Source organism: Halichoerus grypus, chromosome 13 (assembly GCF_964656455.1).
Source record: "Halichoerus grypus chromosome 13, mHalGry1.hap1.1, whole genome shotgun sequence".
Lineage (NCBI taxonomy): Eukaryota > Metazoa > Chordata > Mammalia > Carnivora > Phocidae > Halichoerus > Halichoerus grypus.
The window spans coordinates 84,348,252-84,419,061 of NC_135724.1; the positions used below are offsets into that span (position 1 = coordinate 84,348,252).

Genomic DNA, 70,810 nt, shown 5'->3' on the forward strand with positions numbered 1-70,810 from the left:
ACACATGCCTGCACCCCTTCTCTCTGAGGCCCTCTCTTTCGGGCTCCCTCGATGGCCTCTAAGCCGGATCAGTGCCCCTGCTCTTTCTAAGCTTGCTGCCTCCAGAATGGAAACAGAAAAGTCGGCCTGTATTATGCACTGCCCACCCCCAGAAAAAAGAGGGGGCATTTCGCCCCGCAGCTTCAAGAAGAAAGCAATGGAACCCCAACATACAATTTTAATGTTGTTTATATTACACCCACAATGGAAAATGTTTTCTCTAAAAGGGGTATAATGTATTCTTTCTCTCTGTAAGGCCTTGCGGACGTGAAAGCCACAATTTCGAGTTCCTGACTTTCCTCGTTCCATTTAGAAGTTAATCCAGGCAGGCAAAAGGGTTGCTTGGACTGCCGCAGGGAGCCTCGCGAGCCGATTGGGGTGAATAGTATGTGTGAAGAGACCCAGCACTCCTCGAGTCCCAGGTCCCTGGCTGAGATTTCGGGGTTCAGGCTTGGGTGAAAGCATCCCGCCCGCCCGCCCGAGCGCGCGCCCCTGAGGTCACGGCCGGCAGCTCCTAGTGGGGGCTTTTGCTCCGGACCCGAACCCACCCGGCAGAGATGGCACTAAATCTCGATTTTCTCCTCCGTTTCAAAAAGCGGGGGAGTTTGTCGGTCCCTGCCGGTTGAACCCACGCGGGAGGCTCGGGAAAGCGCAGAGCGCCCGGTGGAAGTAGAGCCTTGCAGGCCTCGGAACTCGCGGCGAAAGCACTACGGTCCTGCGGGCGCCGCATTGTTGCCGAGCGTTCGACGGGACTCCGGAGTTGCCATGGTGACCAGGAAACCGAGGGCCCCTGCGGAACCGGTCGCCCGGGAACTTTTCTTTGCCACCCCCCTGTCAGGGGCACCCCACCACAAGCCTTGGTCAGTTTCACCCCCAGGATTTACCGGGTGCGATTGTGCACGGCAGCTGGGCGTCTGGGGTCCCCGCTTCCGGACCTTTCCGTCGGGGCTGCCCCCAAAGGCCAGAAACCCAGCACCGGGAGACCAGGGGGTCTGGGGTGGCGGGGGGTGGGGGGGAAGGGAGGGGACCCGCTGCGGCGCTCGAGGCCCCGGGCTGAAAGGGAAGAAAAATTAGAGGTCTTGACCAAGCAATCGTTTTGGTGACGGATCCTTCCAGTTTGGGGTCTGGCAGCCCTCGTCACCCGCACCCCCACACGCGTCCCTTCACCTCTTCAAGGTCATTACTAGAGTTCTCACTCGCAGCTCCGAGCGGGGAGGCCGCTGCGTGCTCTCCACCCCCACTTCCCCTGCACCCGAGCACGGCTTCTCCCGCGGCTGGGGCCTGGAGCCGTCCTGGCAAGTTTCTCCCCGAAAGAGAGAAGCAAGGGATGCGGGGCGGAGCCGTGCAGATTAAGCTGGCTATTCAGCGTCAGTGTCCGAGCTTTTCAGGTTCTCTAGACCCAGGCAGGTCCAAGTCTGAGAGTTTGGTCAGACCTTAGGAATTTCCAAAATCACTGGCCTGCCTCGTTTTGGCTATAAAGTCAATGTTACCTGAATCATTGGCTTGACTAGGAGGGATCAAGCTGAACTTTCTTAAAGGGGGGTGGGAGGGGAGGACTGTCACCACTCCTATCCCCTTTGTTTGCTTTGCTGCAAACAGTCCACCTCCGAACTCCCTGCAGCACAGACAGGAACCGTGTCCCTTTCCCCTTAAAGAAAGTGCTTTATGAAACATCAGATTGGGTTCTCTCCGGTGTGGACGTCCTGTTCTGTGAGGCCCAGGCTGGCTGGAAGGAGGCCCACGGGCAGCCAGAACTGGAGTCGCGGTTTCGACTCTGGTTTTGAATCCGGCCCTTTGAGCAAGCTTAACACGTGTGGATTTAATTTCCCTTTCTTTCTCGCTTTCTTTTCTCCCCCCCACCCCCTTGTGAGGGAACAAGAAAAATAGTCTGCCGTGTCGACAGCGCGACACCGTTCCCTTTGCCAAAGAAAATTTGTCTTTCCAGAGTCCCGGAGAGCAGTGGGTTCCCAAATTTCCACTGCACCCTCCAGTTGAGGGAGGGGGTACCCAGACAGGCTCTCCGCCAGACCTGGAGGTATTAGCCCGGGTCTCTATTGTACTGGGTCAGAGCCCTGGAATTCAGGATATTTTCCCCACATCTTTTGGGGGCTGTGGGGACAGGCTGACTACACGGGAGGCCTTTCTGTGGGTTCTGGGCTGCAGATAAGGTTGGAGCGCTCAGGCTCAGTGCAGCCCATGGGGTAGGAGGTGGCTCCAGGTTCCCTCTCAGCTCAAGACCCTCACCCTTCTCCTCCACGGAGGACTCCCTAAATTGGAGAGGCAAAAACAGAGATGTTCCTTTGCATCCTGAGCCCTGCGCCTTACCACCTTCTCTGCTCTTTGGGCGTTTGCAAAGCTCTAGCCTTGAGATCTCAGCTGGGCTTCTAGAATGATGCTCCCACTTCCATTTCTCATTTTATCACCCTGATGGAGCGGGGGTACCTCATCCGGCAAACTAGGGGGAGTGGGGAGGAATGTTTCCAAAGCACAGGGAAGAGCACCAACGTGAAGGAGAACAGTAGCAATAATAATTCTCGGTGAAAATACTGGAGGAGAATATTGGATATTACAATAATAGCAATAGCCAGTATTCTTCCCAGATGCTTCCAGTCCGAAAGGAAGAAACTAGGAATGGAATAAAACTCAGAAGTTTTATTATAAAATTGGGAAGGGAGATACCACCGTCCTGGAAAAAAAAATAACAGAGCCAGATTTAACTAGGCAGGAGGGGAAGTGACCCCCTGAGAAACGAGGGAATTTCTCTCCCTTAGTCTGACTCCCTCTTTTGCAAAAAGGAGTTGGTCCAAGTTTGGTCATATCTATTGTTATAATTCTTATTCATTTTCCCAGGCCCTTCTGCTCTTCGCCCTACTTGTTGGCCTCCAGGAGAGACCCGAGTCAGGCAGGGATGCATTGGAGAAGAAACGGAAAAGAGGGTGTCTTCTTAAGCCAGTTCTTTTTTAGGGAGGAAAGAAAGAAGGTAGTTTGGGACTCGACTTTCTCAAAAACAGAGGCAGGAGTGAAGATCAACAGTGGTCTCCACTTGCTTTTGCCTGGTTTTGTTTTTGGACTTTTTAAGTGGGAACCTCTATTCTTCTACCCACGGCGATATTAAAATCAGGCCGGAATTTTGCACAATGAGGAAAATGCGTGGGGGGGGGGGGGGGCAAACGCAGCTGGGAGCGGGTCGCGGAAAGCGGCGATCCACCCGGAGAAGGAGGGGAGGCTGCGTGTTGCCGCCTCACTCTGGAACTTACTGCTCAATGACTGGGGGAAAGAATGGAGATGCTCAACACTGGTGGAGGTCTTTAATTTACTCGGCCCGTGGTCTGGCCTCCTCCGGAGCGTCCGGAACAGCGGGTAGGGGAAGCTGAGGCTTTGGAATCCTCTGCGAGCTGGTCCGGGGGGTGGCGGGGCCCGCGCCGGGGAGCGAGAGAAGGGAGCCAAACGGAAAGGAACTCGCCGCGCTCGGAGTTGCGCCTTCCCCTTCCAGCGCCGGCGGGGCCCAGGCCTCCGTTTCCGGCCCACCTCGGCCCAGAGGTCAAACGGGGACCCATCTCGAGGCCTCGGGCGAAGGATTTCGGCTTGCAGTCTTGGCGTCTAGGAGCCAACGCTGCACCCAACGGGCCTCGGATCGGGGAAAAGATAATTGTTAATAACTTGGGAAACGAAAGAGAATTGGGGGCAGTCGCTGCGGCTTGGCCGGGCGGAGGGACGCGGGTCCTGCTTGCTGGAAGCCCCAGGGTCTGAGGCCCGGCTAGCCCGGGCGCCCGTGCCCGGCGCTGGAAACCTCTGCCCTTTCTCCCCGCGGGCCTGACCTTGGCTCCTGGGGCTGCTCGGTCGGCTGCGTTCCTGAGTTTTCGCGGCCGCTCAGGCCCCAGACGGCCGGGCCCGGAGCCAGGCCCTGCTTCGGAAAGCCCTGGGGGTTAGGGGCGAGTGAAACCCGGGATGGAACACCGAAGCTGGGGGCAAGGCCAGATTCCGACGACCGCTTCCCTCTCTGCCCCTTGGCGGGGAGCTTACCCTTGCGGAAGGCCCGGCGCTCGCTTGCTCAGTCCCAGGCAGGCCTAGCTCTTCCCCCGCAGTACGTTTTCGCAACTGCACCCAGCGCGTTCCCAGATGCGCGCAAAAGCTCGAGCGCATCCACCACGGGGCGCTTAGAAGTTATGCCCATTGGTGAGACCAAAAATAATGCCAATCCTTATTGCAAAACAAAATAGAGCGTCTCACACCCAGTGCAGCTCCGGTCGCTGTAATTTCTCTCTGCAGAAATCACCCCCTCTACCCCCACCCCACCACCCACTCGCACCCAGCCCCGGCCAAGCCAAACTGGGACGAGTTGCATCCCCAGACCTAACTAGAGGAGCTCTCGCAGAATGGACTTTTTTCTCAGCAAGAACATTGCGGACGCCTCTCTTTCTTCCACGCCTCGATCGCATTTCCCCTGCGCGATAACCCGGTAATTACTTCTATGCAGATCTGCAAGCCGGCGCTGACTTATCGCGTCCCAAACAGAACCAGCTGGAGCGGCGCCTCGATATTCGTTTGCGGAGAGCTCCTCCTTGGAAAAAAAAGTGATTTTTTAAATAATAAAAGGACTCTCGTGCCTCCTCCAAGGGACCTCGGTCCACCCCGGAACAATTTGATTTCTTCGCAATCGTGGGCCGACGTGGGCTCCCACCTCCCTTCGCCAAGAGCCCCCCCTCCCCCTCCCTAAGAAAATCGATCTTGGCTCTATTTGTGCCTGATGTTCACCACCCCCATTTCCCCAGAGACCGCTGGGTTTGTTTATTTCTTTATTTATTCCCGTGGCCGAGACGTCTGGGACTTGGGGCTGCGCAGACCCGGGGCTGATAGACGAAGACCGACAGAAATTAACCTCCCGCCGTTGCCCCCCAGTCGAGCGTGACAGTGCGCGGGCCGGTTGCGTGACTCGTGACGTCTCCAAGTCCTATAGGTGCAGCGGCTGGTGAGATAGTCGGTATCGCCTGGTTGCCTCTTTATTTTATTGGGGTATGCCTGGTAATAAATAGTAATATTTAATTTGTCGAAGACCACAAACCAGCCTCGAGCTGGGAGGTACATACTACTCTTGACAGACGTTGGAAGAAGGCTTGGCCTTAAAGGGGTCTCTTTTGGGGGCCCTTGGCAAACTCTTCACTTGAACACCCACTCCTGCGCAAGGCACCACTGCTGGCTTCTGCGTTGGAAAGAAGAGGTGGGATTTTTGGAGGTGAGTGTCCCCCTGGACAGCTATGGGGGAGGGATAGGTTCTGCTCCGCACTTGGCCTGGCAAAGGCCCCCTGGCTTCCCCGCCCCAGCTCGGCCCTGCTGAATACCCCTTCCCAGAGATGCTGTTTTTCACAGTGGAAATAAGAATGCACTCTCCTGCCTTTTGCCTTGGAGTGTCACCTGGCAGGAATAGATTCCCGCTGGAGGTTTCAAAATCCCAATTTCGCTTGGGGTCCAGCACAGCTTGCACTCCACAGACCAAGTGAATCTGGCCAGGCAGTTACTTGGGGGAGTTCAGATTTGCCCTCCCGGGAGGGGCCTGCAAATTATTTATGGGAATTTATTTTATCCGCAAATCTCGGAGAGTTTAAAGGGATTGGAGAAGTCTTTCTGGATTTCCCCTTCCTTTTGCCAGAGATGCAGAGATTCAAGCTCATCCTGAAGCCATGTTTGTTTCCAGTCTTTGGCCCGGGGTCACCTCTTTAGTAAGCCCAAAGCCCTCTGAGCTGACATTCTGGAAGGGTGAGGGTGTTTTCACACAAATAAACTGCTGTGGTGAAAGGTTGTTTGCAAACAAACCTGGAAGGTGGAGTGAGAACTGTAGCCGAGGACACTGGGCTTGCTTTTTACCCCCTAGTCGCCCCACTTTTAGGGATGGACGATCCGCTTTGTAATTTTGCAAGGGGTGTTACACCCAGCCGGCTGCTGATCTCCAGCGCATTTCTCCTCTCTCCATCCCTCTCCCCAGACCTTGGCCTGCAGGCCCAAGTCTCTAGTCAGAGGCCCAGAAAAGAATAAGGTGAGGGGGTACGGGAGGCAAGGGTGGGAAACGGAAGGGAACCCTGACATTTATTCCAAGCACCAATACTTGGTGCTCCAAACTGGGTCTGCTCAGGCTAAGACCTACTCACTGTGTTTACGCTTCTATTGACCTCTTCAACCCGCAAAATAATACATTTCAGAGAGGGGGAGGGCAAGGAGAGGGGCCCAGTGGAGATGAAAATCCCAGCCAGTCTCCCATGACTGTTTGATTATTTTAATAAAACTGGGTACCGCCTGGCGTATACCTCCAGCCAGGGAGGTCTGCTGGCCCTGGGGGTGGGAGCCCCCGGCAGTTTCTTGGCATCTTTGATCTGGGCCCCCATCCCAATGCACCTTCACCCTGCCTTCACCCTGGAGTCGCTGGGAGTCGGGGTGGTGAGTGGGGAGGGGGAGAGATGTCAGGGCGGCCGTCGGCGGCCAGCCGGGCCAGGCGGGGTCACGCAGCTCTGTCTTGAGGTCAGCGTTGGAGGGAGAACGTGGGCCAGGCTTTCAGAGGAGGCGCGAGGCGTGTGTGTACAGCGGAATGCGTTCAGACTCCGTTCTCTGCATGGCTGTGTCCCCGAGATTACTTCCCGGGCAGAAGCCGACCGGTTTTGCGATGATTTGTGCAGGATTTCTTGCAGCCACCGAGCCGAGCTCAGAGCAGCAGAGATGGATGGAGGTTGGGAAGGGGGTGGAGAGGAGGGGTGATCTCCAGGTCTGGGTTTGAGAGTAGTGCTGTGATTTGAGTGTTCGGGAAATCTGATGGAAAAGGTGGTTGGGGGAGGGAGTGAGAAGAGAGAGGGAGGGAGAGAGGGAGACAGGGAGGGAGGGAGGGGGGGCGGGAAAGAGGCAGAGGCAGGCTGTGTGCAGTGGGAGCTAGTTGGATAGGCAATTTCAGTACTTTGTAAGCATCAAGGCAGCCCAACGTCACTGAGCTCAGCTAAGTCGGCTTGTATTTCTGAGAGAGAGAGACAGACAGACTCTCTTTCCTCGGATTCCAGAACTTTAACCCTGAAAGCGGCGCCCAGAAAGGACCTTGACCATTCCCACAGCTCCCTCCCATCTCCCAGCTTCCCCTCCCCAGGGGTGCAAGTGAGGAGCAGGGTCCTGAGGTGTTAACGTTGAGGGTGCTCCCGGAGGCTGTTGCTTGCGTCCCTTGGAGCCCTTCTGGCGCCTGACAACTTGGAAGTCTTGAGGGAGAGCGAGCGAGCGAGCGAGCGAGCGCAAAGCGGAGGAGGTGTGTGTTGGAGGTGGGCAGTCGCTGCCGAGGCCCCAGCGGTGGGCGATCCTTTGGAGGCAGCGGTAGCCGCTAGTCTGGGCGAGCAGTCCCCGGCGTAAGCCCCGGAGCCACGATGCCCGCGCCCCCGCCTCGCCGCCGGCTTCCCTGCTAGGAGCAAGAAGGGATGTGGTGAATGCACCGGCTTCGCCCAGCGAGGTAACGGTCCCCGCAGATGGCCCGGGAGGCTCGGGAGGGAGCCCTCCGGCCGAGTGGGCTCCGGGAGGCGCGCACGGCGGGACTGCAGCCGTGCCCGGGATTCTGCGGAGCCCCGCTTGCAGAGAGCTCCTGGCGCGTGGAGCCAGCCGGGGAGGCGCGCGGCCCAGGAGCGGCGTGGAGGTTTGCAGGGCGCGCGGCCTGGTTCTGTCAAACTGCATCTAGCTCGCCCCCGCCAGCCCCGAGCCGCCGCCGACCCCGACCCCGACCCGGGCGCCGGATGCGATCGTCCCCGCGGCCGGCGGCGGAGGCGAGCGCACGTGGGGGACACCAGCCCCGGGTTCTTTTGTTGCAAGCCGGCTGCGGGGGCTCCCAGCACCGCCTCTCCCGAACCCCGAGGGTGTGGTGAGGGAAGCTGCTTGGGAGTTGGGCCCCCGATGCCGTCCTCCTCGGCCCTGCTCTGGGTCTCCAGCCCCCGCAGCCCTGGGTGGGACCCAGCCTGTGGCTGAAGCGGCTGCTAAGCTTTGGGGGGCCATCCTTGGCGCTCCCTTCCCAGTCTCACTGGGTTTTGAGGGAGGAAATCCTTACTTGGAAACGTGGAGGAGATTGGAAAGCGATCAGAGCGAGAGGCAGGCTCCTCTGGGCTTGAGCAGTTCCGCAGCTGTTATTTTTCGTGTTCCAAACTCCTAAGCCTGCAACCCAGGCCCTTCTACCCCTTGCGCCCGACCCAGGAGGCCGATCCAACGCCTGAAGCCCAGAATTTATCTGGGACCCATTAGATCCTCGCCACCGCCCCCCCCCCGCCCCCCTAAGCCTGGGCCTGCACTTCCAGCGAGCCAGGCCCGGCTGAAGCTCGGAGAAACTCCCCTCCGCCTGGCCGCTCGTCAAAATGCCGTCCGGGGCTGGGGAGCCCAGGAAGCCGAGGTCGCCGGGAGAACGCACCGCCGGGGTAGGCGGCCGAGTGCTGGCCGCCGGCGCCCCGGGGTGCGCCTCCCTGCGCACTGCCCACCGCCGCTTTCCTGCCCTTTCCGTTGGGCTACTTTTCTTTTCTTTTCTTTTCTTTTTTTTACCGTTGCTAAAAGTTGGGGGAAAAGGGAGGAGGACTCTTACTGTTGAAGGACTTTTAATTTTAAGGCCTGTAACTGATAAAGGATGAACGTGAATTCTCCGGCCGACCTGGTCTCTCGATCTGCAAAATCTTTCCCCTCCTCTGTTTTTGGTTTTGCAAGAGGCGGGTTGTCGCAGACATTTTGCCTGCTGCGGAAAAATATGCCTGTTGCGAGTTTTAATAAACAGGGCTGTGATGTCCTTCTGTGAATTTGACGAAGAAAAACAATTCTCAAAAGGACACTAGGTTTTTGTTTTGTTTTTGGTTCGTACCCAATGGCTTCCAAAAATACCCAGGCCTTATCTTTATTGGCTCTTCCAGAAGTCCAGACAAATTTGACCGGCAGCTGGCTTATCGTGGGGGAGCCTGCGCAGGGGAGATGCGGGCCTCGCCTCCGCCTGGTCTGACCCGGGTCTTTCGCAAGAGGTTGTGCGTGGTCATAAAAGTACTAATAATGATAATAATAAGGGGACCTTCGGCAACCTCCTTCCGCGGGGAACGGAGGTGCTGGGAGCTGGAAACTGGGGACCCAGCTGCTCCCTCCTGTCACTAGAACAGCGTTTCCAACCTTCTTTTCTCTCTCTCTGCCTCTCTCTCTCTCTCTCTCCTTCCTGTCTTCAGAGCAGGACCCTTCGCGGGCACAGGGCGCCGGGCACACCATGGCCGACGGAGACGAAGGCTTTGGCCTGGCGCACACACCCCTGGAACCTGACTCAAAGGATCTGCCCTGCGACTCCAAGCCCGAGAGCACGCTAGGGGCCCCCAGCAAGTCCCCGGCGTCCCCGCAGGCTGCCTTCACCCAGCAGGTAAGAAGACCTCTAGCCTCTCGGCCCATGGCAGAAACCGAAGGCCCTCCTGTGGGGGAGGGGCGGGGGTGGGTTGCCCGTTGCCCATTAATTGTCCCCTTTCCTTTCTATCCCCGCTCATTCCACCTTTCTATGCCCCGCGTCCCCAGATCCCAGTATACTCCCATCCCCTTTATTGTGACGATAATCTTTACGGCCAGAGGAATTTGGACATACGTTTAACTTGTTAGAGAAGGCTTAATTATCTGGCTATTTGGGGCCAGCTAACAATAGCCCAGATCATTCCTGTGCTCCTGCGCTAGGTGTAGACTCAGCCCCGAGCACCTCATTAAGGGCTGGGTCAGCGGCCGCTTCAGGCCGGCGTGAGCGATGGCTTGACCCCTCTTCAGATCTTCCCTAGCCTTCGCCTCCGCCCACCTCCTCCGCGCCGCCGCCCCGACCCGGGAGTTGCACTATTTGTCTTGGGCCGGGCTCTGGAGGGCTGGCTCGCCCTGGCCGGTGGCGGCGAGCGCCCGGCTGTGCTGGGAGGTTGCTGGGAGCCACAGGATCCCCTGGCTGGAAGCTGGGCCCTAGTGGAGGGTGAGGCCTCGGCGCACTCTCTGTACCTTCTTCCCTGGGCGCTCTGGATGCTCAAGGAGGCCCGCGTAGCTCTTGATAATTTACACAGGGTGTCAGATGGGGTGCCAAGCGGGGTGACTTGACCAGCAGAGATATTCGGACGTAGCCAAATCCTTTCTTTGGGATTTCGATCGATCGATGTCCTTCCTAGCTACTTTATCACCTGTGTTTGCCCTTCCCGTCTCAGGAAGACGTGTGTATGGTTATGGAGAAGCAGAGGGCGGTGGGCACAGAGTTTGGGAAACTTCGATTGCTTTTCTTTTTGGAAAAGCAAATCCACTTACGAGACAGTTACGGATTATGGCAAAGTGAAGATTTTTGTGTATATATTTTTTTGCATCGGTTTTGTAAAGTAGCTTTTAGCTGAAAGCGGAGATGTTGAATAGTTTCGGCTGTGCCCAGAATCAAAACAGCTCGAAGTGAACGAAGTTGGCTGTGAGGAGAACCTAGAAGGTTTGCTAATATAGACATTTAAATTTTTTTTGGACTGCTGGAACCTATTCTAGACACATTTTTAAGTTGAGATATTCACGTATGTCTGTGTTTGCACCGCCATGGTGAGACTAAGCACGCGTATGTACGGGATTTGCACGTGTGTGTGTTTGTGTGTGCCCATGCGGGTGTCTACAGAAGGATGTTCTGAGTGGGCTTTTTGAGATTGAGCGTTTTTGTTTTTGCTTTTGTTTTTTAGTTGCATCTTGGCTGAAAGGGATTGAGATTGGTCCCTTTTTTTTTTTTTTTGGTCTCAGTTTGTCCTCCCATGGGCATGCTAGAGCACCTGATGTTTGGGGACTTTTCTCTAGCTTTGTGTTGGTGGCATCAGGAGACAGCAGTGCATCGTGGGGGGGAGGTGCACGGGGCCCGCACAGGGATTCCTATCCCCCCCCCCACCCCCGGAGTCCAGGCAGCCCTGCCGTGGGCTGGGGGCAGTTCTCAGCCTCGGAGTCCAGAGACTCCGGAGGGAAGGAGACATCTGTGTTTGGGGGAAGTTTGGGGAGGAAAGGCCCACTGCTCCTGGGGCTCGTCTGTGTGACTTTTCTCTCTTTCCTATAGGGCATGGAAGGGATCAAGGTGTTTCTCCACGAAAGAGAGCTGTGGCTGAAATTTCACGAAGTAGGCACGGAAATGATCATAACCAAGGCTGGGAGGTGAGCTGGCCACCTTTGTGGAGGGCCTGGGGAATTTGTGGGGGAGACAGAGAAGGAAAGGTGTCTCGGAGACCCAAGAGACGGAGACCCAGAGAAGGCAGAGGGGCAGAGAAAGGCGAGAACAGAATAGAGGAGAGAGAGAGAATGAATGTATTTTGTTTGACCTGATTTGGGTTAAAAATGCCTGGAGAAGTCCTCCAGTGACCCCCATCCCTGGTGGGGGAAACGCCTGCGAGAAACAGGGCATTTCTCCTGCCTCGTATAGAAGAATGGAAAGCTTGGGAGGCTGCGCTCAGTGGACTGATTGGTAGTGGGAGAAAGTGGGACAAGGGGGAGAGGGAACGGGAAGCCAGAGAGGTGCGGAGTCGGCACAGAGATGAGACCCGCTTCCAGCCTTGACTCCTGGCCCCCACCCTCCTTCCCACCCTCCTCGACCTTGGAGTGGGTCCAGAGTCCCACCCGATTGCCAAACTCTGAATCGTCCAATGTATTCGCTACCTCTTTCATTGTTTATAGAAAGCAGGCGAAGCCTTTGAAACTGAACCGGGGCTCGGCCGGGCTCTATATACAGACACCGATAAACACGGCAGTTTCGGCAGTTTTGCCAAGACACTCACCCCAGAGTTCCTCTTAAAAGCTCACAGTTTTGTGCTAGAAATGCTAGACGGCTGGAGGAGGCTGGGGGAGGGTCGTACAGCTCTGTATCTCAGGGTGCCAGTGTGCCCAGGCCTGGGGCCATCCTCACCACAGGCCCCCCCTCCCCCCGGTGCTCCGTGTCCCCAAGGGCAGAAAGCCCGCAGTCAGCCCCGAGCTGGCGTGTGAAGCCCGCCCGTGAAGCTGGCGAGGCCAGTAGGCCCGAGCCACCGAGTGTGTGAAGGGGGAGGGTGGAACCGTCTCACCAGACGCCCCCCGTTCTCCGGCCGAAGCCTCCCGCAATAAACTGACAACAGTGACATTTATTATTATTTGAAATTAAACAATGTCTGCTCCCCCGCTCGGCCTGAGTGAACTAGGAGGCGCGTTCTGTTTATACTGAAGAACTAAGCTCTTCTTCCCATTCTGCCGAGGAAGGAAAGACACGGCCCGACCCCCTCTGCCCCCAGCCTGAGCCGAGGGGATTTAACTATAAAAGGCCTGGGATGCCTCCCGCGCACCCGCCTGCAGGCGCACGCGCTCGGGCAGATAAACACCACCAGGCTTGGGCTCCAAGGCCTCCCTTCACTCACCCCCTTCCCGCCATGCCCGGGCGAGCCAGGATCCAGCAGCTTGTCCTTGCTGGCTTTCCGGGGCGCACGCCACCGCCACCCCTCCTGGGAATTTGGAGTGCGCACCCCAGAGCACAGAGGGCGTGGGTACAGAGCCTGCAGGTCCCAAGCACCCACCTGCCCATGACCCCATCGCGGTTCCGGCCCCGGTCTTTCCGAAACCAAACCCGGATGGGTTTTGAGTTTCTTCGCGGAGGGCCAAAGTGTTTAGACTCTCCAAGGAAGAGTGCCAGGTGCCTTGGAGAAGTTGGGGGGCATTTAGGAATAAAATTCAGCTGGAGCCTCGTGGCAGAGGTCACCAACTGAGCTCTGCTCTAAGGACGGAGGACTGTGGCCAGGACAGGAGGTGTATGGGCACCCATGGGTGTGCAGTCCCGAGGGCGCACACAGCCTGGGGTCCTCATGAGGCGGCAGCAGTGGGCTCAGCGGCCCCAGCACTCGCCTGGGCTCAGAAGGCCAGCTTTTCCCCTAATAAGGCTCCTTCTACCCCTAAATTATAAAGTAGGTCTCTGGCTCTGAAAAAGAGCCTTTACAAAGAACAAATGGAGGTTCCAAGCAGGGCCTTCTACATAACTGGTTCTTTCTAGAAGCCTTGGCCTCCAGCTTTCTATTTTCCTCCTGGTTACAAATAGTCACCAGCCTCCTGCTCACCTCCGGGCCTATCTCCTCCCCAAAACTTCAAGGGAAACCTGGAATGGATCTTGCCAAGAGCGGAGCGGGGGCCACTTTTCTCCTGCACCGCTTCTCGAGGAGTTGCTTCTTTTATTAAAATGTGTAGACCTGCTCTTTACAGTACTGGCAGTAATATTCTCTTTCTCTCTTTCTCCCTCTCTCTCTCCCCCTCCCTTTCTCCGTCTTCCTCCCCTTCTCTCCCAGGCGGATGTTTCCCAGTTACAAAGTGAAGGTGACGGGCCTTAATCCCAAAACGAAATACATTCTCCTCATGGACATTGTTCCGGCCGATGACCACAGATACAAGTTCGCAGATAATAAATGGTAGGCACCTAGCGGCGTGGGCAGGTGGGGAAGGCGGGGGGTGGGGGAAGTGGAAAGCCAGACTCCCCTCACCACCCTCCCCCCCGCCCCGCATTGAACCAAGAAACATTTTTTGAACTCCCTACTGTGGGCCAGAGGCTTTTGCTGCTATCCCGGACCACCCTGAGAGGAAGACACTGCAGCCTTTAGCCCCCATTTTATAGACAACAAAACTGAGGCTCAGAGTAAGTGAAGGGCCTGTCTCTGTTGCTGCACCCGTGGGTTGTGGATTTTAGAAAAGGGTATTGTTTCCAAGCGCTGGAGGTATTTCTGGGGGCATAAAACCATTTACAGTTATTTTTTATGAGTTACCTGCTTTGAAGATGCCTTTTTATGAAATTGCAAAGTCAGGCCATGGTATTTGAGTTAAACAGGCAAGAGAGGAGAGGTCCATTCCTCGGCTGGATTGCTCCCATAGCTGTCAAGCATGCAGAGGCTCAAACAGGAAGGCCCGTTTGAAAGCCCTCAAGGACTCCGCTTAAACTTTTTTGTCCAGGCTTCCAGAACCTACCGATGGTCCATGGGCAGCAAGAGGCTGCGAGGCCCGGCAGCAGCACCCCTGGTGCAGGGGGAGGAGTGAGGTGGAAGAAGAAAGAGCCGGGTGGGGGGCTCGCCTGGACACTGGCCGCAGGCCTTCTGGGCACCTGGGCTTACAGATGGCCAGGCGAGGCCCAAGGGTCAGGCCATTTCCAGATCATTCTCCTATTCAGCAGCCCTTGCCTGGCCCGGCATAGGACCCCACCAGCATGACAGGGCGCTAAGTCTAGGCGGGTTTCGCCCCTCCTTGGTCCAGGTCTGTGACGGGCAAAGCAGAGCCCGCCATGCCGGGCCGTCTTTACGTGCACCCGGACTCGCCAGCCACGGGGGCGCATTGGATGCGGCAGCTGGTCTCCTTCCAGAAACTCAAGCTCACCAACAACCACCTGGACCCATTCGGGCACGTAAGTACCTCGTGCAGCCTGCTCTCAGTCTCTGTCCGTCTGTCTGTCTTGCCCTCTCTCCTATCCCTGCTCCCTGAGTTTCTCTCTCTTCTTGGCTCCTCACACTCACGTTTTTCCTTTCCTCGCCCCACTCCACCCGCCTGGGTCTTTTCCTCTCTTGGCCTCCCTGATCTGGCCTTCTTCCCTTCTGGCTCCACCGCTCTCCTGTGCAGTCCTCTCTGTGGGCCACCGTCCCATGCTCTGGGGCCGCCTTTCCCCAGGTAGCTGGAGACCAGGGCCTGGGGGAGACTGAAGTGCACATGCCTGGTCTGGACCTCAGTCCCATCGGTGATGAGGGGTGGGGGGCTGGGTGTTTCAGGTCTCAGAAAACCGGGTCCTTCTAACCCAGTGGGGACTCCGGCACCGGCTTGCCCAGCGGCTGGACCGTGGTGGGAGCCATAGATACCTTCCTTGCTCACTTCCACATCCTGCCTTATTATTGAGATGTTCCAGCTGACAGGGAGACCCCAGGCCACCTGCTCCCTCTTTTACAGATGGGGAAACCAACCTGCCAGAGGCCAACCCTGGTACCCCTTTTTATTTTTATTTTTTAAAGATTTTATTTATTTATTTGAGAGAGAGAGAATGAGAGAGAGCACATGAGAGGGGTTAGGGTCAGAGGGAGAAGCAGACTCCCTGCCGAGCAGGGAGCCCGATGTGGGACTCGATCCAGGGACTCCAGGATCATGACCTGAGCCGAAGGCAGTCGCTTAACCAACTGAGCCACCCAGGCGCCCCTGGTACCCCTTTTTAGCTGATAGCTTGGGATTATCAGTTTTTCCCCCCAACTTCCAGCTTCCCCCCTGCCCCGCCCCCACCATGCCCGGAGCAGGCAAACCTGGACCAGAGCCCTAAACCTGGAGTCCGCATGGGCCCCCCAAGAGCGGCCTGGTGAACCCCCTGAATCTGCATGTGGGACATTGAGTGTCCTGCCCCCTCCCACCTTCCAAAAGAATGTGTAGCTTTTTCGCAGATTCTCTCGCTTTAAGTAGATTCTCTTCCTCAACAAAAAACAAATGAAGAACAAAACACCGATTTTGGGGAAAATGTCTCTAGATCTTTTTATTGACAATAACTGATCACCAGGACAGGACACAGTCTCTGAATTCAGTGTGTTCAGAACCCTTGGCTTGATGATTCCACCATCAAGTGGGCTCCTTCATCTTCGGGCACTTGGCCTTCATAGCAGCCTAGAAAGGAGGACACAAATATGCACCCTTTATAAATGGGAGTCCGGGGGACGGGAGGGCACTCGCCCAAGGTCATGCAGCTTGTATTTGGCGGCAGGGATTTGAGGCTTGATCTCTCTAATTCCAAGAGTGGTCTCTATCCTGCCATGTGGTCTCTTTAGGGAAAATCAACAAACACAGGGTCCTCGGTTGAGGGTACTGGGTTTGAATGGATTTGATCCGGAGGAGGACCGTTTGGGAATGTCCAAAGGGAGAACCCGCTCCTGTGGGGCCTTAGGGCTAAAACACTGAACCCGCAGGGTGTGTGGTGGGGTTGGGACAGTGATGCAGGCCGCCGCCATCTCTGCACGTGGTCCCCGGGAGCTTGAACTGTTGGCCGCTGGGAGGAAGAGAGAAGGAAGGCCCATTCCCTTCCTGCGCGGTGGGGAAGGAGCAGAGGGTGCAGAGGGCCGTTTCAGGGCAAACCGCCCGGCCTCCTCCGCGTTTCAACCAGGCAGTTTGCCGGCAGCCTGCTGCGGGCGGGAGCATCCCCGCCCAGAAATGCCCTCGAGCTTCCAGGGGCGTCGGCTGGCCGGCCGGGGTGACGCGTACCTGCGGGCACAGAACCGGGACTCTGTCTAGGTTAAGCGCCGGGGAGAAATGGGAGGGTTTTCCCCTCCTGGCTGGCGGCCTCCAGGAGGCTGGGTAGGACCCTTTTGTGGGGGACTCCGTGGAACCTTGGTGCCAGACAGCGGGACTGTCTCACTCGGGCGCCTGGCTTTCTCTCTGCGTGCGTCCCGGGGGTGCCCTTTGGGGTCGCGTTGGGGTGGGCGCCTGGGGAAGGCGCGCGGCCCCGCAACCAGCTCCGGCACCCTTGCGAGTTTCCAGTCCTCCCGAGCCCGCGGGAGAGGGAGGGCGCTCGGGGTGGCCCCGGACTCCCCCGCTGCCACGCAGCCCTGCCCCCAACTCCGGACTCGGAGTCCAGAGCCGCCCTAATGAAATTAGGAGCCATTAGATCGCCCTCGCGCTGACGTCTCCACACTGTCCCCGGCCGTCAAAGCAATTTGGCTAAGCCGGGACGATGGGCGCGCCGGCCGGGGACTGCGGCGGCCCGCGGGGCCCCGCTGCGTCTCTCTGTCGCCACGCCGCCCCGGCCGGCGTCGCTATCGGCCAGGGAGGCGGCCGGGGCCGCGGCGGCCGGAGATTAGAGCCGCGCGGCCGGGGTCGTCGGGAGCCGCGGGGCCCCGGGTTCTCGCCCCTCCCCACCTCCCCTCCCCCTCCTCCGGGGGGGTCTCTAGGGTTGGCCCAAGGACCCTGCCCCAGGGTCATCAACGCAAATAATCAAAGACACCGGGACAGTCTCCGCCGCTCCAGTTGGCGGTCCTGGGGAAAAAGCAGGCCAGATTTTCAGCCCGTTGAGCGCGGCGATTGGCGCATTTGGTGGGTATATATCCGAACGCTTTGATAAATGTTCGCCTACGCAGCCTCCCGAAATCATCAAAAGCCAGGCGTCCTCCAAACAGCAAAGCCAGTTTCATTAGCAAAGATGCTCATCCGCTAGGACTAGTCCTGCTCCAGCAGAGAGGGTGTGGAGTCTGGAGCCTCTCTCCCCCTTAATACTGATTAGAGTCGTCCTATTAAAGGTGCAGCTGCAGCAGTAAGACCCCGCTTGTCCCTGGGAGCACCTCAAACATTGAGTCGGTAGAAAGGAAGGAGAAAGAGCGCGTTCCCAAAAAAGTAGATGCAGTGCTTCTGTCTGGGGCCAAGTCTGGAGATAGTTCCCACAGTGGATCCCGAAAACGTTGATAAAGTTGTAGAAAGGGAACCTGGAGAGAAGCAGGCCCTCCTTTGGTGGCAGTGTGATGGCGGGTGCTTCTTCCCTCCAATCTCACCATCCTTAGAGGCCCACTCCCCATCCCATTATCTTCTTCTTTTTTTCATTGACTCCACTTTGCCCGTTCTCCTAACAAAGCGCCAAGCCTGTGATTTTTACTCCAGTTCTGCAAACACTGGTCTTTTCCTTTTCCGTCTTTTAGCCGGTTTCTTTTTTTGGGGCGGGCGGGAATGTTTGTTTATTCGTTTGTGTCTTCTCCCCTTTCATTCTGAAATTGACGCTTAAACTTCCCCCTGGGAAACCAGTTCCTTGCTCCAGACTTGCTTCTCTCCTATTGGGGGGGTGAGGAAGTACCCTATGCAGGAGTTAATTTATTAAGCAAACTTTATTAAGAATTCTGATTTACTGCCCTGTGTGCTTTGGGTAGATTCCTGGAATATTACCCTGGCTTTTTGGGTTGGAAATTGTCATTTTTGAAATGTTTCTTTTTAATGAAATCACTGGGCCCCTTTTCAAAACAGGAGAAAAAAAAAATCAGACCGTTTTTTGAGAGCCTGTATAAGGAGGTGAATTTTAAGGGTGGAGAGGGGATTTATTGGGAAACAAAGGGGTTTTGATTTTTCTTACAATCTCATTTTCCTTATTATTTTTAGATTATTCTAAATTCCATGCACAAATACCAGCCCAGATTACACATCGTGAAGGCGGATGAAAATAATGGATTTGGCTCAAAAAATACTGCGTTCTGCACCCACGTCTTTCCTGAGACGGCGTTTATCGCCGTGACTTCCTACCAGAACCACAAGGTAAGCCCGAGGCCCGGGAACCGGCGTGCTGGGGCCACCGCCTGTGCCTTTGCAGGAGGATGCAGGGGTCTCCTGCTGAAACTCTTAAGCTCTAAGGGCTTCTTCATTCCCTCACAGCGGGCACCAGCTTCTACCGGTACCAGGGGGCTGGGGCAGGGACCAAGCTACATCCTGAGGGTTGCAGCTCTTTGTACTATATTCAGGGTTTTTCGGGACTCTCTGTCTCTCCTTGTCTCTCTGTCTCTGTCTCTCTCACACACACACACCAGTTAGAAACAAACTTGTCCGACTGTAGGTGACCGCACATTCAAATACAGGAACGCATCTCTCTGCACGCATGAAGTGATCGGCAGGAAGAAAGGTCACTTTATTGCAGGGCTCCGTGCTCTTGGGTGGGGGCCTGGGGCCACCTTCGTGGAACCTCTTTCTCGGGTGAGGGTCTCTCCTCCAGTCTGCCTTTGGGATGCATTTCAACTTGACCTGGGGCAGGTGAAAAATTGCCAGGAGCCTTGGGCTTGGATTTGCAAGATGCTTCTCTCATTGTCTCCGTGGTTACTGATCCTGGACAGACCACAGTGAGGCAGGGTTGGCATTGTTGAAAATCAGAACAAAAACCCAAAAAACCCAAGCGATCTCTGCCACCCCCCCCCCCCCAGCTCCCAGGAGTTAGAGGAGACCGCAGCAAAACCACAGCTTGCGGATGCCTCAGTCTTCCAGAAGGAGGCTGCAGTGTGGTGTAGACGTGGGAGGGTACAGCTCGATCCTGTCAACGTCAGCTCCCACGCTGTTCAAAATCCAGGCCCCAATTTGGGCATTTCCAAGCTGGACAATGGTGCTGGAACAGGGTACCCCCTCACTGCAGGTTGGGGGGGTGTCTTTTCTTTTTTCCCAGGAGAAAGGGCTCCTCTTGACTTCTCATGGTTCACTTCTGTTCTTTCGAAACTTAAGTGCCTCTGGATTCATTTTATTGGTGGGGGGGCAGGATTGAGTGATTCTTAAGCCTAGTTCTGAAAAGACATATAGAATCTGGCAAGGCAAGATACAGGGAAGGGGGCACTGTAGGGGTGCAAGTTGTTAGCATTAAGTAGTGTGATCTGGGTTGGAGGACTGTTGAAGGCGAATGTAGGGACTTCCATATGGGATCAGTGAGGGCAGGTCACTGGGGCAATATAAGGAGATGGACATGGGGATGGTGACGCCCTTCCTCCTCCACAGCTCCTGTCCCCACCTGCAAGGTAGGGTGGCGGGAAGTTACAGGGGCCGTGAAGCCAGGTGGAAGAGGCCAGGGCAGGGGTGAGGGGTGGGTTTAGCACCCTAAAGCCTCCCGCCTACATGCTGGGTGTCAGATAACACCCCCCCCCCACCACCAGGAAGCCAAGGCAGTTATAAGATGGTAATGTCCAAATTCAGCTTGTCAGTCACCAGGCCAAGTTGTGATGGATGGTCCTTTCTAGGCTGCAAGTCCTGTCTGGGGATTCAAGCCTTGAGAGAGCTTCCCTCCAGAAGAGAACTCGCTCTCTCCAAAATGCAATTACTTTTTAAAGGGGAAGAAGGATTTTTCTGAATTCCACCCCTGACTTGTCAAACCAACAAGAGCAAAAACATTAAGGTCAAATACTCTGAAAATTGCAAAACTATTTCAGGCTAATTTGGGTCTGGCTGCTAGAAACCTGTTTCCTCTATGGCTATTGTAAATCTATGTTTAACTTTGTGGTGACAGTCACAGGGGAAAAAATTGGAAAAAATAGCAACAAGCACACTCAGTCTCACTGCTCCCTCCCTCCCTCCCTCCCTCCCTCTCATATATATACACACACACACACACACATATCTATATATTTATATATCCATACACACAAATACACACACACACACTTAGACCTGACAGAGGGTCCAAAGATATATCAGATTTTCTTTTCTTTTCTTTCTTTCTTTTCAATTAAAAAAGCCCAGACTCACAGAAAGAACAGGAAATGGTAGACTCATGAAAGTGACCTGCTAAAGAAAGATGTGAGTGCTTGGGGCCTTTGGGGGAAATCCCTAAGCTCTGTGTAGTTATGATCTTAGGGTCTGTCAGGCAAGGCTAGATCTGAGAGAGCATGTACTCTGTCTCTCTGTCTCTTTCTTTGTTTTTTTTTTTTTTTTTAAGATTTTATTTATTTGTCTCAGAGAGAGAGAGAAAGTGAACGCACAAGCAGGGTGAGCAGCAGGCAGAGGGAGAAGCAGGCTCCCCGCTGAGCAGGGAGCCCAAGGCAGGACTCGATCCCAGGACCCCGGGATCATGACCTGAGCCGAAGGCAGACGCTCAACCAACTGAGCCACACCAAGGCGCCCCTCTTTCTTTTCTTTTTTTTTTTTTTTTTAAGATTTTATTTATTTGACAGAGAGAGACACAGCGAGAGAGGGATCACAAGCAGGGGGAGTGGGAGAGGGAGAAGCAGGCTCCCCGCAGAGCGGGGAGCCCGATGCGGGGCTCGATCCCAGGACCCTGGGATCACGACCTGAGCCGAAGGCAGACGCTTAATGACTGAGCCACCCAGGCACCCAAGGCGCCCCTCTTTCTTTGCTTTTTGAGGCATAACTATCATACAATAAACTGCAGTATTTGAAGTATACAATTTGACGAGTTTGACATGTATTTATCATTGTGACCACTTGTGAATATACCCCACTCCCCCATATTTCTGTTTTTTTAAAATGTCCTTCCCAATGAATATATTTAGTGATCTATGCGCTTGAAGGAGTGTCTGCCTAATAGGGTGTATACGTGTGAGATTTGAGTGCAATCTAGGGGATTGTGTGTCTAAATGCTCATGGGTCTAAAAATGTGTGTCTCCAAATCCGCATCCAGATAGATGTGTGTCTGATGACCACACAACGGGTTCACAGATGGGAATTTGGGTATTGTTTTGTTTTGTTTTTAATTGGTTGGGCCATAAAGGTTTTTTTCACCAGCCTGACATCCGGAAGAGGGATTTCATAGAAGACAACTTTCCGTCACTCTTCCCCCTCCCACTTTTTAGTTGTGAAGTACCAAAGGCCCCTATGTTCTTCGTCAGGAGGCAGTCTAAAGCAGTAAAATTTTCCAGCCCACTCCAGGGCTGCTGCAGGCATTCCCCACGTGGATATAGGACGTGTGACTTAAACACTCAGGCCAAGCTGAGTGTGGTTTGTGGACTCTGTCTTGTTCCTTTATTGTCCCATCTGGGCGAGGTATTGAGACTCTTGATTTCATGGGCAGAAGCCACCTGCGCTCTTACTCACCCTTGCCTAGGGTTCAGGTGGGACTCTGGAGGCAGGCTGCCTGGGTTTAAATCCATTTGACTTGGGCAAGTTACTGGACTCAGTTTTCCTCCTCTGTAAAATGGGGATGAGACAAGAATTGCTTGTGTTTATCATCGTGAGGACTAAACGAGATAATCTTTGGAAAACGCGTAGCACAGAGCATTGCACGCATGCTCACGCAGAGGGTGAGTTATGATGCTGTGGATTGACTACTCAGCTGATCCATTTATAACAGGACAACTCCATCCAAAACGCAGGCCCTGGGAAACTCTTTGCCTTCCCTGATTATTCTAGAATCAGAAGAACTGAGCTTTCAAATAAGTTCTTCTTACTGTGTTTGAAAAGCCACTACAAGTGTCAGTCTTGGTGGGTGAGTTCGTTCAGTCCCTGAACATGCCATCAATTCAAGGACTCTGCCCCGCATGATGCTTTGGATACGTGAGCGAGGACAGAACAGCAATCCACGGGATTAAATTGCCAGGACAATTTGGGACACTCATTTTTGGTGTAAGTGGCCCAATGCCTTCAGAATGCTCTCTCTCTGCTCGGATGCTGGTATCCCAGGTGGAGGCAGGTACCTGGCGACCTCCGTTTGTTAGGCAGGGGTCACACACCCGTATGCCCCGCGGCTCCTAATGACACGGCGACATGTTTCCTCAGCCCAGCTGTGATCCCAAGCTGGATTTGGGAGTTATTTTCCCAGATGGCTGACAGCTTGAAAAAGATATTTAAAAAACTCGACTCTTCCGCAGCAGTGACGTTTGCTCTGTGAAACACGTTTTTGTAAGGTTTTCGATGAGGCTGTCAGCAGCGCCCAGAACAAGCCCTAGAAATATTTAGGTGTTAAAAAAAGGTCACGTGGGCATCTCATTTCTCTGCTCTTGCAACAATGGCTGTGTATGCAAGCCATGTCTGTCCCCCAATATTAACTTACTTTGCCATTGAAAGGCATTTTTCCTCCTGCTTAAATCATTGTGTAAAGAGTCTGTATTTATGAGGTATGAGCTTTCTGGTTGGGACCAGGAAATGAACCCCTAATAGAGAGACATAATTAAGATTGTTGGCCCTCGTGAGGGTTTTTTTTTTTTTTCAAAAGCAAGAATTCACAACAATTATTCTCATTAATTTTTACAACCTCTGTCTCACTGGTTGGAGCTGGTATTTATATTTGTTTTAGCCCTCACCCTCCACCCTCCCCCGGATATCCGGTTTTATGCTGATCTTGGAGAGGGAGTACATTTGTGTGACGAGTGCAAGTCCGTTTCACTGGAGCCTTTTAGTAGAACTCAGACATCCGACGGGATCATGTGCCCGTGAGTGAGCTAGCCAACATGCAGCGTGTTTGGAAGGGAATTCCAGAGCTGGGGTCTGTACGGACTCAGGCGGACATTTTCACCTGCAGCTAAGCTTGTGTATGAACATTTCTCAAGGGTAATAATCCTTATGTCTTCTAGACCTCCATACTCAGTCTACGCACAAGACTTATGTAAGATCAACGTACTGAAGTGTCTGTGTAGCGAACTGTGCTTGTCCTGTGCAATCATCTTTTTGGAAGCTCAAACATTAGGGAGTAGTAGGACCTGTTTGGGGTGCAAGGGATGGTTTCAAGCGAAAGATTTTTGCTGATAAAAATACCAAAGCCCACCTCCCCTCCTTTTTTTTTTTTCTTTTTTTTCCCCTCACGGTAATTGTTTGTCCCCAGCTCTTGGTGGAACAGAGACGTCATGGACTAGCTATTCATCCAGCCCCGATACCACACCCGTGTTGCCTACAAAACTCGCAGGGAAGTGCAGCGAGGATTCCCTCCACCTCTTTTTGAATGATCTGATTTTTACTTCACATTTTGAGAATCCTACCCCCCCCCGCCCCCCACCTTTAAAAATAGCATGATTTATGGTCAATTGGGTTGCATTTTTTAATGATAAAGCCTGAGTGGGAAAGAAAGCTCTACTAGGTAATGGCCTGTTGGACTCAAAACAGAAGTGGATTCGGGAGTGCACATTTTAAAGACTGTGTTCCTAAGAGACCTTTACAGGTTTTTCTACTCCTTCTGAAGGGTCAAGTCAAAATCAGAAAGTTGTAGGAATGGGTCCAGTTTAAAAAAAATGAGGGAGGAGGGAATGTGTGTATACATAAAGACACACACCTATTTTAAAAGTTTTAAAATATGTCTTATTTTTTTAGAGTGGTTTTAGGGTGACAGCAAGGTAAAGTGGAAAATACGGAGTTCTCAGACCCCCTGTGCCCCCGCCCTCCACAAAGGCTCCCCCATGATCCACATCGCCACTGCCCACCAGACTGGGACATTTATTACAATCGATGAACCTACACTGAGGCATTGTTATCACCTAGAAACTACATGAGGGCTCACTCTTGGGGGTCGTAGATTCTGTGGGTGTGGACACATGTAGAGTTGCGGACATGTATCGACTGTTCCATTATCATACAGAATAGCTTTACTTAAAGTCCTCTGTGCCCTGCCTATTCATCCCTCCCTCCCCACACAAACTCTGGCAACCACTGGTCCCTTTTTGCGGTCTCTATAGTTTTGCCTTTTCCAAAATGTTGTATGGTTGGAATCATATAACATATTTTTAAAACTTTAATTTCATGTATATTTTTTATGGCAAGCACACACACACACATACACGTGTGTAATATAGTAATTTCATGTTCATTATAGAGTCTTGGAGTTAGAAGGAAACCTTATAAGGCCATCTCTTCTGAAACAGAACATACCAGAATGCTTGCCCCTAAAGGGATGAATTATAGGTGCATTCACTAGTTACTACTCCTGGTTTCTCAAAGGAACTTGCTCAGTTTCTCAAAGTCTGGAACTCTCCTATGGGGGGTAGCTGAGGTAGTTTTTGTGGGTACTTGCATAGGTTGGGATCAAGAAAATTGTTCTCATATTGATTATCTTTCTATTCATCGATCAGGGAGAGAGTTCAGTCCCAGTGTGTGTTAAATAAGTCTCTGAAAGTGTCTCGTTTCCCCTTGCAACAAAGTGAGGGCAGGCCAGGGCGCCTGGGTGGCTCAGTCATTAAGCGTCTGCCTTTGGCTCAGGTCATGATCCCAGGGTCCTGGGATCGAGCCCCGCATCGGGCTCCCTGCTCGGCGGGAAGCCTGCTTCTCCCTCTCCCACTCCCCCTGCTTGTATTCCCTCTCTCGCTGTGCCTCTCTCTGTCAAATAAATAAATAAAATCTTAAAAAAAAAAAAAGTGAGGGCAGGCCTTGGGTTTAGAACTTTCTGCGGGGGCCAGTAGAGAGAATTTGATACAATAGTTTTCCTTTTATTGAATAGCTCATGATTCCAGTTTGAGGTAGAGAGAAGTGATACCATATTTTTTATAAAATAAATGTAAACAAGAAGTGGTTAGATTTAAATCAAAATACTAAGCAGAGACCAGTGTACAGATAGATATAATATTATAGAAATAGTTTTACATTATAAGTATAAATAATAATATGTATTATATACTATTATTATATAATAAGATTATAGATATAATATAATAATGATGGTGAAGGTGAAGCTTGCGTGATTGAACCTCGTGAATGCTGCCTCGGTGGTTCTAAAATGATTCGATAAATAAAAATTCAATTCACACGCAGCTTTTAGGAAATACTTTTAGCAGACTCCATACAGATGTATTCTTTCATCTGGATCTGTTACTCTACGCTCACGCTCACAGACAATGTGTTGATGGTTTCCGTGGAAGTTCTGACCTTTGAACCCAAGATCCTGTTCTATTGCTAAGTTTTGTACATTGCAACAAACATTCGCAAGAAGAGGGCTCTGTGTTCTTTATCTGGAAAACTGAAGGGCTTTGGAACTGATAGACAGCTATCACGGACGTTACAATTCTCTCTGTGGGTGTTTATTTAATCCGGTGCCATCTTCCACCTGTGCTAGCGAACTCGGTCTGTGAAGCTGAAATGAACAAGGCATGAGACAGAAACAGAATTTTGAAAGCAACCAAGTTTCTCCAAACGGCGCTCACCACGCTGCAGGACGAGCAGCACCACGTCCCCGTGCCCAACTTTCCGAGGGGAAGGAGGGCTCCCAAGTGTTGAGGCCTAGATTGTGTTTGAAACACAACATGCCAGGATTAAAAAACAAACCAACCCAGCTGGAGTGATGCAGAGTATGACTCCAATTAATGGGCAAACCGAAACCAGGTTTTTTCCCCTTTTAAAAAGTGGTCTGATCGAGGGCATTTTTCAAAGCCTCCTCTTGAATGAAGTGGTGGGTCTCACTGACGTGACTGGCTTAATTTGCTTCTTTTGGTCGCCAGAGGCTGCATTTCCAGCCATCAAGTGAAAACCAACTCTCTCTCTCTCCCTCTCTCTCTCTCTTGCCTTTCTGCAGATCACCCAATTAAAGATTGAGAATAATCCCTTCGCCAAAGGATTCCGGGGCAGTGATGACATGGAGCTGCACAGAATGTCAAGAATGCAAAGGTAAGAAGGTGGAGCGCTGGGCTCCCTTCTCTCCACGTGCCCCCCACCCCCCCAGGGAGCCCAGGAGAGCCAGCAGCAGCCCAGAACCTACCTCCTCCAGCCTTCCTGCTCGCAGAGGCCCAGGCACGTTAGCCATCGAGGAAAGGCGAGATAGGCACCTTCAGTCCCACCGTCTGACGACCCCCACATGCTCCCGTGTGGTTTACGCTGTGGGACAGCCCTGGGTGGTGGTGGTGGGGGGAATGTGTCCTCCGGGGATGGGAGGGGGGAGAAGGCACCAGGGAACTTGGCGTTCTCCATCTGCCCCGGGACAACAAAAGCTCCAACTTTCTCTCCCTTTTCTTTGCCTTCTCTCTCCTCGTGAAATCAGTCCTTTCTCTCTTTCTTCCCATAAGTCACAGCCGATGAATGATTTTCTTTTTGGCAACAGCTCTTGGTAAATGAAAGGGAAGTTAATGACTCGATTTCCTGGGGGTGAAATGCAGACAAATTTGACACCACGTGGTGGTCTGCGGGCACTGGGGGATTGGGAGCTGGTGATAAAAATTGCTCGGTATTTTTACATATCCTGTGGTCACAGTCGCTGATATGATGAATAGAAGGGTCTGTAGCAAATGTACATAGTGGGAATTTGGTCTGATTTGAAAGGATTGTATGAGTATTGCCAATTTTGTCAAACATTCTCTCTACCTCTTGATATGCTTCCAAAATAACTTACCATATGGCAAGAGAATTAGAAATACATCTTGATTCCTTTGACCAAGAAAGGGTTCCCCGCCACCCCCCCCTTTTGGTGGGTTTAGTGTTTCAAAATAAAATGAGATCACGTAGGAAGGTTTTCCTTATCCTTTCTGGAAGACAGGAGAGGGGTGAGTCAGGGAGGTGGACAGACATACGCATTCAAAGAAAAATAAGGGATCTAAGAGAGGAACAGAGAAAAACCACAGTGTTGTCCTTTTCACACTGGTTTGGAAATTCATGCCATGGAAATTGTTTTTAGCGAGCGGGCTTCCCCGATCTAAGTTTGCGTGCTTTTATTTATTTTTATTTATTATTATTTTTTTAAAAGCACTTTTTTTTTGAAAAAAGATTTTATTTATTTATTTGTCAGAGAGAGAGAGAAAGAGCACAAGCAGGGGGAGGGGCAGGCAGAGGGAGAAGCAGGCTCCCCGCTGAGCAAGGAGCCCAATACTGGACTCGATCCCAGGACGCCGGGATCATGACCTGAGCCGAAGGCAGACGCTCAACCGACTGAGCCACCCAGGCATCCTAAATTTTGCATGCTTTTAAAAAAGAAATACACTGTGACCTTCAGGTGTGCACATCTCCGCCCCACTCATATGCATTTCAGCATTTATAATCGGTTTTCCCCCCATCACAGATTAATAAGATGCTTTTTGTGGCTAAAAGAACCAAGTTCTTAAATTATTATTGTTAAAAAAATAACAATTGACTTTTCGAATGTCTGCATTTTGAAGTTGGAGTTGGACTGAGTCTATGTTCAGTGGAAAAGTTGACAGCCCGTGTCACAGAAAGCTGGTGGCGGGGGAGGGGTCAGCCTGTTTGCAGCCCTGGGCTCAGAGTACCGGGCCGGAGTTGTTGCAGTGGTCACGCTCCCCTGTCGTCCTGACTGCTAGTTGTCACTAAGGGATTTTAGGCTCTGACAGAGTCTCACCTCCATCCTCCTGTGGGTGAGGGTCGAGGCCGTGCATGTAGGGACTGGAAGCAAGCCACCCCGTTCCAGCCTGCAAACCAAGGGTCTTCCTTCCTTTCCACAAAGTCAAGAACAGGTGCGATCATGGATTTGAGGTGTTATAAATCGCCCCTTCACGTGTAACCAGTCACCAAGTCTGGTTGCCCTCAGTATAAGGTCCAGACTCCTTCCCGTGGTGGGCCGTGCCCTTCTCGTCTGACCCGGCCACTCCCCCTCGCTTTGCCCCCCACCAGTGCCCCCTCTCTGTCTCCGTCATGCTGAAGGGGATGCTCCACGCCTGTATCCTTCCCACTGTTTTTGGCCCTTGGAACAGCATGTCTGGTCTGCCTCAGGCTTTCTCCCCTCCTCCTCACTCGGCCATCTCCTGCCCATCACTAGGTGTCCTTGGAGCTGTCCTTTCCTCCAAGAAGCGTTCACTGGCCACAGATTGTGGATGTCTATCCCCAGGCCCCCTCCTCACTGCTTTCCTATGTCAGGCCCGGGCCCTGCACTTTGGGAGCTGATGGGATAGAATGATAAACACGGAGGAGAGTCAGGTGGGGAGTGCAGGTGTCTGAGAGATGAAATGTCGGTCACCCTGGGGACTCTCCCCTAAAGTTTTAAACACAACTGGTTAGGTATTTAGGTGGATGACTCTACTTTGGTCTGAATTGGCTGTCCCGATCATCCCCCCGTTAGTGCAGATTGGCTGAGGGGTCATCTAGGTGTCCTCTTAGGGTAGGCACTTGCAGGAAAAGGGCGGGAAAGGGTGGTGGGTATTTAGTAGGCACTATGTAATTGACATGTACGGTTAAAACCTACAGCCTAAGAACCACGTGTGTCTTTGTGGCCATGTTAGGAGTTGCGTTGGGGAGCCAGAGGGCTGAACTAAGCACTGACCAGGCTGGGAGAGTGAACAGGGTCATCTGCCCAGTCCTGTGCACATGGCCCCTGGGAAGGAGACGGAGTAAGGCAGAGTGGCTCCAACAGAAGGCTATGGGACTCAGACGAACCTGGCTTCCATCCTTGCTTCTGCATTTATCAGCATGTGACCTCGGGCAAGTGACTTAACCTCCCAGAGCCTCAGTATCTCCACCTGTAAAATGGGCGTAAATGATGGCTTCCACTTTCCAGGATTCTTTTAAGAATTATATGAGAAAATGTCTATAGGGTGCCTGGTTCCTAGTCCATGCTCAATACAATGTATCTGATTTGGGGGAAGACTCCCAGGTACTCCCAGTTTTGCCCCGGTTCGACATTTATTCTGGGCTGTGGTCCCAATCCTAGTGACAAGTAGGGAAGGTGGCTGTCCAGAGTCGGCCGTGATAACAGCCAGGCTGGAATGGCAGTCTCCCTGTTCGTCTTGCAATCCTGTTTCCTGTCCCCCACACACCCGGTGACAGCTGGCCCCGCGGGGGGAATAAGCAGGAGGAATGACATTTCCTCTAATTCCAACAGTTGGAAGAAGAGGAGAGGGCCGGACACGGACTCGCAGTTAGCCCACCACATCAGTAACGTCTGGATTCGCTTGGCCAATGTCTGGGCACTCACCCTGCTATCTCTCCGCCCCGCGGTCTGCGTTTGGAAAATGCAGATGGTGTCTTAGTTATTTTTCCACCGTTCATTTATGGGCTCTGGTTACAGAAGCAAGAACCGCTTATTATAAAAATGGGCGAGCTGTGGAAAAAGCATGAGGAAGAAGATAAAATTATTTTAAAATCCTGTCTCTAGCTGACAGATTAGAATAAGTGCCAAGGTTATTTCGGAAGGTTAATCTGCGGCTTAAGAAAACTTGTTACCCTAAAAAAACAGTATTTCCCAAATTGCAGGACCTCTACCCTGGTGACAGATGGGATGATTTTAGAATGTGTACAGCCATGGGCACATCAGGCTGATTTTATAGATGGTATTGCTTGGAACGAGACTAAGTTCTAAAGGAGGAAGGAGAGAGGGAGGGAGGGAGGGGGAGAAGTAAGGCTGATTATTTAAAGGAAAATATTAAATAAGAGTAGAACTGGTATGAAGGTTTGGTGAACCTGTCAAGGTGATACGCAAATGACAGAAATTTGGGAAATACCCCTACATGCTCATCCTAGCAAGAAAGGTGTGGGAGCCTTCCTGCTGTTTGAAATGACCTAGGCCCTGGTTTTCCGGGGAACGTTGCTTTTTTGACCTTGGCTTCAGTCTTTAAGATGTGTTCAGGCAAGCTGTGAACTTTCTAAGAGTCAAGGGTGCTGGGGGCCAAGGCCTGGGTCACTGGGGGCGGGGGTGGGGATGATGGGGGAGGGGCAATGGAGGAAGGAGGGTCGGAGAGGGTTGGAGCTGGGCCTTGTGGGAAGAGTGGGATTTGTGTTGGGAAGAAGGGTTTTCTGGGTTGGGTCAGGGTAGAAGTGGGCAGGGATCTACGAATCTAGAGTAGGGGTCACATTCTGACGCTCTCTGGAAGCCAGCTGGAGTGGCACAGTGACAGGGTGGTTCTGGGGCCGGGGGCGGGGGGGCAGTTGCTCCGAGAACATGGCATTCTAGAGACAGAAGGGACTATGGGAGACAACATCTCTTCTAGTTTTGCAGAAGGAGAAACTGAGGACTGGAGATTCATTTATTTCTCCAGTGTTTGATCTGTCCATTTGTTATTCAGGGAACACATATTTATTAAGTGCTCACGCTACGGCAGGTCTTGAGGATGCAAAGGCGAATCAGCACCCAGAGGAGCAGGATCCACTGGTGGAAAGCTCCAGAGTTGGGCTCCCCCAACTCTGCCCAGCCTCTACTTCCTCATCTATAAAATGGGGGATGATTACAGAACCTACCTCCAGGGCTGTTGCATGGGTGGAAGGAGGTAATGAGTGTGTCCTGATGACTATTGCTACGTAACAGAGTATTCCCGGGCTTCCCTGGGCCTCGCTGGGAAGGGGCTGCAAGCTAGGCCATCCTTTGTGTGCGATGGTAAATCTGGGACCGCCAAAGACCACTTACCCTGTGCCTCCACAGCCCGCTAAAGGGACCTGGAAGGGCAGGCGACCTCAGTCCTGAGGTCTGAGATTCAGAGTGCCCTGAATCTCATCCAGGTGCAATCCGCTAACCCTCGCTCGGTAATGCTCGTCAGTACTACTGATGGTAAAAAGACCAGCCATTGCTTGTCGCCACTGTATGCAAGGTGAAGCAAGAGGTAACAGCAAAGCACTTTTATTTTGTTCATGGTTTGTGGGTCAGGAACTCGGAAAGGGCTCATCTGGGCCATTCCTGCCTGCCTTCAGGTGTTGGCTGGGGCGGCAGTAGCCGAAGGCCCCAGGCTGGACGTCCGGTTTGGCTCACTGCCGTACCCTGCAGCCGATGGTGGCTTTCGGCTGGAATCTCAGCGGGGCTGTCCCCTGGAGCATGTGCATCAGGCCTGGCCAACATGGCAGACCCTGGGGAGTCAGACTCCTTCCGTGGCTGCTGGCTGCCCCCAAGACAACCGGGAAGAAGCCACGAGACTCTGTTTACCAGGCCTTGAAAAATGTAGTATTCCTTCTGCTGCTTTCTGTTGGTTGAACGGGACTCACTAAGGGGGGGGGGGGCAGTTCCAGGGGCAGGGATCCCTCCTCTAGACAGAAGGAGAGCCAAAGAGTGTGTCCCCGTGTTTTAACACTGCCCCCACATGCGTGGAAGCACTTGGCCCGGCATCGGGCCCAGACTGATGCCAGGTTGATGTCAGGCGTTGAGACGGGGTCCGTGCCCTCGGGAAGCCAAAGGCCAGGTTGACGTGCCCAGGGCCGCGCAGCTAGTCAGGGTGCAGAGGCCTGGCTGTGAGCTTGGTTTCTTCAGGATGGAGAGAATCACCTGCCTCTGAGCTATTTTTACTGCCCTCCATCTTCTTCCTCCAGGGCTGGGTTTCTTAATCAGGGTTCCTTTTGAAAATCCAATGAAAGCCAGGGACTGTCTGAAAAACTCACTAGATATAAATAGACAAAAATTTCAAACCATTTTAAGGGACTCAGGGGTCTGGGGCCCCTAAAAGGTTAAAAACGTTCCATCAGCACCTTCCCTCCTCCTCCAGGCCTGGCTTCCTGATTTTAAATGAACGTTCAGCTCCTTAACCTCAAATGGTCACTTTTCAAACGGTTTAGCACTCTTGTATTCCCATGCTTGTGGTTAAAGGTAATCGGAATGCCTGGTTAATGAGGAGTGATTTCCAAGACAACATTCTGGAGATGGCATTAACTCTCTACTTCTTGCCATACTTTTGGCTAGCCACACGGCTGCCCCCAGAGAAGTGTGAATTTATGGAAAACAAGAGGGGGTTTTGTTTGGGAAGCCAAGCCAGCCTAAGTTGTGAAATTGAGGTTTGTCTCAAGGGGTCCCACCTTGGCTCATGGTTGTCCGTTGAGGATACGGATATTGAGAACATGCCCCTAGCCCCCCACCCCCACCCCGAACTTTTCCTGTTCATCTGAAGCACTGTCCTCACCTCTCCTCCCCCACCCTCTGCCCCAGCATACCTGCTCTTCAGGGACAGTGTCTGTGGGCATCTCACTCATTCATGTTTAAGCAGTGTTTCTCAGACTTTTGGCAGACATCGAAATTACCTGGGCGTGGGGGGAGCTTGTTAAGAAAAGCAGATTTCTGGGTTTCATACTCAGAGGTTCTGAATCGGTGGCTCTAGGGAGGGCTCAGAAACTGCCCTTTGACAGGTTTTCTGATGGAGGGGTCCCCTGCTTGCACCTGGGTAATCCCTTGTCTCTGCAGAACGAGCAAGGGCATTCAGGTAAATGTGTGAAACAGATCTGGAAATAGATCCCATGTGCTGGACTGTTTTATAAAAAATAACCCTTTGCTCTAAATGCTTAACTTTGGCTGAACATGAGAAGTACCTGCAGTGCTCCCCTAATGTTTTATTATGAAAGATGTAAGACATATAGAAAACATGGAAGAAATGTACACTGCTTAGGTTCTGCAGTTAATATTTTGCTATATATTTACCCTATTCCATCCACCCATCCATCCATCCATCCATCCATCTACCATCTATCAATCCAGCCATCCACCATCCACCTATTCATCCACTGACCCATCCATCCATTTGTCCATCCAGCCAGACATTTACCAATCCATCCATCCATCTTATTTTTTTTTAAGCATTTCATACTGAGTGGCAGACATGAGTACATTTCACTCCTCTATACTTCTGTATGCATATCATTAAGATTCATTTTTTGCTCACGAATCTCTGTTTTAGGTAAAATTACATACAGTGGAATGCACAAATCTTAAGTGCACAATTCACTTTTTGACAAATACACATTCGTATGAAACCCAAGCCCCCGTGGTAATATAGAACATTCCCTCACCCCAGACATTTCCCTCATGCCCCACCCCAGTTAATTCCACCTCCCTACCAGACGCAATCCATATTTTGACTTTTTTTTTTTTTACTATAAATTAGTTTTGTCTGTTCAGAATTTTGTGTAAATGGATTCTTACGGCGAGTTCTCTTTCACATAGGCTTCTTTCTCCTGGGGAGCTTTAAAAACTTCTCAAGTCCAGGCTGCACCACAGAACAATGGCATCAGACTCTTGAGGTGGGAGTGGGCTAAGGAGTCAGTATTTTTTCTTTTTTTTTTTTTTTAAGATTTTATTTATTTGTTGATTTAAAGAGCGGGGAGCCCGATGTTGGGCTCGATCCCACAACCCCGAGATCATGACCCAAGCTGAAATTAAGAGTTGGATGCCCAACTCACTGAGCTACCCAGGTGCCTTGGTATTTTTTTTCTTTGCAGAATTTTTTTTCTTTTTTAAATTGAAGTATAATTAACATACAGCGTTCTATTAGTTTCAGGGGTACAGTATTATGATTCAACACTTCTATACGTTGCTCAGTGCTCATCAAAATACTTACATGCTTAACCCCTTTCACCGACTTCACAGGAGTCAGCCTTTTTTTCTTTAATTCCCCAGATGAATGCACTCTACTGTCAAGCTTGAAACCCACTCGTGTCTCTCTGCCCGTCCCCACCCTCAGCCCTGTATCTCAGCTACCCCATCCCAGTAAGTCTCACATTAGAAGCTTGTTTCCCTGGAGACCCACTCCCTCATAGATGTTTGTGCTTGTTTTGAGGGGGAGAGACAGATTTTTATATTAGCATGCAGGCCGCTTAGCATTCTTGCAGGAGTGTTTGCTTTTGGGTGACTTCGCCAAGGTCATCATTTGAGCTAAAGGTCACCAGGAGCTGCTTGACTTCCCTCTGTATGACCGACGAGCCCCCAGGGGATGCCTCTCAGAACCAAGGCCTCAAGACCATCCCCTTCAGTATAGGAAACAGTTTGAGAAAGGTCTGTTAAGTCCGGGCCTTTCCAGTCTTCTGGCTTCCAGAAAGACCCAGGCTGAACCTCGGAAAGGCCTCTCCACCTTCCCGTCCTCCCTCCAAAATCATGAAAACAGAAACAAAACAAAACAAAAAAAACTACTAAGACAAAGCATGGTTAAACTTGTTAAAATTGCTAGTTTTAGGAGACGGCACCAAAATGTCGAGTTTCTGTCTGTAGCTTCCCACCCCAGCTCTTGTTTTGGGGGCTCACAACAAGGACGTGTGACGTGGACCTTGTGCTTCGCATTCTGTGAGTGAAGAGACTGAAGCAAATGCTGGCCTCCTCTGTGGTCCATGCAACTACCCAGGGCTTTCTCCGTGATTCTGGAACTGCCCCCGTAGTGTCGCTCGAAAGCTTTTTTGGAACCGCAGACTGCTTTTGAGTAGGTGATACGAGTACGGACCTCTCCCTAGAAAAATCAACAAGTTCTACTAAATATCTGATATTTCGGGGGAGAGGGAGGGGAGTTCATAGGCCATTCGGAGCCATTGCAAGGTAAGAACTTCTGCTTCAGAATAGAATCCTGTGCGATTTGTAAGCTGGTGTATATCGAGCCGTGTGTCCCAAATATATGCTAAGCCTTTCCCTGCGTCGTACTATTTTACAATCCCGAGAGGCAGTGAGGCTTATTATTCCCATTTTACAGACAGAAGAGTGAGGCTCAGAAAAAGGTGGAACCTAGCCAGCTCCACTGTGGCCAGGTTTGAGGCCGAGTACAGAAGTGAGGCATGTCCACACAGCCCCAACCCCACACGACCACCCTGAGAGTAAATTACCTAGAGATTTAACAAGGGAGCCCCGGGGTTCTCAAACCAAAGTTGCCGTAAGTGGGGGGTGCTCAAGGCCGGAGAGGGAGACGTCTCGGCATTTCTTGGTGCCCCCTGAATCCTACGGCCTTGGTGGGATCAGCGCGGGGAAAGGTGTGTGGCTTCTCTGTGTGCCCTGTTCTCAGCATGCCCTTCCCCAGCTTTGCTGGCTGGTGTGAACGGAGTGCTAGAAGGACCGTAAAGCACTTCGTAGACGAGGAGGAGGCAGCGATGATGATTTGCCCCGCGCTCAGTCCTGCCCGGGCGGTCCTGCACGTTAGATCAGAACAGTGTCCCCCCAGAGCTGTTCATAAGTGAGAGCTCTTGTGGGATGGTGGGGCCGCTTTCTGAATTTCCATCGCAGGGCAGGGTGCTGGCCAGAGGAGGACCTCGCTCCCGGGAGACCGGGGATCCTGCAGTCCTAGCCTTGCCCCGGCGCGCTGCTCCCTCCGGTCCTTTGAGAAGGGCTGCCCACACTTGAGTGAGCCCCCCCATCCAGCACCCCGGCGCCCCTGCCACCTGTCCTGTGAAAAGACCAATTCAGTTGGCCGCAGTGAGAAACGTTCTCGGGGGCGTTCGTTAGCTGGCGGGCTACAGATGCAGTTTGGCCGTGGGTTTGTGTTCCCTTGTAACGTTTTACAACCCAGACCCCGCGACAATGGCATCATTCACTGCACTCGCTCACGTGGAACAGAACGTGAGAGGGGGCCCGAGCCGGGAGGGAGCTGGTCTGCGGGCTCCGAAACCCGCGGCAGAGCCGAGGTGCTGGGGGCCCCCCGCCCCCCGGCTAGCATCGGCGGGGATGCGGCCAATGGCAGAGAGAGCAGCGCCGTTGGACATTTGGTGTAGTAAAGGTTGCTCAAACAGTAGGACGGACAGATGGACCAGTAGAGCTTGACATTGCCCCATGCAGCCCGGGGCCAGCTTTCAGCACCAGGCGGCCTTCTAGAGGCCAGTTGGTGTGAAGTTGAAATTCACTGGCAAGAGCTTGGGAATAGCACTGACCCAGGACCAAGCGCGACTCTATCCTCTTCTTAGCTGTGCAGTCTGCGGCCAGGTGCTTAACCTCTCTGAGCCTCAATGTCTTTACCTCTAAAGTGTGTCTAATCATACCAGTGGAGTGGGCTTGTTGCCTGGATCAAAGGAGGGAACGCAGTCAGTCGACCGGTAGAGTGGCTGGGGCGTTAAGAGGCCCCAAAGAACAAGGTTGATGAGGAGTTGGAGGTGGGGGTGACGAGGATGAGGATCGGGCTGAGGAAAAAGCACTTTGTTGCTGCCCCTCTTCCCAGACACACAGGGGCTTTTCAACTTTTCCTTTGCTTCCTTTGTGCCCTGGATTCCTCAGGGATGCTCTCGAGCTGCAGGGGAGGAGGGTCTGTCTTCCCACTGCAAGGACAGTCCACAGCGGGTCGTAGTGCCACGGATCGTGTTCCTTTGATCGGTGCATCGAGGAGCCCAGTAAAAATGCCCACAGCTTGTGTGATTGCGGTGTTTTCTTCCCTTTGCCTCTGTAATCCCACGCTGATGGAGAAGGCACTTCACGCTTGCACGCTGTCAGTCCACCTGTCAGTTGGACTTGGGGACGTAGATTGCAGGCACCAGGGGATGGGTTCATGATTGACGGTGGGGAGGATGTTTCAAGCGCCCTGGAGAAAAACAAGCTGCGAGGGACGAGTGGTTATTGGGATAATACGGCTTTTCCACTTCTGTGAGTGTTAGTAATCAAAAGCAGGATTTGGCCTTTCTAGAGAGTAATTTTGCAATTTGGCAGCGCTGGAAGGGAGAATTCCACGGAATCCATTGATACATTCTCTTGTAAAATCCCTCAGCCAACTTTTTCTTTTGGGGGGAGGAGTTGTTTTCTTTAATTAAAAAAAATAACCGTCCCCATTAAGAATATAAAACTAAAAAGAGATTTCCCCCTTCCTGTTGGAGCTCGGGCAGCTCCGTTCTTGAACTAAGCAGACCTAAATAGAATTGCCAGTGAGATTTGACAACTTTTATAATGTTTTATTATTATTATAATTTTCCTCCTCCTCCTCCTTTTTTTTTTTTTTTTTCCATTACGTAGCTGGAGCCGCAAAGAGAGGACTGTAAAGCTAACTTCATTCCTTTCAGACTTCTGGCCCCAGGGGGCGATTCCAAGTGGTGTGGCTGCTCAGGATGGCTCCAGCTTTGGTTTGGAGGTGGTACATGCCACAGGAAAGCTCGGCCAGGGGACCCCTGGGTGTTGTGAGGGCTCTGTAGCCTCATGGAAACTTGGCAGACACTCCGTGTCCCCTGCCTGGCTACTCTGACGTGCTTTCACATGACAAACAAAGTCAGGGGCCAGGGTGGAGATCGTTGCACCCCCGAGGGATGGGAGAAGCAGGAGAGGAATCTTGGGCCCTAAGCCCCCTGCTCCTCTAAAAGTATGTTGCATCCTAAAAATGGAAAGAAATAATGAGGAGCCTGTCTAGGAATAGCGAGGGTACGGTTGGGTTAGAATCCTGGTTGTGTCTCTTTCTAGCTCTGTGACCACGGGCGAGTTGCTTGACCTCCCAAGGCCCTGGTGGCCTCATCCCGGAAAGTGGGGATAAAACCAGTACCTATTTCATAGGGTCACAGAAAGGATGGAAAGGCCAATGCAGCATCCTTCACGCTGTGTTAGATCTAGTGTTCTTGGTACCTGACCTGATTTCAGGTGGACTCTTAAGCCATAAAAGAATAGTTGGTTTATGGCAAAAGTCACAACTAAGTTGGGGATTTACTGATAACGTATTTCTTCGAGGGAGGAGTTCTTAGCCTGTTTGGTGCCATGGGCCTCTCTGGTGGTCTGGTGAAACTTATGGGTCACACTTCTCAGAATAATATGATTAAATGCATCCTATCAAATGCGTAGATTGCAAAAAGAAAACCAGTTATCCTGAAACATAGTTAACAGAATATTTTTAAACGGCAATACGGGATTACGTGCACTTTATAAATGTCTTAAGTAACGGGATCTAGTAGCAGGTCTAAAAGGACTGTAATTTTGAAGCTGTGATAAGCACAAATGGTATCTTGAGGCATCTACAGCAGCTGCGGTGGAAATGAAATTATTTCATTTCTGTTGATGACAGTCGCTAGGGCTGCTAATACAACCGTGGCTTGTTGCCTACATTTGTAACAGAAAGGAATGCTAAATTTCAATTTAAGATTAATGAAAATAAAGACGTCATTTTACAAATCCAAATTTAGAACCTTAAGTTTCCCCCTGAGGAAAGGCCTCCCAAGTCAAGGAGACAGGCTTCCTCCTGAGAAATTCCGTGGGCTGAAAGCATGAGTCATTCTTGTGAAGGCATAACAGAAGTTTCTACTAAGTGCCAGGTATTTTCTAGGGCATATGGTGGGATCTTTTCAACAGTCTCGTGAGGCTCAGAGAGGTTAAGTGCCTCATCCAAGGCCACACAGCATTAGATGGCGGATCTTTTAGAGAACACATATCTTCCTGAATCCAACACCTTCATTCTTTCCACTACATCCAGATTCTTAAATATCTAAATAGAAATCAGGGTCCAGTGGGTTCTTCAGGGATAGGAAGGTATCGGGGCACTCACGGTAGAACGGTGTGGTTTCTCCGCATCATCTCTGTGTTTTCCTCATCTCACAGACGGGGAGACTAAGGCTTAGTGAGGCGACCTGCTTTATCTGAGCTCACAGAGTTAGCAAGGACATTGGCCTGGGTATGCTAAAGGCTGTGGGGGGTGGTGGAGGGACTCGTTTCTGGGGACCTTATGAAGACTGGGCATTTCCCGGAAGTAGCAGCTTTTCTGCACTTCCCGGGTGACTTGGGATCAGATTCAAATCCGGTTCTCCCCCTCCCACCTGCAAGTAGTCTTCTTGGGAGAAGCATGGGGAGGGCTTTGAATATCTTCGTCTTCATCTCTATTTTGCTTTTCATCCAAGCAGCGCTTCCACTTTGCACAAAATAGTAAGTGCCCTAAAAGTTTTCCCATATCCCCGGCTCCTGAAGGGAGCCCTGGTAATTATCTCATAAGTTAGATGATGTTCTGTGTCCTACTACCTTGGTTCATCTCGCACGGCTTTCTGCATCCATGTGTGGATAGTCTCCATATTCTTTTTGAAGCCTGTGTAATATTCCATTCTCATCTCTGCCAAAGTTTACTTAACCATTCATGAGGGCATTTAGGCTGTTTCTCGTTTTTTCCCTGTTATAAACAGTGCTGCAGAGAGAAGCCTCATGCTTATGTCTTTGCACACCAACTTGAACAACTTTTTCTTTTTTAAGATTTTATGTATTTGAGATTGAGAGAGGGCATGAGTGGGGGAGGGGCAATGGGAGAGGGAGAAGCAGGCTTCCCACTGAGCAGGGAGCCCGATGCGGGGCTCGATCCCAGGACCCTGGGATCATGACCCGAGCTGAAGGCAGACGCTTAACTGGCTGAGCCACCCACGTGCCCCTGACTTGAACAACTTCTTAGGAAAACGCATAGTAATTGGATTGCTGCATCTACGTTATTGTACGTTTTTAAGAAAAGGGATGCTATCCAGTTGCCTTCCAGAAAGGATGCGCTGGATCACCCCTCCACCAGCCTGTGCAGTGTAATTGTGATTCTCCTGCCCACAGTTTCCTCTCCCCACCCCAAACATTGGCAGCCCCCTCCCCTGCATGGGATGAGCACGTGTTCCAGGCCAGACCATTCTCTTCTTAAGCTTCTCTCAATTCTTCCTTTGATCTTAGAGCCACCCCTCCTCCCAGCTCCTCTGCAGACTCCCACTCTGACCCTCCCCACCCACCTGGCTTCCTGTGGGGCTCCTGGGGCTGCTGAGCACACCTCCCTCCTTCCCAGGGGAGGTTTCAGTTGAAGTCCCCAGGCTATCGTGAGGAAGAGAGCGGGAATACTGGTATGAAAGCTGAAGGCAAGGGCGTGTGGATGGTGTATCCTAAGAGGGTGAGGAACCACATTTTGAGCCCTTGGGAGGACGCTATTCATAGGATGTCACTGGATTTTATTCTGCTTGCTTCACTCGTGTGACCATTGAAGCTCCGAAGGGCACACAGTCTGTAAGTGATGGGGATGGGATGTGAATCTGGATCTGCCTAATTTTAGACCCCATGCTCTGTGCTCGGTTTCCTTTATCCTTGCTCTTCTTCTCCCTTCCTTCCTCTCTTTCCCTCTCTTTCTCTCTCCTACTCTCTCAAAACAATGGCAATAATGATGATGCTTGCCATTTGCGGAGCACTTGCTATGTTCAGTTTTTCACACGTGTTAGTTCATTTCTTCTCTCAGCAACGTTTGAACTGGGAATTTTTACTAGCCAGGCATGGAGGATAAGTTAAATATTGTCAGTGGTGACAAGTACACCCACTCAAAAGGAAATTCGAAGGCATAGGCAGCAAACGACCCAGATTAGGGTAGCCGAAGATCATACCTGACTATCCTAGGTGGTCAGCAACTTCTTTACTAATGTTGGACCAAGACCTCAGCCCTGTTTTAAAGATGGAAACCCAGAAGTTCAGTCTAAGTGACTGCTTCACTCTTCTAGCTTTTGAATTAGGGAATTCAGAGACATATACATGAGGTTGAAATATTTCAAAATGCCATGTGAAGAGGGGTTCCTCGTGGGGGATGCTCATTTAATTTTTGGCATACACATAGAACTATTCATAAACCTACTTGCCTAATGTATAAGGCATGAAAAGTTAATGTGTGGATATATGTGTCTGTGGTGTTTGAAGCACTTGGGTATAATTGGATCACTGTGCTCATCAAAGACTCCTTTTTTTCTTATTCTGTGACTCATTTCTGGTGGATTCTTTGACCCTGTGGTTCAGCCAGTGGGGGGATCTGTATCGGGGCACTGATCAATATTATTTCCCATCTTCTCTCTTTCAGTAAAGAATATCCTGTGGTTCCCAGGAGCACAGTAAGACAAAAAGTAGCCTCCAACCACAGTCCTTTCAGCAGTGAGCCTCGAGCTCTCTCTGCCTCATCCAACTTGGGGTCCCAGTACCAGTGCGAGAATGGTGTGTCCGGCCCCTCCCAGGACCTCCTGCCCCCGCCCAACCCATACCCACTGCCCCAGGAGCACGGTCAGATTTACCATTGCACCAAGAGGAAAGGTGAGTGTGATGACCCTTTTCTGTTTTTCCTTCCTTTCCTTGGGGGAAAAAAAAGTACACACAGCTACATTTATTTATTTAAAAAATGTAAGCAATATAAAAATACATGGAAATTGTAAGAAATTCAAACCATATCAGTAAAAGGGAAGGATCTCGTTTGATACATCTCCTCCAGTTCTGGCCCCTTCCTTGGGGAAAACTTATTTGAACTGTCCGGTCCTATTTAATTCATTTACACATGTGTGTGCACGCACACCATGTGTGCAGAGACACATAAAAATAGTTTTGTTTTTACTTTTAACAGTTGATATTATACTGTCTGTATTTTGCAACTTGCCTTTCTTAAGCTCGGGAATACGTTGTAGATGATCTTTTCATGAACCTAGAGCTGCCTTGCGCTTTTTAGCTGCTGAAGAGAAAATATGGCCTCGAAAGGGTGAAGCAGAATTTATTTTTCACTCCCACGAGTGGCCAAGGTGGCTGCTTCTAGCATTTGTGGTTGTATTGCAAGCCAGGCTGCAGAGAGCCTTCTTGTAGTTGGATGTGCTTTGGTTCATGTGCTAGGGTTTCTCTTGGGTGGGTGGAGTCTGAGCTCTTCTCTCATTCCAGATCAAAATCAAAAAAAAAGAAAGGGAAAGAAAAAGAAAATCACAACTGATCTTCTCTCCTTTGCATTTTGTCTTTAAATCTAGTTTAAATTCTGTCTGAGACCCTTCATTGTCTTCTTTGCCAAATGAGAAATGGGTGACTTTTCCTAAGTCATCTGAGTTGAGGGCTGTAATACAAAAGGAAATTTCTGGTGGCACATTTTTTGAGCCAGAGTCAAAGCGGATGTGGTTGAGTTCAGCTTAATAGAACGGTCACTTGTGTGAACGGCAGACCGGCAAGGTGGGGACAGCATGGGCGACAGGGCCAGACGACACAGGCTTGAGTCTCAACTCTACCACCAGCTTCTTGTGTGACCTCAGCAGGTGTCCTGGCCTCTCTATGCCTCAGTTTCTCACCTTGTAAACGGTGCTTGAGATCCGCAGAGCATCTGATACTCAGTAAGCACCCAGCAGGTGTTAGGTCTGATTGTGTGAGTGGCAGGTACGGCTCCAGGGAGAGCATCCACAGAGGAAGGGAAGGCTGCTTATCTGGGTGAAGTTTCGAGAAAGCAGATATGGGGGGGCAGGGACCACGTACAATTGGGATGAATCCCACCTTTGCCATTTGCAGATTTTTATGATTGGGGCAAGTTCCTTAACTGCTCTAAGCCTTATTTTTTCTAATCTGTAGATTTGGTCTCATGATCAGACCTGTCCCATAGGCGTGGTGTGATGATCTCATGAAAGTGTGCTTGCCATATTTAGCAAAAGGTTGACCCAAGAAGCAGTCACTGGTTTGCTCCAGCAGGCCCAGATCTTAGTCTTTGAGAGGGGTCTCTCATACCTCCCAGCCTCAGTGGCCAACTCGATGCCTTTAGAAGTCCAGCGCCCTGTGTCTGGAACAACTACTTCTTCTTCTTCCTCCTCCTCTCCCTCCTCCTCTCCCTCCTCTTCCTCCTCCTCCTCCTCCTCCTCCTTCTTCTTCTTTTTCTTCTTCTCATTCTTCTCCTTCATCTTCTTCTTCCTTTAAATCAGGTCACTAACAAGAACTGATGGGAAATGGATGCTTTGGCAGTCTTCTCTGAGCTGAGGTTACTCAAGGAAAGTAACACAGTTTGACTCTTTGACATTACCGATCTCACGTCTTGAAGGAGAGAAGGGCTGTCATTGGTTCAAGCCTGGGGCTGGGGAGCTGCCCTGGGCGAGGCTAAGTTTCCAGACTTAACCTGAAGCCCATCCAAGCTCCTTGGATCTTGAAGGCCTGAACAATAATATCACCCCAACGGGCCCCCTGGCCCGGCTCCCAGCATGTCCACTGCCGCCTGGGCTGGAGACCAGATGCCTGCAAACATGTCAGCCTCTTCAGGCACGAGCAGGGTTTAAGCATGTCCCTTGGGGCACAGTACTGCATGAGGATTCGGATCTCTGTCCTGTTGAAGGCGAGCCTCGCCTAGGTTCTACGCCATGGCCTTTTGACAACACTATTACGTATGCGCTGTTATTCCCTCACTTTACAAACAGGGAAACCGAGGCTCAGAAAGGTAAAATCATGTGCTCGTGGTTCCCGAAGGTGGGAATTTGAACCCATGCCTGGTCTGCAGGCTCTGCTTGAGCTCCGAGTCACCCTGTAGACGGTCCCCATTACCTTTGCTTATCAGCCATAATCTCAGAATGCCACTTTTCACTAGAGATCGGCCTGGACACTGAGTCAAACATACTGATGAAGAGCTCACCAGGTTTGAATTAGGGAGTTCTGTCGATTAAATTAATGCCAGGCCAAAAGAAGGGGAGGAAGAAGTTAAAAAGAATCCAGGTACTTTTTTAGATTCAGTATCTACAGCATTATCCTTGTAAAGGCTTTTCTCCTGGAGGGTGGTGTGAGAAGGCTTTGAAGGCAAGGGGATGAAGTCTTCCGATGATGTGAGCAGATGACCCGCAACAGGGTATTTGGCAGGATCCTCAGGTGAGCTCAGGGTCGACTTGAGGTGGCCACTGGGGAAGCCGGACTTGGTGGCCAATCTGCCGCAGGACATCCCAGCAGCTGATGCTTTCCAGCAGCATGGCAACGGGCAAGCTGCTTGCTTTCTCAGCCTCAACTCCCTTTTCTGCAAAATGAGGATTACAGTAGCACCTCCCCCAAAGGGTCGTGATGAGATGGAACGAGAGGGTTCATGCGAAGCGCCCGGAAGAGTACCCCACACATCTAAGTGCTCGATGCGTGTTAGCTGGCCACCGCTCTGCACTTAGGAAGCTCACGGCTGCAAGTGGGTCAGATGTGTAATTATATACGGTGATACGACTGCTTGATTAAAACGGTGATCTGATGCTGTGAAGGAGATAGGAAACGTGCCGATGCGTACGTATGATGCAGGGTGTGACTCAGGAGCTGGGGGATCAGGGGGAGTTTAAGCCAAGGTCTGCAGAGCGGAAGCTGGAAGGAGAAAGAGGGGAGATGGCCGGGGATCCAGGCAGAGAGAAGGGTATGGGTGCAGCCCCTCAGAAACTGGGGAGCCAGCCCCTGCTGGGGAGCAAACACAGGGCCACTGTGGCTGGAACACAGTGAGGGGAGGGGGAGGCAGATGAGCTACGGAGAAAGGCAGGAACCAGCACGCTGCCAGCCCTTGTAAGCCATTTTAAGGACTTTAGATTTTTTTTAAAAGATTATTTGTTTATTTATGAGAGAAAGAGAGAAAGCATGCACATGGGCAGGGGGAGGAGCAGAGGGAGAAGGACAAGCCGACGCCATGCTGAGCAGGGAGCCTGATGAGGGGCTCGATCCCAGGGCCCTGAGATCATGACCTGAGCCCAAACCAAGAATCAGAGGCTCAAACGACTGAGCCACCCAGGCACCCCAGGACTTTAGATTTTATCCTGACCCCAACAGGCAGCCATCGGAGGGGTTTTGACCCACGAGGGACGTGATGAGGTTTCTGTTTTGAAGCAGCCGTTTTGCTGTGTTGGGGGGTAGGGGGTGGGGGGATGAGGATTGGCTCCAAAGCTCTGCCGAGAGGCTATTGCAGGCCCTGAGGCGGGAAATGACAGTGCTCACCCTGGCTGTCGGCACAAGATCTGCAGGTGTGGGTACAGTCAGGCCCCAGGGACCCGTTGTCGATAGATAACAAGGTGAAGAATGACTCCCTTTCCACAGATGCAGAAACTGAGGCTCAGGGAGATTGAGTGATTGGTCCAGCATCACCCGGCTTGTGAGTGGTCCCACCCCAAGTTCACGCCACGGTCCGTGCATTCGGGCTGCAGGGGGCGTGCACCCTGCAGGACCCCTTTCACCTTGCCACAAACCTCTGCCCTTCTCACCTCCCTCCACCCCCAAAAGGGCGCTCCCGGGGACAGAGAGCATTCCAGCCGAGCTCTGTCTGTCCCGCGTGCCGACAAAAAGCAATTCATCATCAGCCTCCATTGTAAGGTGATAAGGAATCAGCAAGGTTTCCTTCCAGTTTGGGATTCCCGTGAAGTGATAGCTCCGTGGGTGGTTCCCTCCCCCCCCCGCGGCCCCTGGCTGCCCCACTATCTGACTTCCCCTCATTGTCTGTCTCCTTTCCAACGAGCCCAGGAGGCAGGCCCAACGAAATGTCAAAGGGCCAGGCAGGCCAGAGGGTTTCTTGTGTTTGGACCCAGCTGTCTCCAAACTATCTCTCCCCGTGGATGGAGCCGAAAGAGCCAGGAAGGTCTTTTATCAATGCCACTCAATCAAATCCAGGACCCCGGGGCCTGGGAGAGCACTTGTCTGTCTTTCTTTCCCCCTCCCACCCTGATAACCGCCCCCCTCCCCAACCTTAGAAACCAGAGGCAACCCAAATAAAGATTTGAGTAAAGCCATCTACTGCCCTGGCTATTCAAAGGGAAGTCAGAGGTGGGGCGGGGGGAGGAAGAGAATACAGTAAAGGGTTCTGTGGGTTGCATTTTGTCCATGCTGTGTGCTTTTTAGACCAATTTCACACTGCTTCCTTCACTGGACCTTCCTTCCAGCCCCTGAGCCGGGCTTGGGGGCAGTGGTGCCCTCCATCCCCATTTTGCAGGGCATAACAGGGGACTAGGAGGTTGGATTGGCTTCCCAAGGTCGTGTGGCTGGTGAGTGGCAGATCCGGGATGCGTTCGTGAAATAAATATTTGTTGAGCATTTACTTTGTACCGGGCGCTGTCCCTTGTACGTGGGATAAGGGGACAGCAAGGGGGCGAAGGTCCCTCTTTTCCCGAAATTTGTATTCTCCTTGGGGAGACAGATAATAAGCAAATAAATAAATGTCATGATTTTCAGATGGTGGTTCAGTGAGGATTGGACCCGAGTCTTTTGATTCCCAACTGAGAATCTTCTCACAATACTGATTCAGTCTGTCCCACTTTGAGCTAAGAGCTAACATTATGGGGACACACACACACACCATCCATCCATCTGTCCATCCATCCATCCATCCATCCATTCACCAGGTCAAGGTTACCATCTTTTCATCTTTTCTGGACACAGTGAGTTTCACAAAAGCCGAAAAGGCTTAGGCTGTCCCATCCATCCATCCATCCATCCACCCACCAGGTCAAGGTTACCATCTTCTCATCTTTTCTGGACACGAAAGCTGAAAGACTTAGGCTGTCTGTCAGAAAGAGCACTGTGTTGTGAGTCAGAAAGCCTGAATCATACTTCCACTTCTGACTTGCTGAAGGTCGCTCAGCCCAGGAGTGGCGGTTCACCCAGATCTTTCATCCGAATAAACCCAATCAGCAAGAGAAATGACCCATTTGGAAATAGTGACAATATTTGCTTAATGGGATGAGCAATTTAAAAGCAGCCTTGTGAATTTTCCTGCTCTGGGATCCACCCAGACACCTTCAAGCATTGGACAGCCTCCACACAGCCATCCATCCGATCTTCTAAGAGGGAAAAAAGAAGAGACCCGTGTTACTTGGACAGATAAGATTTGAACACTTTATTATCATCTCCATTCCTGCAAGGAATCTAAGCATTATCCCCCTACATAGTCAAGAACTGAGATTGGGATATGGTGCAGTGGCCCATGCAAGGTCACATAGGCAGGGAGAGTCAGAGACATGCTCTAAAATCTGTGCTCTGGAAAGGTCGTTAAAGCCATTTATCCAGAATCAGAAACCACTAGAAAAATGCAAGGTGCCGGGATATTTCGCAGTGCTATGTGGTGATCAGTGCTCAGAATCAGGAAGAGCTTTCCTGTTATTCAAGAGACTCAGTTGGGTTCAGGACAGGTAGAATATAATTGACCGCTCTTACTACTCACCTTTCTGAAACTGAGCTCTGGACCCATCTCATGGAAGACATGATGCTTGACTCCCTATTCCCCAGCCGTGGAAGGGAAACACGACTCGGCTGGGAAAGAGATCTTTGCTGTTGACCAATTATCAGGCTCCCAATAAAGAGAAAGAAACCAAACCATGGCCAAAACAAACATAGGGATTATATCCCAACCATTGATCACCACCGACCTGAAATTTGGATCTGTGCTTTGGAATTTCTTTACAATGTGATGAGGTCCAAAGAGGAATTTGAGAACGCTCGGGACCCGCTTTCATGAATAAGCCAGTCTTTTGCTTTTCTTAGGACTCTGCATCAGATCTTCGGGTTATTAAAGACTGGAATGTGTAATTTTACGATTTTCCAAAATGTGCTCTGGCCTTTTTCATATTATTCTTCCTTTTTTTGCTTGTAACAAATCTGGAAGGGGATCAGAAACTCGGGAATGGTTAGTTTGCCTTGTTTTTTTTCTCTTGCCAAGGGTACCCTGCAGCTGTACTCTTGATTATTGAAAAGGGGAACGCCCTGGTTAAATGGAAAACCCAAAGATTATGATTCTAGCAATAATGGAAACATTCAGATTTATGGATCTGGGGCAGGGGGTGGGGGGTGGGGAGGTGGGTGGGTTAGAAGGAAGCATGGAGGCACGAGGGAACCGAGGGAGGAGGTGGGGAGGACAGAAAAGGTTGAGTGTAGCAATGTCTTCAAGACACCAAAGACAAATGCCCCATTGAAAGGTGGAAAAAGTGGCCACGGGCTCATCTGGATGTCTTCAAACATCTGGATGGTTGGCATGATGTAGATAAAGCACCTGGAAGAGAGGCCGCATTTTGGCTTTTATTTTGGACAAATGTTTGGGCGTCCTATGGGGCCCAGATGTGTCCCAGAAAGAGTCTAGCTAAAAATAAATGTGCTTGCTGGGAGGTGGGTCCAGTCCCAGCATAGATGCGTTTAGATGGGGCAGAGTTTTACCCGCCTATGGGTGTTACTCAGGGTGTGATGCCCATGGAAGCATTCGGTGGAACCCAAACCCAAGCTCTCCTACTCGAGTTGGGGAGCTGTTTTAAAATCCTGTGCAAAAACCAAAGGACTCCCTGTGGGGTGAAGCTTTATATGCAAGGACCACCTCCCGTTCACCGAGCGTCAGCCTCCCACTGTCACTGCTCAGGGTGGGATGGAGAGCCCCCCCCCCCACCTCCAAAGTGCACTGAGCAGGACCCTGGCTATTTATTGACCGCTCTAGGCCCAGCACTTGGCACTTGGTCGTGGCTCAGCACATCTCTGTTGGATGACTAGGTGAGTGGCATTCGCTGTGAGAAATCGAGAGAGCTGGAAGCAAGGTGTGGTTGGCAAGGAAGCCAGACGTGGCTTCGATTCCAGCCCGTGCTCCTTCCCAGTTCCGTGACCTTGGGAAGGTCACTTCTCTGAGTTCAGTTTCTGCCCCTTGACAGGCGCAAGAGGGGCCACCTGGAGGAATTACTGTGAGACCAGGGAAAGGTCGCTTAGTAGGTGCTCAATACCTAATCACGATGATCTCCTCCCATTATTTAGTTCCATGTCCTGCCCCCAGGCCACTGACCATCACAGCAGGTGCAGGGATGCCCCAGTGTTTCCTTTTTCTTCACACCCCCCAACGACAGACATTTTTTCTTAACATGTATTGATTCGAAAGAGATTGGAAGATGAGGACAGAAAAATCTCCAGGTTGGCGGATAAAATCCCAGCGAAGGAATGAATCTGTGTTGAGGTTTACACCTTGATCGAAACTCTGAAGCATTGCTTCCCCGAAGGAAACACCTGGAGGTGTGTTAATCTGTGTTAGGTCTGCTGAGAGACTGACTGGTGGTGTTTCCCTTGCAACAAGAGCTGCTCTTGATGACAGGTATCAGGAGATTTACGTGCTTGATTTATTGAATTCTTAGCGGCCAGGTGAGGTAAGTATTACTAACTCTGCTTTAGACAAGCTGAGCGTGGGTCTCAGGGCGGCCAGCCCTGCTCCTGGCACACAGATAGGAAGTAGGAGAACCAGATTGAAACTCAGATACGTCTACACTTCTTAACTTGGGGTCCGGATTTTAGGGGCTCCCTGAGCTCCCGAAAGTTCGTGCAAAGCTGTGCTAAGCACACAGGCAGTTTTCAAAACGTTGTGTTTCGGTGTGTGTTTCTAGGAGAGAGCCCAGCGCTTGTGACTGTTCCTAAAGGAGGCAGTGACCCCAAAGTAGTTACGGGAGACCCTCTTTCAGAGACAGAATGATCTCCACGGCCCCACGCTGGGGGCTAGCTGGTGTCTGGGGGGAAGGGAAGTGACTTTTTCAATAAGGAAACGGTGACCCGTTAAGTTGTACCGACTCTAACAGATACTAACTGGGACTTGCCGACAGAGGCGTCGGGGAAGGATCTGGGGATTCGCCCGAGCTCCCGTCCATCTGTGTACTTGTCCATCCGTCCTTCTGTCTGTTGCACAGATACTCAGTACGTGCCTCTCTGGGTAGTGTGGTCCTGAAGAGCAGAGGCCTGTAATTCGATTACTTGAATTCTAACCCACCGCGCTCCACTGTTTAGCTGCAGACCTCGGGCGGGTTGCTTGACCTCTCTCTGGGCTTCCGTTTTGTGATCTGCAAAATGGGGATCCTCGCAGAGCCCACCCCATGGGGCTGCTGAGCAGGCTGCATGGGGTCCCTTTCCGGAGAGCGCTCGGAACAGCCCCCGGCGGAGTAAATGCCGTTTGTGTGCGTTCATACTGTTATCGTGGACGGTCTTATTATTATTCTGGTTCCCAGGTTCTGGATTCTGGGGAATACCGTGGTGGGTAGCGCAGACAATGTCCCGCCTTTGTGGAACGTACACGCCGAGCTCAGAGGGGTCAAAGTCTGTGCTCCGGGCCTCCACCAGTACTGTCCCCACTTCTCGTGATCAGAGTGGAGGCTGGCGCTCAGAGTCCCCCGGACGGGATCCTTGAGTCCTGTGGCCGCGTCCGCCTCCAGTTCCCGGCCTCACTGGTCTCTGTCCTCCTGTCTCCGCAGATGAAGAATGTTCCACCGCGGACCATCCCTACAAGAAGCCCTACATGGAGACGTCGCCCAGTGAGGAGGACCCTTTCTACCGCTCCGGCTACCCCCAGCAGCAGGGCCTGAGCGCCTCCTACAGGACAGAGTCGGCCCAGCGGCAGGCCTGCATGTACGCCAGCGCCGGGCCGCCCAGCGAGCCGGTGCCCAGCCTGGAGGACATCAGCTGCAACACGTGGCCCAGCATGCCTTCCTACAGCAGCTGCACGGTTACCACGGTGCAGCCCATGGACAGGCTCCCCTACCAGCACTTCTCGGCCCACTTCACCTCGGGGCCCCTGGTCCCCCGGTTGGCCGGCATGGCCAACCACGGCTCCCCGCAGCTCGGAGAGGGAATGTTCCAGCACCAGACCTCCGTGGCCCACCAGCCTGTGGTCAGGCAGTGTGGGCCTCAGACTGGCCTGCAGTCCCCCGGCGGCCTGCAGCCGTCCGAGTTCCTCTATTCTCACGGCGTGCCGCGGACCCTGTCCCCGCACCAGTATCACTCGGTGCACGGCGTGGGCATGGTGCCAGAGTGGAGTGAGAACAGCTAAAGTGAGGCCTGCTTCTTCACAGACGGTTGCTAGAGAGAGAGAGAGAGAGAGAGAGGGAGAGCGGGAGAGAGGGAGAGAGACAGTAGCAGAGAGAACCCCACGGACGGCATTTTTCATTTCAGTGTTCACGTCTGCACTCCAGAGCCCTGGGCGCTGATCTAATCGGCCGCTTGAAACCACAATTCAAAAAATGTGACTTTGTTGTTCTGTCTCAAAACCAACCGAGAAAAGAGGAGCCCCCACCCCCCACGACCACCGCACTCGTCGGCCGGCCATGTTCACACCACCTCCAGATGTCCTCGGTGATTCCTTCTTTTGGTCTCCAGAAAGCCTTGCCTTACCGAGTGTTTTAGCCGAATGGCGTAGATGGAGTCTTCCCTGTCTTGGTGTTAATGTTGACATTGTTATATAATAAATAATAATATATTTTTTTCCTTTCAATTTTCTTAATGGGACCCAGTCCCTTATTTTGGGGGAGGTCTGAGGCAAGTGTGTTTCAAAATATGTACTTGTGGGGTTCCCCCCCAGATATACCACCCCTGAAACCTAAATTTGCCACCCTGCACTTGACTAAGAAATGACCTACCTCTGCCATGTGATGTTCCTGAAAAAGTTCCCTAGGTCCCAGCTTTTGTCCGATTTTTCCTCTCTTGCCCATCATCACGGAGCCCAGTGTGGCCCTCTCCTTATAACGCTGGCCTCCATCTGGCCTCCTATCTCCCTCTGCCCTCCCATCTTCCCAGCTCTGTGTCTTTCCAGCCGTCTGTCGCTAAAACGTGGCCTATGGCTTCCCGACCGGAAAGCTTGCTTTGAAAAACTTGAAAAGCCCTGGTTTACATGTGGGCAGAACTGTGATAAAGCAAGGAGCAAGCTCTGTGCTGACAAGCATTGCAAAAAGGCCAAAGTAAATATTGGTCCTGATAAAACACAAAGCCAGCCCCAAGCTTCCAAACCTCCATCACCGACGACCCGCCCCGGATGCCAAGCAGAACCCACTGTTCCTACAGAAGGGGTCCGACGTGCTCGCCGATTGGTTCTTTCCAAAGAAATCACACCGACACCAGATGCCGACACAAAACTGCGGTTATTGAAAGCAGAAAACAGTATTAAAAAAAATAAATAAGCGTGTAAGTAAAATGTTATTGCAGGGTTCTTCAGATGTAATATTTTACTGGTACTATTTATTTATAAATAGGAGTTCTAATTAAGTAATAACATGAAATGAAATCCAGCATAAGAGCTGGCCAAGAGCTTTTAATTTTATTAATACTCAAAACCAAGTTTGCGTTTTTTTTCTTTCGAATGTGCTTTGCTTTCTTGATTAAAAAAAAAAAAAAATTTTTTTTTTTAAACTAACCCTAATAAAGAGAACAGGGTAATATGTGAGGCTAAGTATGTCCCAGTACGTGCGAGTGTGTGAGTATGTTTGTACGTGAGTGTCCTCATTCGATTATGTCCTTTTTATGTTGCTAAGGGGTGGGGTGAGAATTAAGTACTCGTTTCGTATATTTGTGTGCCAATTAATGCCTAATAAATACCATGTGCTTAAAAAGTACAAGGGACTTGAATACCCTTTTTTTTTTTTTTTACCCTGTTCTTTCTACTGACTGAATAGAGGGGAAATTAGGTGGAGGACATGGGAAAAAGTTGTCTTGCAGGTGCAATTTTTACCCCATCTTCTTTCTCCAGCTGGTCTCAGGGAGTATTTGGAATCCCGTACTTGAGTGTGATGGAGCTGAATATATTTATCTCTTGGCTTATATCCCTGGGATGGAATTATTTGCTTTCATTGAATTTGTGTCGGCGTTGGAAGAAAAAAGATCATCAGGAATCTCAACTGACCAAAAAATATCGGTCATACTCTCTAACACCTAGTACTTGATTTTCTGAAGAATCTCTTTCTTTGAATTAATTGGTGGAATCAAGTTTTTGGAGGTCCTAATGCAAGCAACCTTAGGGACCTTCGATGGCTATTTATTTAAAACACCCAAATTTAAGATGTGTGAGTTTGTCCTGTATAATACATATAGGGCAGAGCAGAGCAGCAGATTTGTGAGTAAATTCATGTTGCAGTTTTTCAAAATTGTTATAATTTCAATGCCTGTACCTTTCAAATGATCAAGAACCATCAGATATATCACATCCCCTTGAAACAGGAACAACTAGATTGTTGATTACAAATTATTCATTTAATCAGATCCCTCTGGAACTTTTCCTAGGCAAAGAACTCCCAAGACCTGTGAATTAATTATAAAGAAATGACAACTCAGTTTCTTGTAGGTACAGTGGAGAAACTAGTCAATGTACTCTCGTCCCCGCAGAGAATGAATTAAAGTTTCACTGAATAAATTCTGACTGTACCCTAAATAGGTATTAATTCTGATGGGTTAAAAAAAAAAAAAAAGGTTGCATTTGAAAAAATTACCTTCCAAAACTCATTTAGCAACTATACAAGGTAGTCAGTCTTATTTTTTCACAAGAACATCACAAGAATACTGAATTAACACCCCTCCAGCGCAGCACTCAAACAGTTGCTGCCGATGGAAAATCACTCAAAACGTGCTCGCAGCAAGTTTCATAGAAGGGACATCTCGTTCCATAACAGATGCAAGTTAACTTCTTTGGGTTCCAAACAATGGTTACAAAGTATCTCTCCACTGAATTGGTAGGCTTAAGGATGTCACATGCAAATATTTGTGTAGTTTTATTATTGTTCAGATGTCAAGAGACATGGTGTAAGTTGCCATATTCCTGTAGTATATTTAGTGGATGCTTCTTCTGGACTGGACACGTGGAAATGCTGAGGACACAGTAGTGAACAAGGTGATAGAGGTTGTATTCTTCTGGAGTGTATGGTTTAGTGACACAGCCCTTATGTAATCTGCATGATCAGATTGCAGATGGATTGCAAAGGCAAGACGTATAAAGGCAGCATGCATGATGTCATAAAGGGATAAGACAAGGAGTCCCCACTTGATCTGGAGGAGGTGTCTTCTGAGCTGAGCCCTGAAGGCTAAGTAGGAATTAGCCAGATGAAAAGTTGGGAGGAAAAGCATTTCAGGCAGAGGGAACAGCTTGGGCAAAGATCCTGAGGCAGAAATGGTGATGAAAGAATTAGCTGTAGGGTTCATGGATGGGTGGTAATGACCTACTCTGCATTCATTCATTTATTCAACAAGCATGTGTTAAGGTCCCACCCTGTGTGGTAGACACGCTGACTTGTTGAGCACCTACTAATTGTGTTAGGCTCTTTTCCAGTTAGTTCCCATGACTGCAAAGGACTGGATCTGTGAGCTGGTAGGCTTCTTTGTACTTGAGAGAGGAGTGTTAAAGTCCCCTCCTGGCTTCCTGGTCCAACATTGAACACTTAAGTATGGGACTCAAAGTTATGGGATCACTAGAAGGATCACTGGAACTTTGAGAGACTCAGATCATTGGTATTCTTGAGCTCAGAGAGGTTGGGATCACCACCCTCAACATCACACAGCTGGCGTGCGGCAGAGCTCAGCATAAACCTCAGTCTGCCCAAGCCTTAGCTTCCTTGTTCATTAAACGGAGATAGGGTACCTGCTTCAAAGGACTATTGTCCCTTGAAGTTTAAGTGAATAATATCTGTAGAAATGTACCATAAAGTACCTACCACAGTACATGTTCCATAAATGCCTGAAAAGACAGACTTATCAATGAAACACAAGCCTAACTTGTATACATTGGCTTAGCAAATGTATAGTTAAGTAATCATGATACCTATTGCTAATGAGAAAATAAATCCCAGAAACTGCTGGCTGGAATGAAAATAGATAAACTTTTTAAGAGGAGAATTTGGCAAAAGATATCAGAAGCCTTAAAATCATACTAATCGGTTCATTTGGTAATTCCACTTGGAGGAATTGGTCCTAAGGAAATAATCAGGGATGTGCATCATACTAATTTTCTGGGAAGTTAATCATGATTTTTAAAATCATACAAAACTGGGGACAGACTTATTATCCACTAATATGGTGCTGGTTAAATAAATTAGTGTACACCCATGCAATGGAAGACCACCCGGCTTACTAAAAAATACATTTGTGAAGACAATTGGAAAAGGATATTTAAGATACATTGTAACTAAAAGAAGCTGATTACAAGTAAGGCGCATGGCAGCTTCTCAGTCTTATTAAATGCAACTGTGTTCATTCGGCTTGCAGGGAAAAAAAAACACTGTTTGTAGAACAAAATAATAACAGTGGCAGGACTATGAGTGTTTACATGTTCTTTGTGTTTTGGGGTATTTCTCAATTTTTTTTGTGTGATGAAGATGAGTTATCTTTATAATGAGGAATAGAATTGGTAAAACAAAATCTAGTGTATTCCTTGGCCATGGTCAAGTCGAGTTTGTGAGGAAGGTGGGGCCCCCTGGGTCGACTTTGAGGACGAAGGGATGCAGATCCAATAAGGAGCACCATTGGCCCGGGGAAGTGACAGAACTGGGTACCGGTACCAGTCAGCTGACCGCTAATCGTGGAACATTCTACCTCAGAAACAAGGAGACACCCAGCTGCTTCTCTGTTTCCACTTTCTGGGATTGCCCCTTGCTGACTTGCTCCTCTTGCTGGGTTGGGCTATTGTCCTGGGGTGGACTCTGATTCTCTTGTTAACAAATCTAACACACAGGCAGGTACGTGCACGTGCACACAGACCCACAAACACTCGTACATACACCCACACAAACACACAGATACACACAACACACAGACACAATGTACACATATATAAACACACAGAGACACATACACCCACGTGCAAACACACACATACAACACACACGCACACACACATAACTTGTTGGCTCAGGCGCTTTTAAGAATCTCACCTTTGTTCTCTACCTGACCTGGCTTATAAAATTCACTTTCCAACTCACTGCTTCCGTGACCTTGGGCAAGTCACTTAACCTCTTTTACCCTCTATGTAATCCTCTATGGGATGAGGATAATAAGAGTATTCCCCCGGGGGGGTTGTTCTAGTGGACATGCAGTGAGAGAGTGAGTATGAACACCGTGCCTGGTCCAGGGCAATAACGGTTGGCTGATAAGAAGATGAATCAGTATCAATTATTATTGCTAGTCCTCCCTCCCCTTTTCCCCCTCTTCCCCCTGCCCCTCCTTTGCTGGTTGGGAAATTGGCCCCTGTGATCGCTATTATTTTTATAATGGACCTCAGCTCAGCCAGGGTTAGGAAGACATCCCCATCATCGTCATCACCATCATCATCACTTTGAACAATAATTAAAACACAGCTGTTCCACGCAGGCACCATCTCAAGGATGATTTCAATAGCTGGCATCGTAAGTGACTACCAACCCTGGATCCTCTGTGGCAACCAAGAGGGACCAGAAATTTCTACATCCCCAAAAGGCTGACAACCCAGCACCATCTCTTTTCTGACCTCAGAATGCCTTCTTCAACCTCTTAAAAAAAGCAGTCATGCATGTGAATCCTGTGAAATATATGAATTTAAGAACACCTGCTCCCTGTTCCTAGAGCAGCGAGTGCTGGGGGCTGGGAGCGGCCCGGAGAGCAGGGGGAGGCTCTTCCGGGCTGAGCTTTAATGTTTGGCTGACGTCCCCTACTTTTGCTATTAGGAGCAGAAGAAGTAATAAAGAACAGCTTCATCTCCCGACCATACACGGTTTGCTGGTCCCCACAGCAAGCAGCATACCTATACAGCCCCTTTATCGGGAGGTAGGAACCTGTCTTATTCCTGCTTTATAGATGAGGAAGCGCCCAAGCAGAGAGTGTCCGTGACAAGTCCAAGGTCACTGTGCTTATGAGTGGCTTGGCCACCATCCCGTGCTGCTGACTCCTGAATGTGAGGGAGTCTCTGCCCTTCCCCGGGGGCCCGGAGAAGAGAGGGAGGGACAGGGAGGCTGGAGTGTGCCAGGGCAACATTCTGGGCCTTCAACCTCAGGGAACATAGGGGAGGTTGTGCAGTTTTGCAGCTGGAAGCAGGGCAAGGCCTGTGGGCTCCCTGGTCTCGGACGCCCCGCTAACCCCTGGTGTGTGAGCTACTTATTCACTTCCTGAGGCTCTGTCTCCATGTCTGAGAAATGGGGGTGATAAGATCAGCCTCGCAGGCGTGGGACAGGGATCACACGGGAGCCTTTATGGAATGCGCTCCGCAGGGCATCTGGCCCCTCTGCACATTTAATAAACAGAGGCCTAAAGACAGATCTCAGCTCAGCCCTGACATCCGCCAGGAAGGCTTTGCTGTACCCCAGATGAGTCAGGAGAGCCTTCCCCTTTCCCGAACATTCACCGCCATTCACTCTTCTTACTTGGCGTAATCTCGTATCTTCTCTCCTGGGGTCGGGAGGGCTTCGTGAGCGCCGGAACGTTCCAGTCTTGCCTGCTTGTATTTTCATTCCAAAGGCGTTCCCCAACTATGTCGTGAATGAATTCGTAAGTGGCTCAAGACAAGTGCTCCTCAGAGAGCAGGGCTCGGCGAGAAGTCAAGGACTCTGTGGCAGGTGACTTACGCCTTGTTTGCATCCTCTTTGGCCACCTCAGATTTGAGGCGTAAAGGGGGACAGTGTAGTGCACGCTGACAGCACCCGACCTCAAGCATCCAGCCACGGTCTGGAGCCCCAACGAGGGCTCCCAAACGGTCCACCACAAAGCCCCTGAGGCCTGTGTCAATCACCTGTTTAGTGTTGTGCACGCGCAAAGCAGTGGCTGGGTGGTTTCGTTGTCGAATGGACCTGGCGGTTCTGGGCCAAGTTCAGCTGGGCTCGGCTGGGCTCCGGTGCCCGCGATTGGCTGATGATGGGCTGGGTGGGGGCGGGTGGATCTAGGAGGCCTTTGGATGGGACGACCTCATTCTGCCCTGCGTGACTTCTCATCCTCCACGGGGTCCTGTATCACTCTGATGTTTAGACCAGGCTGCGTATGGTGTGTATGTAAGTCATAGACAAGCCTTTTCTTAAGTTTTCTCTGCCCGGCTTCCAGCTGAGCAAGTAAGAGATATGGAGATATATAGTAAGAGATTTACTGCAGGAGATTGGCTCGTGTGCTTGTGGGGGCCGGTAGGTGAGTCTGAAATCCGTAGGGCAGACTATTAGGAAGGGCAGTGCCTTGGTCTGCTTGGCCGTGGGAACAAAACACCATAGACGGGACAGCTAACCAACAGAAATTGATTTCTCCACAGTTCCGGTAGCTGGAAGTCCAAGATCAAGGTGCCCTCAGGGTTGGTTTCTGAGCAGGGCTCTCTTTCTGGCTTGTAGATGGCTACCTTCTTGCCGTGTCCTCACCTGGCCTGTCCTCTGTGCGCATGGAGGGAGGGAGGGAAAGACAGGGAGACTGAGCTCTGGTGTCTCTGTCTTAGAAAGACACCAGTCCTACAGGACTAGGCCCAGGAGTCAGGCCTGGGCACTCACAGCACCTGCTTAGACCCACCAAAACCACACACCATGAGGGAAAGAGAAACCCCACCGAAACATCGGGGTGCCGTCTTCAAAAAAAAGGAGAAATGGATGCAAGGAGGTCGAAAAATATTCAATAGCCATCACACGAGGAATCCAGAACAAATACAGTTTTGTGCAGGTGTTCGCCCCACCTCTGCCACTAAACAGTCCCACGGCCTCGAACAAGCCCCTGCCCCCTTCCCTTCCTGTCTCACTGCTCTCTCTCACCCAAACAGACCCCTGCTCCCAAATCCTTGTTTCAGGGTCTGCATTGAGGAAATCCTGAAGTAAGAGAGTAGAACTGCTAATCCAACGGCTCCCCACCCCTTTAGACCAGAGAGTAGGAGTGCTTGACCCAAGAAAGGCTCATTGTTTCTGTCTCTGTCTTTCCCAGAGAAGGAATCTTTTTATTTTATTTTATTATTTATTTTTTAAACATGGGGCTTGAACTCACAACCCTGAGATCAAGACCAGGGCTGAGATCAAGAGTCAGACACTTAATTGACTGAGTCACCCAGGTGCCCCACCAGAGAGAGAATCTTTTTTTTTTTTTTTAAAGATTTTTATTTATTTATTTGAGAGAGAGAGAATGAGAGAGAGCGAGTACATGAGAAGGGGGAGGGTCAGAGGGAGAAGCAGACTCCCCGCCGAGCAGGGAGCCCGATGCGGGACTCGATCCGGGGACTCCAGGATCATGACCTGAGCCGAAGGCAGTCGCTTAACCAACTGAGCCACCCAGGCGCCCCAGAGAGAGAATCTTGAGCAGAGAAATGAACAGACTGACACTGCTAGTACTCACTCACCCTGGGCCCTAACTAAACTCTCTTTTAGTTCCTTCCACCTGCATCCCCAAGGATTGTTCCTTTCTTATAATTGTGGTTCTCCAATCTTCCCTTCACTTCCGTGAGTTCCCTTTCAAAGCTGTCACCCACAGTTGTATAGGTTGAGCATGACACAACCCTCAGAGCATAGCCTTCACAATGACAGTCTATCTGAATGGTGCCTCTCGGAATTGTGGCAGTGTGCAGCCTGCCCAACTGTTCATGGCAGCTCTGTACTGCTAATATTCTCAATAATTCTGTTCTTTAACGTTGTGCCATAGCTGATAAAAATCTTGATATGGAAATCACTTAGAGATGTTCTGCTCCAGCCCTCTGCCTTCAGATAAGTCAATGTCTAAACCATGGGCATGAGATAGTTGCAATATAGTTGAATCCTACTGAAACACAATTCAGGTATTCTTCAGGTTGAACTTTGTGCCTGAAACAAAAATCCAGAGGAGAAAAAAAGTCAGCTATCACAAGGGAAGCTTGGGGCCGAAGAGCTGACTTGGCTTTCTCAATACCAATTGTATACAGGGGGTGAAGCTTATTTTCCTGTTATGTTTATATGCTTGAAGTAACTCAACCAGCTGGAAGCCCAGCCACTCTCTCTGCTACCTGCCTCTTTTCCCTAGAGAAAAATGCAGTGGAAGGGAAAAGAGAAAGAAAGAAGAGAGAGAGTGAGAGGTCAGGAAAACTTTTACGTTGCTCTAATTTCTGAAACATAAAAGCTATTCTTTTAGAGTAAATCCATTTTTTCCCTGTGGCATTAAGGACAGAGAAATTCCTATGAAAATAATTTGTCAAGTCCCGACTGATCAAAGATACATATGAAAGGACCCCACTTTTTTTCTTCCCAAAGCAAAAACCAGCCCCCATCGCAGTTCAGAATGAATTGGCAATTCATTTACTGACTGTCAGATAAAGTAGCACGATCCCATCACATCTTTAACTGGGACGGGACCAGAAGGAAGCAATTCTATGCCCACCGAGTGTACAAGCTGGGGGTATGTTAGTGATTAAGGGATCCTGGCCTGGGGGAGGCAGAGAGATATGACTCAGATTCACAAATGCACCATAAATCTCCCTCTTTTATTCAAAATGTGTGTTTTATAGTTGTTTCCTGGCCAATTGCTGCCTTGAATAAATATATAACATATCTGGACTTAGCGTTTAGGCCTAGAGCTGGGGTTTGTCTTGAGGGCCAAGTATTCTTGATATTTTCAAGAGCTAACAAAAAGCAAATAATGAAGCTCTCCTTTCCTCCTGACTCACCAGCCGCATTCTACATGGAAAATAAAAGTCGAGGTTGGTGCTAACCGGGCCCACAGAGAGCAAGCAACGCCTGGCCTGTTGAGCTCATGTCTCGGATTCTTCAAATAGGCTGCTGGTCCACCTTCTTACCTGGCGCCCTCAACCAGGCACCCACCCATGAAGTTGCAACCTCTGATGGTCATTGACTGCATTTGCTTAGATCCACGAATTCACACACTGGCTAAAGAACTTGGCTTAAAGGATCAAGGGTTTACCAACAAAACAAAACAAAACAAACAAAACAAAACAAAACAAAACAAAACAAAAAAGAACATGGGGGATTTCTGTTTGTTCCTTAATCACTGGGTCCCCGACTTGCATCCCATTGCATCGAGACTGCCACCTGCAGAGGTGGGAAAGCCAGAAGACCAATGACCTTATCCACTCTTTCCCTCCCTCTTGCCATCAACCTCAGTTGAGCTTAGACCCAGCTCCAGAGAGCTTCCACAGCCCCGTGGATTGAGGGCTGCTTGTGTGCTGAGCCTTCTACATGATGATCAAGAACAGGCCCCAGACTTGCCTTTGAGCTTTTTAGAAGTTACGAGATTTCTGATACAGTCCTATGAGGTGTGCGGGAACTGTTCTTATCCCCAGTTTACAGGTGAGCAAATGGAGGCTCAGAGAGGTGGTCACTCATCCAAGGCTTCATTGCTGAAATAGACAAACACTTCCACTTTCTCCATTCATGATGCGAGGTGCTCGCCAAGTGCCCAACTACAAAGCCCAAATGGCAAGGTCCCTGCCTTCAAATGCATCTCAGGCCAGTGTGACATTAAATGTCTCGTGTCTGGATTCCTGAGAGTTAGCTCAGGGCCTGGCAGGAAGTGGGTGCTCAGAGACTTTCGGCCAAATTCCCCAACTCCCCACAGGCTGGCTGATCTAAGTTGGAGAGAATGTTAATCTTGATATATATGCAGAGGCCAATGAATACTCTCTTATTTCTCAGAGAAAGTTGCACATAAGAACACTCGGGGGTCAGAGAAGATATTTGGGGAAAGGAAGGGCTTCTTTTACGGTCTTCGTGTTACAATATCAAGTCAGGAGCCTGGTGCTGAGTGAGGCTCCAAGGACGAGAATGAAAGTGTAGGGGGGGACTCTACCTGGGCAGAGCTGCTTCGGGCTGCCCAGGATGGAGCCCCTCCTCTGTCTCTTCTCCACCAAGCTGAATCTGGTGAACTTCATCAGCTTCCTGCGCTCTGGTTTCTTTACTTGTAAGATATTGATAAATGGATTGTTTGTGAATTAAACCGGTGAAGGAGAAGAAAGGATCTATTTGTACAGCACCAAACATAAAAAGCACTCAGAAAACAGCGCTGATTAAGCTTGCCTGGTTCCATAAAGAATCTCGGGCCGCAACATACATGCAATTCACAGATGACAATTAATAAGGTGATAAAGCCAAGCGTCATGAGCACAGATCAATGGACTCTCTTTGGTCCCATGTGGCAGACTGTATTTTTCCCAAAGTGGCCATAGCAACAATTTTATCCCTCATTGTCTTCTAGAACTGTGATGCTTTTCCCATCAAGAGATGGAGTCTGATTTTCCTCTTGGTTATGAGCTGGATGTGGCAGCTTACTTCTGGCAAAAGACTGTGGCGGGGTTGATGCTCCCTAGCACAAAGATCAGGTCAAGGGTGGGGGAAAGGGAGTGACCTCCTCAGTGGGAAAACCTTCCAAGGCGAGGTCATGGACAGTGAGACCACTTCTGCCTTACTTGCCCCTGCAATGGGACGCTCGCTCTTGAGCCCCAGTCGCCATGCTGTGAAGATACTTAAACTAGCCCACCGGGGGAGCCCACAAGGAGAGGTCCACCTCCAGGAGAGGTCCAGAAGGGAAGCTGAAGCCTCCAGCCTGCTAGCATGTGCACGCAGAGCCTGCAGCTCATTGTGCTCCCGGCTCCCGCCCTGCGCTGTCCGAATCACCGACCCACAGAATCCAGGAGCATCGGAAAGCATCGTCTTAGCGCCACTACATTTTCGGGTATTTTGCTTCTCATCTTTCAGAGCTGGAACATCCTGTGTAGTTAATAGAAATGTATTTGGCTCTGAACTTCTTAGCTGCCAAAACAAGGAGAGAATTATAGTTGGTTACAATAGTCTGAGAGTTTGCACAAGACAAACCAGTCGAGATGTTTGCTAAAAACCAGGAGAGAGTTTTCCTTTGGGTTCTTGTAAAGACGATGTAGTGCTACGTGACTTTTGGTGATGTTCTTGAGGATACCATCATGTTAAGCCCGACAACAAATATTATAGGACTGTTTCTCCTGGATTCTCTTGATGGCCTACAAAATCCCAAATCACAATCTGGCAAAATCAAGTGGTCCAGAGGCCAAACCAAGGTCTCTGCAGGTCTGGCTTAATCGAAGGGGATATTTTCTAGATGTCAATAAGCAATTGAGGCCGTGTCTTTATCACCAGCACCCAGAGCAAACCCTGGCACAGAGACGATGCTTCAAAATTATTTGTTGAATGAATACAGAATAAATGGCTGTACATTAATTCAGACAGTCCTTCATCAACATGACTTCTCATAACAGAAGGGTGCAAGGAATACCCTGGTTAAAGCACTAAGGAGTCATCTGTGGAATCGAGAGAAATCTAGGTTCAAATCCCATGGATGTCTCTGATTGGCTGTGTGACCGTAGGAGAGTTTCTCAATGTCTCTGGCTCTGATTTCCTTGCCTCTGGGACAGGGAGGAGACTAGCACTCATTTCCCAGTGTAGTAGGGACCATGGTGAGTTTTTACAGGATCCTGGGGGCAGAGCTGAGGTCGGTTGGAACTACAGACCTTTCCCTTTTGCTCACTCTCTCCTTCCTACGTTTCACACTCCCCCAGCCACTTGAGAACAACAAGCTTTGGTTTCAAGTGGTTCCCCTGGGAATGGGGCCCCAGGTAGGGAGCCAGGGCGGGACCATCTCCCCAGCACTCAGAGCTGATCTAAAAACAGGCGTGGGGGCGGGGGTGACCTCCTCACTCTGCTCTTTGGGAAAGCAGGCAGCCAGGGCGCCCGGTCCTAAATGCCTCCCTGTCTCCCCTCCCCCCGCACCCCCATGTCAGGCTTCTCCTCTCGAGGAGGGAACTGTAAGTACTTTAGACAACAGGCTGATAGCGTCAAAGAGATGGATGGGACAGGCAGCTTATCTCGCTTAAAGAGACATGACCGGCTGGGCCCGTGGCTCCCCCAGCCCTCCTCTTCCTTCCCAGCCTGTGGATTTAATTTTCTTTCGGACACATACACCCAAGCACAGATGCACACAGACCTGGGAAGCTTCTTTCTGTTTCTCTCGGCCGCTTACCTTGTCTTCCTTCCTCTTGTTCACTGTGCTCATTGCCTATAAAACTCAGGTTGCAACCAGGATAGAGATTGTGTCCCCTTAAGGAGACTGATTCTGGAAATTTCAGGTGGGGGGAGGCAGGATGGGGGAAGTATCCTCCCCTCCCCTCAGCAGAATGAACTTTAAAACAAAACAAAAAAAAAAAAAAGGAAAGAAAGAAGAAAACCAGAAAGAATTCGGCTCCTCCTTACCCACGTTCCCACTCCCGACCTTTAGGCTCACATTCTAGATTCTGGATTGTAGAATTGTATTCCTAGGCGTGACAGCATGCCGGAGCTTCGGGGCTGCAGGCAGCAGTGTGAAAAATGGAGGTGCTCGGGGGGTGTGGCCCCAAGTCTGAATCCAGACACACAAGGACAAGGATAGCATGTTTGCCCGCAGGATAGTCCCAGAAAATTAGAGATTGTGAATCAGTGCTGGTACTCTGGAGCATTGTCAACTCCAAGGAAAAATGTGCACCCCTTCTAATACAGCCAGTTTCCTTCGGGGTCCCTACTCCAGAGCAGTTGTTCTCAACCAGGCATGATTTCACTCCCCGGAATCTAGCCATGTCTGGAGACTTTTTATTAAAGATTATTTATTTATTTGAGAGAGAGAGAGCACAAACAGGGGGGAAAGACAGAGGGAGAGGGAGAAGCAGGCTTCCCGCTGAGCAGGGAGCCTGACACGGGACTCGATCCCAGGACCCGGGATCAGGTGCTTAACCGACTGAGCCACCCAGGCGCCTCCGGAGACATTTTTTTTTTTAACTGACAATTGATACACAGTATCCTGTCAGTTTCAAGCATACAACAGAGTGATTCAATATTTTTATACCTTACAAAATGACCCCCATGATAAGTGTGGGTACTATCTGTCAGCACGTGGAGTTATTATGGTTTTATTGACTCTGTTCCCTATGCTGTACCCTACGGGCCTGTGACTTGTTTGCTTTATAACTGGAAGTTTGTACCACTTAATCCCCTTTCCCTATGTCTGGAGACATTTTTGGTTGTCGTGATGTCTGTGTGGGATGCTGCTCACCATCATATAAAGCCCACGACAACCCTCCACGGAAAGGGATTATCCAACCCTGAATGTCAGCAGTGGCCAGGTTGAGAGACCCCCCCATCCTCGGGAAATCCCAGCGCAGATGTCCCAGGAAGAATGTACAAAGAAGGACTCAGCAGGCATTTTTTTTTTTTTTTTAACAGAAAAGACTTGGAAACAGCTTAATATGCATGACTAGGAGCCTGACTCCATGAATAACTCTTGACCCTGGCTGCAAGCTGAAATCACCAGGAATTCTAACATCTGATGCCTCGAGCCCGCTCTCAGAGTTCATTTAATTTGTGCGCAGAGGGACCTAGGCATCCCTATCTTATGAGGGACCCTCCTAACACCTACACCTTGGTGTTTTAATATGCAGTCAGAGTGGAATAAACTAGGTTCTATCTACCTTCAGGAATGCTGTGTAGCGGGAAAAGAACCGGGTTGATCTGTGTGCACCTATATGGCAAGATACCCAGACACATCATTGAATGGAAGAAACTATGTGCAGAATCACATATTCGAGGGGATGCCATTTGGAAAAGACAAAATAAATCAACCCAGCCCACTGGAAAAGTCTGAATACCGATAGCTATTCAGGCAAATTAGCTACCTAATGCATGAGGTACGGTGTGTCAAGCTCATAATGTAAAATGGGTTCTAGAAAGATATTACCTCCCCCCCCACCATGCTGTCAGTGGTTGCTTCCTGGGAGATGTTGAGGGGACCAAGATGGGGCTGGGGTCTTTGTGGTCTTATCAGCAAGGTTAATTTTTTAAGCCAGGATCGCTTATTCATGATTTTATAAGTAAAACTTATAGTGGGAATACATGAGACAATTGGGGATATAGTCCGTTAAAGTCCAGTGAGGTGGGACATTGCCTGGGGCACCAGGGCTTTCTCTGCTGAGGCCTGGGCTTATTTATGTATTTAATATCTGGAGGCAGCGACTTCTTGCTCGCTTCCCTCCCACAGCCCAGCTTTGGGGCTGCCCTGAGCCTCCACGTGTGTCCCAAGTGATGGGCAGCTGATTGGAGCAGAGGTTGACAGCCGCTCGTTTCATTAATAAGTGTCATGTCCAGGGAGCTTAAAGCGCCAGATTTCTCTCTCTCTCTCTCTTTCTTCCCAGAAGGCTCCTGTCAGTGATCAAAGCCGTTCTATGTCTCTGGGCAAGGTGGGGGAAGAGCAGAGGGGCTGGGGAGGCTGTCCCACCACGAGGCAGCCCCACCTGGGCCGGAGAAAGGAGAGGGGGAAGGCTGGGAGCAGGAAGGACGGGCGGGGGACTCTCTAGGGAGCCTTTCTGCCTGCATCTGCTCAGTTACTTTCCATTTGTTGCACACCTTTTATGCACCATGTTCTGTGTCGGGTGGTGACCAGCTCACTCAGGCAGCATGGGGGATTCCCGGACAGTAAATGCAAAGGTGGGGACAGAAAGAGGGGATGCAGCCAGAGAAAGCAAGCGGTCAGAGTCTCCTTTGTCTTCATGCTCATTCCCTTCCCACCTCTGATTCCTCCCTGCTACGTTCCTCTAGCTGCAGCCCAAATAGCCACACCCGCTCAGCGCTCGGTTTTGCCCTATTATCTGATATGTGCCCACAGGTGCCCTCGAATTGTTTCAGGTGTGGCTGTCTTGTCCCTCTGAGATCGGATGCCTGCCCACCTTTGAGGCCTCTCAGGCAGATCCCATCAGTTCCTGCGCTCATCATGTCCTTTTTGCCTTGCCCCCGATCAAGGCAGCAACATGCCCTTGGCAGTCCCTTCCTTTCATTTGGTCAAGTACTTGCTTGTAGTCAGAAATGGCCAGGTGAGGGGCGCCTGGGTGGTGCAGTTGGTTGAGCATCTGACTCGGTTTTGGCTCACGTTGTGAGCTCAGGGTCACGAGATGGAGCCCTGGGCGTCAGGCTCCACACTCAGCAGGGAAGTCTGCTTGAGACTCTTTTCCCCTCTCCCTCTGCCCCTCCCCACCACGCTCTCTGTCTCTCTCACTTTCTCTTTAAAAAATAAACAAATAAATCGTAAAAAAAAAAAAAAAAGAAAGAAAGAAAAAAAATGGCCATGTGATTCATGGCCAAAGAATCATGAGGAATCCTGTTGTGGGGGGCTTCTAGGAAAAATTCTCCTTTTTGTTAAAAGAGAGCACCTTTTTGTTGGCCCCTTTCTCCTGGATTTGGACACTGGAGTGAAGTGTGATATCGGTGCCCTGGCAGCTATCATGTGACCATGAGACAACAAGGATAAGATTGGAAGCCAACATGTTAAACATAGTGAAGAGAAAGGATTAAAAAAAATCTGCACTTTGATAAATTTCTTGAGCAGCTGCAGCAACAGATAGGAAATTTTTACCCTCAGACTTTTGTTAAGGGACATATTAACATACAATATATTTTAATATTGTTATGGTTTATTTGACTATTATTTTTTAAAGATTTATTTATTCATTTTTGAAAGAGAGAGAGAGAGAGGGAGAGGCAGAGAGGGAGAGAGCAGGGGATGGGGCAGAAGGAGACAATATCCAAGCAGATTCCCACTGAGTGCGGAGCCCAACGTGGGGCTCAATCCTGTGACCCATGAGATCAGGACCTGAGCTGAAACTAAGAGTTGGACGCCTCACCAACTGAGCCACCCAGGTGCCCCTTGACTGTTACTTATAACAGAACACATCCTAAATGACAGATCATGACAAGGAGGATGGGAGGTCCAGAGACCATCTCATTCAATCCCCATCTTGGACAGATGACAAAACTGAAGCTCAGAGAGGGAAGGGGCTGGTGCAAGGTCGCACAGAAAGTCACTGGCAGAGCTGAAGGCAGGAGCTTCTGCCTTGATGGTCCAAATGGGAACCTAGGATATCCTAGTCTGGCACTCCTGTCTGTGATTCCATGGGAAGGTCTCAGTGGATGACAGAAACAATCATGAAATGCACATTTTCATTCCATTTCCCATTTACAGAGATGTCAGGCACGTTAGGGAAGAAGCCAGAGAGCTCTCAGATTTTTTGTTGCCATTGACATAAAGGAAATAAAAAGTCCTTTAAAAAAACCAAGTATATTAGCTCAGGCCTTTGGGCTAGGGTTTTAGAAACATCAGACCTGGCTATAAAGGCATCAGTTGGCAAAGAAGGAAGTGTGGTCATACACTGATCCATCCATCCATCTGCCCACCCACTCACCTGCCCACCAATCCATCCATCCATCCATCCATCCATCCATCCATCCATCCATCCATCCATTCATCCACCTACCCGCCTATCCATCCATCCATCCATCCATCCATCCATCCATCCATCCATCCAATCATTCATTAAAAAAATACTTACCAGGGACGCCGGGGTGGCTCAGTCAGTTAGGCATCTGCCTTCGACTTAGGTGATCATCACAAGGTTCTTAGATCAAGCCCTGCATAGGGCTCCCTGCTCGGCAGGGAGTCTGCTTCTCCCTCTCCCTCTGCCTCTCCCCCTGGCTCATATGCTCTTCCTCTCTCTCTCTGTCAAATAAATAAATAAAATCTTTAAGAAAAATACTTACCAAGTATCACTTTGTGCCAGGCACTGTGCCAGACGCTAGGGGTGAACGATGAGTGGCACAGTAGAACACTACACCAACTGCTATGACCACCATTTGTTGAATGCTAATTCTACGCTAAGCTCATCTGTGTTAGTCTGGATCTTTTGGGAAGACACTAAGATGAGACAGAACCTTTAAGAGGTTTATTGAGGGAAACATCTTGGAGGGCAAATGCAGAGGGAGATGGAGGAAGCTGAAGAGCCATTAGATCTAATGCAGGTCTGTCCCCTGTGAAGGACGGGGAAGGAAGGAAGGAAGGAAGGAAGGAAGGAAGGAGAAGGGAAGAAGGGAGGGAAGAAAGTTGGGTAAGAAGGAAGGAAGGAAGGAAGGGGAAGGGAAGAAGGGAGGGAAGAAAGTTGGGTAGGAAGAGTCTCAGACTGCAGTGCAGTCCTAAGGAAGGTTCAGCAAGGCCAAGGGCAAGTCCTTATGCCAAAGTCATCCATCGGAGAAATCCCGTGTCTCCCAGGAACACACCCATCTTAGTATCCCTGCTGTGCTGAGTCCTTGGCTAGAAGCAGCCCAAGGAAAGTGTGGCCCAACCTGGATGATGGATTTCAAACTGCAGCAACTGGAGCGCTTGGTCTATGACTCCTCGCATAGCTGGAGGGTCCTGCGAGGTGCGTTTCATGGCTAGTACAGCATCCTTGTATTCAATTCTCCCGTCAGCCCTGTGGAGTGGCCACCTAAACTGATTCAGTCAGAATGCATTCAGCTGCCTTAAAGAAAATTTGTGTCCCACAGCAGTCTAAGGTGGGCAGTACCAGGGCTGATGAATTCTGTGATGCCAGTCCAATGAAAGCCCCAGCCCCCTTCTTGCTCTGCTGTCCTGAGCCTTCTGATAAGCTCTCCCCATGGGTGTCAGCTGACTTCTGCAGTTCCAGTTCCTACAATCAGGTCTAGCAATGTTCAAGGGCAATGGAGGGGCTGCATTTCCTGTGTCTATTTCCTAGAAGCCCCTGACACACACACCTTCTCAAAGGCTCCATGCAAGAAGAATGGAATTACTATGGGATTTTCATAATAGGTTTTAGTCTATTATGGACTCAGCCCAGAGGTGGCACCAGCCTCTGTCAAAGCACAGAGTCACTTTGAGGAGGATGGAGTCAACAAGATCACAGTTCCGTCAGCAAAATGGAGAAGGAACATGTGTATATTGGATGTGTGTCCCAGGTTGGGTTCTCTGAGAAGCAGACCCAGAGGTGGAGTTCAGTGCGCTAGGGGTTTACTAGGGAGTGCTCTTGGGATTGACAGTTGTGGGCAGGAAGCAGAATGGGCAGAGGGAAGAGCGGGGCTGGGATGAAGTCTTTAAAAAAAAATTTAAATTTCATTTTAATTCCAGTAGAATTAACATGCAGTGTTATATTAGTTGCAGGTGGACAATATGTTGATTCAACAATTCTATACACCACCCAGTGCTCTGTGATGAAGTCTTAAAGAAGGTTGTAGCTGACCCCACAGCAAGCCTGGTCTTATTCGCTACAAATTTAGCAGCTTAAAATAGCAAACATTTAGTATCTCACAGTTCCTGCAGGTAAAGAGTCCAGGCATAGCCTCACTGGTCCTCTGATGCAGGCTGAAGTGCCAGACAGGGCTACGGTCTCAGCTGAAGGCTCAAGTGGGGAACAATCTATTTCTAAGCCCATGTGGCTGTTGGTAGAATTCAGTTTCTTACAGGTTGTAGGACTGATGACCGTGGTTTCTTGTTGGCTGTTGGCAGAGGGTCACTTTGGTTCTTTGCCATGTGGCGGCCTCTTCCTTCATCAAAGCCAGCAAGGGACAGAGTCTGATAGCAAGACAGACATGACAGTCTTATATGATATAATCACGGAAGTGACATTCCTCCCCTTTGCCACGTTCATTTGTTAGAGGCAAGTTACAGGTTCTTCGTGCTTTCACGGGGAGGGGATTATGTGAGGGCACAAGAATCAAGAGGCAGGGACAATCAGGGGTCATCTAAGGGTCTGTCTGCGATGACCCTTCAGAGTTGTCCCAAGTTGCGTCAAGGGCGTCAGGCCTTTATGCCTCTTCATCCACATCGTTGGATGTGATCTGTCTCGGGAAGGACTAGTGACCTTGGATGAGATGGGTTTCTGTCGATGAGGCAAAGTCTGACAACTGAGGATTATCAGCTGACAAACGTTCCAGTGGATGGGGAGGGTCTAGGAGCCACAGTGACCACGACAGCATGGAGGCCCCAGCACCTGCTACAAATACTATCCCTATTTGCAGATGAGCAAGTGAAGGTTAACCTTGCCCAAGTCCACATATTAGGATGGGATTAAACCATATTCCAACCCAAGTCAGCCTGACTCCAGGGATGCCATGCTTAACTACTGCTGTATGATTCCCTGATGGAATTCAAAACCTAATTGTTTGGCAGACTAGTAACCCAACTTGCAGTAAACTAGGTGTAATCCCAATGGTTGATGTTCCTCGCCACCAGATATACTGCTCATCACAGCCACTGTGGCATTTACAAGTAAAGACAAATTACAGAAGGTGACGCATAAGCAGGCCACCATCAAATCTCACAAGCCGATAGACTTTTTGGAATTGAATTGTGTTAGTAAGGGTAGGTCAGACGATGCTGCGGTAACAAATCCTTGAAACTCAATGGTTTGTCACACTCACTGCCATCAGTCTCCTATAGGTTGGGCAGCCATTAGGGCTCTTCTCCGGGTGGTGATTCAGGGACGCAGGCTCCTTCCATCTTACGCACACAGCCCCCTAAGTCATTGTGGAAAGAGCGGAGAAAGATTATAGATGTTGTGCTGGGAGTCTCCTGGCTGAACCCAGAAGTAGTGGGTATATTTCTATCTACCTCCCATGGGGCAGCACTAGTCACCTGTCTTCACCCTAATAAGGG

The 70,810-nt window shown here is 50.4% G+C and overlaps 1 protein-coding gene across 1 annotated transcript; it reads left to right on the top strand.

The window, feature by feature from the left end:
- The first annotated feature begins 9,274 nt into the window (after positions 1-9,274).
- Positions 9,275-50,779, top strand: TBX5 (T-box transcription factor 5). Its single transcript, XM_078060129.1, has 8 exons — positions 9,275-9,421; positions 11,093-11,187; positions 13,329-13,448; positions 14,281-14,428; positions 18,124-18,276; positions 25,934-26,025; positions 40,752-40,978; positions 49,864-50,779. The coding sequence occupies exons 1-8, from the start codon at positions 9,275-9,277 to the stop codon at positions 50,436-50,438; spliced, it is 1,557 nt and encodes a 518-aa protein (XP_077916255.1). The 3' UTR covers positions 50,439-50,779.
- Positions 50,780-70,810: the final 20,031 nt, after the last annotated feature.

Coding starts and splice junctions, on each gene's coding strand:
- TBX5 (XM_078060129.1), top strand. CDS start 9,275: ATGGCCGACGGAGACGAAGGCTTTGGCCTGGCGCACACACCCCTGGAA. Junction 26,026..40,751: donor AGAATGTCAAGAATGCAAAG/GTAAGAAGGTGG, acceptor TCTCTCTTTCAG/TAAAGAATATCCTGTGGTTC. Junction 40,979..49,863: donor CCATTGCACCAAGAGGAAAG/GTGAGTGTGATG, acceptor CTGTCTCCGCAG/ATGAAGAATGTTCCACCGCG.